Source organism: Melampsora larici-populina, assembly GCF_000204055.1.
Source record: "Melampsora larici-populina 98AG31 unplaced genomic scaffold MELLAscaffold_31, whole genome shotgun sequence".
Classification (NCBI taxonomy): domain Eukaryota; kingdom Fungi; phylum Basidiomycota; class Pucciniomycetes; order Pucciniales; family Melampsoraceae; genus Melampsora; species Melampsora laricis-populina.
Genome location: NW_006768795.1, coordinates 537,965 through 608,098, shown reverse-complemented (window position 1 = coordinate 608,098; position 70,134 = coordinate 537,965). Strand labels below are relative to the sequence as shown.

At 41.2% G+C, this 70,134-nt stretch overlaps 14 protein-coding genes across 14 annotated transcripts; 9 read left to right on the top strand and 5 right to left on the bottom strand.

Moving 5' to 3' along the window:
• Positions 1-5,061: 5,061 nt before the first annotated feature.
• Positions 5,062-6,102, top strand: MELLADRAFT_123523 (uncharacterized protein; the record flags this gene model as incomplete). The annotated part of the gene is made up of 6 exons (XM_007412568.1): positions 5,062-5,398; positions 5,459-5,548; positions 5,621-5,663; positions 5,733-5,766; positions 5,829-5,951; positions 6,013-6,102. 6 exons carry the CDS (start codon positions 5,062-5,064, stop codon positions 6,100-6,102), a joined length of 717 nt encoding a protein of 238 aa, XP_007412630.1.
• A 2,154-nt stretch (positions 6,103-8,256) lies between these two features.
• On the bottom strand, positions 8,257-9,218 carry MELLADRAFT_89616 (family 5 carbohydrate esterase; the record flags this gene model as incomplete). The annotated part of the gene is made up of 4 exons (XM_007412492.1): positions 8,257-8,445; positions 8,538-8,657; positions 8,744-8,972; positions 9,103-9,218. 4 exons carry the CDS (start codon positions 9,216-9,218, stop codon positions 8,257-8,259), a joined length of 654 nt encoding a protein of 217 aa, XP_007412554.1.
• Positions 9,219-25,012: 15,794 nt separating this feature from the next.
• Positions 25,013-25,953, bottom strand: MELLADRAFT_89615 (family 5 carbohydrate esterase; the record flags this gene model as incomplete). The annotated part of the gene is made up of 4 exons (XM_007412491.1): positions 25,013-25,216; positions 25,306-25,425; positions 25,505-25,733; positions 25,865-25,953. The coding sequence occupies 4 exons, from the start codon at positions 25,951-25,953 to the stop codon at positions 25,013-25,015; spliced, it is 642 nt and encodes a 213-aa protein (XP_007412553.1).
• A 6,219-nt stretch (positions 25,954-32,172) lies between these two features.
• Positions 32,173-33,140, top strand: MELLADRAFT_65103 (uncharacterized protein; the record flags this gene model as incomplete). Its single annotated transcript, XM_007412569.1, has 4 exons — positions 32,173-32,540; positions 32,646-32,733; positions 32,815-32,911; positions 33,010-33,140. 4 exons carry the CDS (start codon positions 32,173-32,175, stop codon positions 33,138-33,140), a joined length of 684 nt encoding a protein of 227 aa, XP_007412631.1.
• A 373-nt stretch (positions 33,141-33,513) lies between these two features.
• On the bottom strand, positions 33,514-35,139 carry MELLADRAFT_49265 (uncharacterized protein; the record flags this gene model as incomplete). Its single annotated transcript, XM_007412490.1, has 6 exons — positions 33,514-33,959; positions 34,028-34,108; positions 34,193-34,233; positions 34,321-34,410; positions 34,484-34,720; positions 34,812-35,139. The coding sequence occupies 6 exons, from the start codon at positions 34,975-34,977 to the stop codon at positions 33,639-33,641; spliced, it is 936 nt and encodes a 311-aa protein (XP_007412552.1).
• A 2,661-nt stretch (positions 35,140-37,800) lies between these two features.
• Positions 37,801-39,814, top strand: MELLADRAFT_89612 (uncharacterized protein; the record flags this gene model as incomplete). Its single annotated transcript, XM_007412570.1, has 4 exons — positions 37,801-38,001; positions 38,205-38,314; positions 38,471-39,643; positions 39,718-39,814. The coding sequence occupies 4 exons, from the start codon at positions 37,801-37,803 to the stop codon at positions 39,812-39,814; spliced, it is 1,581 nt and encodes a 526-aa protein (XP_007412632.1).
• A 381-nt stretch (positions 39,815-40,195) lies between these two features.
• MELLADRAFT_89611 (uncharacterized protein) lies at positions 40,196-42,970 on the top strand (the record flags this gene model as incomplete). The annotated part of the gene is made up of 8 exons (XM_007412571.1): positions 40,196-40,340; positions 40,452-40,621; positions 40,728-40,822; positions 40,892-40,950; positions 41,035-41,195; positions 41,308-41,352; positions 41,455-41,514; positions 41,678-42,970. The coding sequence occupies 8 exons, from the start codon at positions 40,196-40,198 to the stop codon at positions 42,968-42,970; spliced, it is 2,028 nt and encodes a 675-aa protein (XP_007412633.1).
• A 649-nt stretch (positions 42,971-43,619) lies between these two features.
• On the bottom strand, positions 43,620-44,677 carry MELLADRAFT_108710 (uncharacterized protein; the record flags this gene model as incomplete). The annotated part of the gene is made up of 4 exons (XM_007412489.1): positions 43,620-43,883; positions 43,981-44,100; positions 44,218-44,416; positions 44,508-44,677. 4 exons carry the CDS (start codon positions 44,675-44,677, stop codon positions 43,620-43,622), a joined length of 753 nt encoding a protein of 250 aa, XP_007412551.1.
• Positions 44,678-45,261: 584 nt separating this feature from the next.
• On the bottom strand, positions 45,262-46,699 carry MELLADRAFT_108709 (uncharacterized protein; the record flags this gene model as incomplete). Its single annotated transcript, XM_007412488.1, has 2 exons — positions 45,262-45,538; positions 46,038-46,699. The coding sequence occupies 2 exons, from the start codon at positions 46,697-46,699 to the stop codon at positions 45,262-45,264; spliced, it is 939 nt and encodes a 312-aa protein (XP_007412550.1).
• A 1,298-nt stretch (positions 46,700-47,997) lies between these two features.
• On the top strand, positions 47,998-48,489 carry MELLADRAFT_108708 (uncharacterized protein; the record flags this gene model as incomplete). Its single annotated transcript, XM_007412572.1, has 1 exon — positions 47,998-48,489. One exon carries the CDS (start codon positions 47,998-48,000, stop codon positions 48,487-48,489), a length of 492 nt encoding a protein of 163 aa, XP_007412634.1.
• A 2,014-nt stretch (positions 48,490-50,503) lies between these two features.
• MELLADRAFT_108707 (uncharacterized protein) lies at positions 50,504-52,502 on the top strand (the record flags this gene model as incomplete). Its single annotated transcript, XM_007412573.1, has 5 exons — positions 50,504-50,834; positions 50,911-51,305; positions 51,393-51,578; positions 51,673-51,802; positions 52,405-52,502. 5 exons carry the CDS (start codon positions 50,504-50,506, stop codon positions 52,500-52,502), a joined length of 1,140 nt encoding a protein of 379 aa, XP_007412635.1.
• Positions 52,503-53,325: 823 nt separating this feature from the next.
• On the top strand, positions 53,326-54,466 carry MELLADRAFT_65094 (uncharacterized protein; the record flags this gene model as incomplete). The annotated part of the gene is made up of 4 exons (XM_007412574.1): positions 53,326-53,441; positions 53,512-53,598; positions 53,701-54,021; positions 54,064-54,466. The coding sequence occupies 4 exons, from the start codon at positions 53,326-53,328 to the stop codon at positions 54,464-54,466; spliced, it is 927 nt and encodes a 308-aa protein (XP_007412636.1).
• Positions 54,467-55,672: 1,206 nt separating this feature from the next.
• MELLADRAFT_37614 (uncharacterized protein) lies at positions 55,673-57,144 on the top strand (the record flags this gene model as incomplete). The annotated part of the gene is made up of 4 exons (XM_007412575.1): positions 55,673-56,085; positions 56,174-56,634; positions 56,727-57,031; positions 57,106-57,144. The coding sequence occupies 4 exons, from the start codon at positions 55,673-55,675 to the stop codon at positions 57,142-57,144; spliced, it is 1,218 nt and encodes a 405-aa protein (XP_007412637.1).
• A 657-nt stretch (positions 57,145-57,801) lies between these two features.
• On the top strand, positions 57,802-59,246 carry MELLADRAFT_89607 (uncharacterized protein; the record flags this gene model as incomplete). The annotated part of the gene is made up of 7 exons (XM_007412576.1): positions 57,802-57,868; positions 57,948-58,128; positions 58,207-58,332; positions 58,416-58,659; positions 58,741-58,789; positions 58,878-59,011; positions 59,097-59,246. 7 exons carry the CDS (start codon positions 57,802-57,804, stop codon positions 59,244-59,246), a joined length of 951 nt encoding a protein of 316 aa, XP_007412638.1.
• Positions 59,247-70,134: the final 10,888 nt, after the last annotated feature.

Genomic DNA, 70,134 nt, shown 5'->3' with positions numbered 1-70,134 from the left:
AGTCAAGTTGTGAAGAGGTCTAGTCGTCTTGGAGAATTGATGTATGAACCTTCTGTAAAAATTAGCGAATCCAATGAAACGCTGGAGTTCGTTGACGCTCCGGGGCGCTGGCCACTCAGCAACGGCTTTGACTTTAGTCGGGTCCATTCGGATCTTATTGCGAGATATAATTAATCCTAAGTACTCAACTTCTGATCGTGAGAATTCACACTTTTCCGGTTTGAGCCATAGTTGTTGTTTATCTAGGATGTCTAAGACTTGAAAGACAGATTCTTGATGTTTCATTCCCTTCTTTGTATATACCATGATATCATCCAAAAAGGCCGCAGTGTCTTTACCAATGTGTGCGCGTAAGATGTCCTGTATGAAGTACTGGAAATAGCCGGGTGCTCCCGTTGGGCCGAATGGCATTGTCAACGGTGCAAACTGGCCCGCTTTGCAGATGAACGCAAGGATCTCTTCATAGCCTTCAGCTACGCGTAGATTTCCGTATGCGTTCCGCATGTCTAGTTTAGTGAATTCGTCAGCGTCCAGTAGACTATCCACTAGGTCCATTGTTAACGGTAATGGATATTTGTTTTTGACCGTTAATGCGTTCAACTTGCGATAGTCAAAACAGGGTCTCAAGTTCCCGTCTTTTTTTCCAGTGAATAATACTGGCGCCGCCCACGGTGAAGTTGTGCGTTGTATCGTGCCGTTGGCAAGGCCCGCGTTGATCATTTCATCTAAAGCGGCGTTTTCAGCTGGCGAGAGCGGGATGATGCGGCTAGCTTGGGGTTGCGCGTCTTTGATCAGTTCGACTTTGAAGTCGTACTTCCGTCGGGGAGGTAAGCATTGAGCTTTTGACTTCTGAAACATATGAAGGTACCTGTGATACATTGTTGGTACTAAGTCCTCTACGGTTTTAGTCAGTTGGTTCTTCTTCTTGTCTGCTGCGAGTCGTGCTGAGGTGGACCAGGAAGTATTTGCGGCGTCGACTGCTACCGTTAGGCTGTCATTCAAAGGAGAATTTTGCTTGCTAGCTGTTTCGGGTAAAGCATGAGAGTGTAAGATATCGAACTCACGTTGCGGGGGCGTTAGTGTACTTGAAAAAATACACGCCCCCTCGTCATCATTCCTAGCGTGCCCTGTGGGCTCCTCCATTGGACCTGCAGGGGTTTGTGGCAGACGTGACGAGGCTGGATTAACAGCCGCAACCTGATTCGTCTCTGGTGTGGTTTTGGTAACTGATAAGCCTACTGTTGTAATGGCGTCGTCTTGCGTCGTACTGTCTATAAATTCGGGCGGCGTGGGTGTGTCTAACTGTTGTTGTAGTAGGGGAAAAAGCTTGTCTTCCGCTTCTAACAATGACGGTGATTTAAAAAAAATACAAGACTCACTCTGCGGGGATGCTAATGTACTAGTATTAGTACAAATCCCCTCGTCACGGTACCTAGTGTCCCTCCAAAGTTCCGTCCTGGGACCCAAAGAGGGGTTTGTCGGCGTTGACGACTCCACATCAGTGAAGGCAGTGAAAACTTCAGCAACATCTATGTTGCCGGTCTTCCAGTCGATTTTCCGGTGGTTTGCTCGAATCCAGGGCATTCCAAGAATGCCATCATAGGTGTTCTTGAGGCTCGTGATGATGAAATTGGTTGGGTATGAGTCGTGGTCAATGAATAAGTTCAATTTGTGTGAAGATTTGGCTTTGGATCCGTTAAAACCGGTGATATCTCTTGATGTGCTCACTCCGTGTCGTAACAGGTCTCTCTCTGAGGCAAAGGCTTCCCCCAAAACATTGTGAGTGGCACCTGAGTCAATCAAGAGTCGGGTGGTGGGTCTAAAAAATGGTGTGGCGCGAGGTCTTTGGGTCAAGGAAAGTGAAGCTGTCAGAAACAAACGTGGATCACTGTTATTGCAAGGTACAACTCCACTCGCTCCTATTCCTATTGAATCATCCAAAGCCTCTAAGCTCAAGCTAGGCACAACCTTCAGGCTTGAGCGCCTCCATTTTTTGAAATATCACTACGACTGCCACCCTCCATTTGATCTCCAATCACACTCTCCTTCCCACTCATGGCTGCTAATTTGATTTCCAGCTCGGCAACTCTAGCACGATAATCCACCCTTCCTTTCCCTTTCCTCTCACCGCTTTTGGTCGGGCAGTCACTAGCAATGTGGCCTTGTTTTGCACAATGAAAGCATGATCCGGTTCGTAGACGTCGAGCACGTTTGTCAGGAGAGAGTCGGGTGTAAGAGGACGAAATGTCCATAGCATTCGGGTCACGTGCGGGAGTGGCCGTGTGCATGGTTGTGTCAGCTACTCCGTGAAGCTTGTTATCTAATCTGATGGCTAAGTTTGAAATTTGTTCTACTGAAGTAAACTCCTCCTGATTCAATACCATAGCAACTCTAATATCACGTTTCAGTCCCTGTTTGAACTGGCTAATCAGTGTAGGTACCTCCCAACCGGTATTCGTGGCGTGCATGTTAAACTCATAAGTGTAAGCTGCGACCGTTGTCTTTTGAGATAATGACCGTATTGCCTTCTCCGCCTTAGACTTCTTTTCCGTGTCGAAATACATGGCTTTAAAGTTGTTAACAAAACGCTCGAAAGTCACTGTCGCAGATTTGGCATCGTCAAGTAGTTTGTGCATCAATGGCTGGGCCCATGCGCTGGCGGTGCCCGTCAGGTACGGCAACGCAAATACCACCTTGCTAAGATCGGTGGCAAAAAGGTGGGGGTGTGCCAGCATGTAAAGCTGGACTTGGCTTGCAAAAACCTCCGCAGGGCTACCACGGGTACCGTCAAATTTGTCTGGGGTCGAGACTTTAGGCCCCTTAGGGGTATGCGCCACTTCAGGCTGAGTTGGCATGGGTGCCGCTGGTTGGGCAGCAGGTGGTTGGCGAGTATGGCCTGCTTCGATCGCCGCCAAATGTTCTTCGGCCTGCCGGCTTCGCGCCTCAGCTTGCTCTTGTAAGTTACGTTCTCCTGCTAATGCATTCTGCAGCTCGGCGATCTGACGTTGGATATCTTCCATTTTGCCTTTAGTGAGCTCGGTGACAGGTAACGATGGATCTACGTCAACGAAGGGGGTTTCAGTCTCAGAGTCACTGTCCGGATCGTCGGCACTGGGGGTTCTGTACAAAGGAGACGTGGTCGGTTGTGGAGTGCGGGGTTCTGGTGAGTTGAATCTGCAAGGTTCTGGTTCAATCGATCTTGTTCTGGGTAAATCTAATCTATCTAATTTTAATTCTGACTAATCTACTGAATCTTGGTCCTGAAATAGTTCGCTGGTATTTGTGGTGAATCTTCTTCTGCAGACACAAGGTTTCAATCTCAATCAAACAAAGTTTTCTAATCTAATATCGGTAATGTGGTGTATTCTGTTTCTTCTCGATTCCTCGGCGCTCGTCGAAATAAGTAGATCCGACAATATGTTAAGGCCAGTACTGGGGTCTGGGACGAGGGTCAAGGATCTGGTGACAAGTCTATAAAGTAGTTTGTCGGATGAAGAGAAGAGAAACTTGTACAATAGCAATGTGTACAACTAGGGACTCAATCTCTATCCGTGACATGTCTAACCCGTCTTTCACTCGTTGTTACATATGTTATAGGATCATAACAATTTGCTTGGCTCGTTTTCCTTTTTTAGTAATTTTTCTTTCATTACTTGTACAAAAATCAACAAAAGATTTGATTTGGTATATAATTCAAATGATCATGATATATATTCAATTTTATCTTAGCATGTATTATATTGCAATTCAAGCAAATTTCCTTCAATTGAAGATGGCCTTGTAGCTGTTTTTCTACTTCTTGGTCTATGTATTCAGTTTGATTTGATTTGTTTTCTTTGTTTTACTCAGAAAATTTCAAAGGAATTGAATAAAAACATTGAGATTTTAAAGTTGATGATTGTTTACATAGCCAGAGGAAGCAAGTTTTTCAACAAGTCAAAAGGTGAAATGGATTTGACTACTTTTGTTGTATCAAAATGAGCAATTCTGTGAGTTATCAGCTCTCACAAGTGATTGATCAAGAGAACTGCAAGAAACATGATAGGCTATAGAATTGATCTTTCTTTAACAGCTTTTATCATTTCTTATTGATCTTTGGTCATCAATCCTACTTTACTAAATTGAATATAATTCAATTTGTGGTTGTGAATTCATTTTGTTGCTTTGTTTGATTCTGTTGTGTTATGAAAGATGAAAAGGAAATATGTACTCAAAAAATTGGATTGATTATAGAGACATTTACATTTGGTGTCATGTTGTGTCAGTATGGCACTTCCCGGATGGTATGTTGTACGAGATGACTCATGTTACGACACGGTTTTTTTGAATCAAAAATCCATGTCGATGTGTGTCGGTATGAGTCATGTCGGACGGTTTTTGGCTCGGAGATGAATTTTGACCAAACATGACATGAAAAAATTACATGTGGAATCCATGTCATGTTTATATGTCGGTATGAGTCTACACGTATTCCATAGTTCATCTTATAGAGTCGATTTTAGAAAGCTTGACCGAGGTTTGCCCGCAAAATTCAAGCGATTCGGCGTGAAATTCTTGCCAAGCTTTACTGCATAAACACGTGACTCTATTTCCACCATCTTCTTCAGCGTGGGGACCGATGAAAGCCCAAAACAGATGTCGACGACGTCCGCTGGTCAGTGCAGCCCCAAGCATTCTATGTTCAGTTCCGCACCAGTTCCGTGATTTGCATGCTGTCAGCGATATGATTTTTTCGGGCAGGACCGTCTCGTCTCAAATGGGGGCTTTTTGTTGGCTGAGATGGTGGCGCATACGGCGTCCTGTCAATCTCAAGACACAAATATGTAGTTTGATGTGAGTACTGGTGAATACTGGTGAGTCAGTCCACCTGGTTCTGGTATAAAATCCGTTTTCCCCTTGTACGACTCCTGGAGCCTTGAGGAACTACACCCGCACTTACAAGTCACATTCTTTCAGCTACTTTCAAGCAACACCATCATTAACTTTCTAACTTTCACTGTCGTGAATCAACCTACTTTCATTTACATTCCACTTCATAGCTTGGCCAATTCCTTGACAAAGATGTTACTTCTCAATTCAATCTTTTTGGCTGTATTTTTTGCGTTCGGCGCTGACCACGTCTTAGCTGGTAAGTCGTTCGCAAATGCCTACGTTCACGGCGAGCCTGGAATTAAGTCTTGCTCCTTGTCGATTCTCGCAGGTCCAGCTGCCCACCATACGGTTGCTGCTGTGACTCCTCAGGCAGAGTCGATCGTCAGTCGCTTTCAACACGGACTTCTTACAATCACAACCGTCAAAAAGCAACAGCACTTGATGAAGCGCGACGACTCTCTGAGCGCTGCTAATCTCACTGTCGATCTCACGCCTGCTGACCCCTCTCGATGGATGTGCTACACTGGTTGGTATTTCAACTTCTGTAATGCATCTCGTGAAGTTAGCTGACATCCTCAAACCCCAGGTGGATTCCAGGAGCCAGACGGCGAGGACTGCAAGGTTGTCATTCATGCTCAGCTGTACAACTCGACAGGTAGTCTGGCTGCTTTCCCCAGTAAGTTTCTCCTGTTCCTCCTCGCGAACCTACCTGGGTACATCTGATGAGGCCAATCAATTTGTTTACCAGGCACCGTGGTCTATGTCAGTTACAGGACTTGTGCCGTCGTACTGTGAGTGAATATTCATCTAGGTGCATTCAGGGATTTCTTCTCTAACAAGCAATCATTTGACATCTTCAGTCAGAATCTTGACCAGAGAGCCCCTCAGATTCAGGTAACTATCATATTTTGAACTTGTGTTTACTTGAGATGCTTACTCCTCATTTCTCATGATAGTACAACTGGGCTATGCTTGGCAAGGCTGCCCAAAGCTTGTTCAACGCTTGTCTGACCGGCAAGGCATGGAATATTGGTGGAGCTATGTTCTTCGAAAAGTACCTCAACAGAGACTTTAACGGCGTAAGTGATCCATCAAATGATCAATGTCGTCAAGAATCTTCGCTGATACTTTTTTCCTCAGCTCTACATCACGCTCCAGAGATTCGATGATAGTGAGCTTCCTCCACCGGAACCTGCTACAAACGCCAACCCCAAGCCGGTTGGTATGTAGAAATATCGGACCGAACTCATATTTATTGAATGATCCAGATTTTGGTTTCAATCTTCACTTTCTGTTCAGATCCCCATACTTTGCCTTTCCCAAGTATTGTTATTCAACTGTTTATTCTCTTATTTATATCTGGGGCGGGTTTTTGTGCAATTCTTTCCGCTGGGAAAACACTGGAGCCACATGGCTGACTGGAGAATATCACTTGATAGGAGCCAAACTGTTGAGGTCCTCTTCTGAGCGCGATGCAGGACAGAAGGCTTTAATGTCCAGAATTCACCTCATGAAGCCCTGATGTCCTGATCCAATGACTATAATGCATTTCCAAACACCAAGATTCATGGCCTTTGAGTTCCATACTTGAGCCAATATGGACGAATATCAATGCACTAAATATTCTCCGCAGATCCCCACTGCCCTTTTGTCATTTCAAGGACAAATGGAGGTATTGTCTCTCTCTCGAGGTCTTGCAAGAGAGAGGGAAGGGTCATGTTTTGGTATTGTCTTCATGGACAGTCTGTTCCTAGCATGTAGACTTCAGTTTCTCATAAGCTTTAAAAGGGAACTCAAACCTCATTCCCACGGTAACCACTTGACTTGGCTACTAGTCTCTAAACACACAAACTGATACTGCTAAGTACCCCAAACTCCAATTTTCATGTAGTCTGTAGTAATTAAACAAGGGATGTATGTGAGCACTTATCTAACTGAGTTGACATGCAGGACATAGTACACAAGAGGCACCCAGGACTAATCCAACACAAGAAAGTACATAAGATCAAGTAAGAGTTCTGTGAAAACTTGGGATAAGTATTCAACACAAGCTTCATGTGGAGTGGGCAGCTCTATCTTCAAAGCTGCAGGGGCTCTTTCCTAGGGCCTTTGATTGATAGTTTTTTTTGCATTTTTGAGTGAAAATTGGGCATCCAATGCTTAAGTGGTCCCAAGGCCAAAATATCCCATGAGAGATTCAAAGAAGGATCTTGTTCAACAACTCTTGTGTGTGCAACAGAGACATGATTCTTGAAGTCAGTTGAGAAATTAGACCAGCACTACACTTTATCCTACCCATATCAATTCAGATTCAGTAGGGAGAGGTATACAAAACAGTAAACCTATCTAAGTGCCATGCCGACCCAAGCCGGTCACTCCTAGATAAGTTTAAGAAAACAGTATATCTTAATAGGTAGATAATATCACACGGCCTGAAGGGGCTGAAAATGGAAAACCTGCAACAATGACCAATTGCTGATGTAAGATCAGAGGAAGAGATATGTACCAGAGAGAGATGAGCAGAGGTTGAAAGAGTTGACAACAGTGTGGAAAATATCAAGTCTAAACTCAATTGAGGAAAGCCATAGTGGATAGGACGGAGATTCAAAGCTTCCGGTGCTCATCACACAAGTGGTTTATCATGAGTTTTATGTTAATGCAACAATATCATTATTTATTTCAATTTTACATCATATTTGGCAAAATTCATGTAGATACCCAGTTTGCAAAAGAATCACCATCCATGTGTCCTGTATATAGACCTTCTTGACTAACCAATGGTAATTGTTAGGTTTGTTCCAAAGACATACTATTAGCTCTTTGGTTTTCCACGCTTAGTCATGGTGACCTGTAGTGATTCCTTCAGACATCAGCCAGAATCCTGCTTCAGCATGACTACAACCCTTTTGAAGTGTCTCATTGCACTTTGAGATGTAGAGATAAATACATGTAGGTACGACTGTAGCGGAAATTGAAAATGACTACCAGAGTCCTTGCGGTTGATTGATGTGATCAGTTACTAATTCGGGGGCATATTTGAGCCAGGTGGAGTGAGGGTTATTTGTACAAAAGAAAGTGATAGAAAGAAAGTGATAAAAGATGATGAATAGTAGGGAATCGTTTGCGATAAAATTTAAAAGATTGCCTCAACTGCAAGACTATACTCTGTATGTGACCAGCACATAAGCAACCGAATCGCATGGAGTCAACTCTTAGTGATGATTCTTCTCAGAAGAAAAAACTCAGGGTCTTCGTAAGGGATAGTCGTCTATTGAATGGGAATGCAACGTGACTAAGATGAGATTGACATGGAGAACGATTCAGCATCGTGGAACGGTTCCCAGAAGCAGAGAAATTACTCTGCGAACCTTTGTTGTGTGCAGCTTAAAGCCTAGCGACGGCAAAGTCTATAGCTGCTTTCTCGCTGCTCGATCCTGGGTACGATAAGTGAGGGATGATCGAGCCAAACGTTTGACAAACCTCGTCACCTTTTAAGCAGCAATCAAATGTGATCGAGGAAAACTGCGCTGGCATTGTGATACCAGTGGCAGAAGCAATGCCCGATCCGGTTTTCTGTCAACGGAAATCAAGTCATCAGATGAAAAGCTTTACAGAATGAAAAAATCAAAGGCATTTTGGAAATATGTCAAAGAGGTAGGACTGACGGCTGCACACATATTTTGAGGCGCTCCAGATGTGAAAAAGGGATTTCCGTACATCACAATCGCGACAACTGAGTCGGGAGAAATTGACAGGCTTCTCATTGTCTGAGTTACCACCATGGCCTATCACCAGCAATTGAATTTAAAAGTAAGTGATGACTTCAACTTCAAGAACGCGTGATGAAAAAGACAATTCGAAGTCCACTTACACCTTGAGAATATCCAATCAAAACGTAAGTTTGTTCTGGACATTGGCTTTTTTGTTGTGTCAAGAATGAATTTGCTTCTGCGGCTCCTTGGATTGGTCCTCCCGTGAAGTCTGCTGATGCCGGATACACGACCTCGTGGTTTGCACCACCAGGTACAGCAGCCAGAACTCCGTTGATAAAACCACGATTACCTATGGGACGGGCTTGCGTCTCACCCGTACCTCTCGCACTTTGAAGACAACGAAAAGTCAAAAGCAAAGCAATTGTGAATCAAAAACCCAAAATATTCAAGGAAGAAACCGAGAAACTGGAAACGATGTAGGAAGAAGAAGATACAGAATAGACAGCACAAGCCTTACCTGATGATCGTGTAAGTGTTGCATGCGGATCCACCGGCAACTAATGGTTTGGCAATTAAAACTTCTAAGAAGCTAAAGCACGTAGCTAGGATGATTGCAACGTTCATAGAGTTCATTTTATCTTTCTTATGTGAACTGGAAGAATTCTTCCAAAAATTCAAAGAAAAAAATAAAAACCCGCCAGTGAGCTTGGGGCCTCTCATGAATATGAAGAAGAGTTATGATGTGTTTCTATTTGGGCACAAAAAATGTTAGGCACTGTCTTCCACATACCTTTGAGAGATTAAAAACTAACGACTGATGAAGAAATGAGAGATGAGGTAAAGCGCTACAAAATTGGTGTGGAATGCAAATAGCAGAAGATCACTGACCCTTTTATGATGATTTCTTCTCATAACGTGGTTTCATGCGACAGGTTGGCCATTCTCCATTTTTGCAGTGTCTCACTCGAACTGCTCAGCGTAAAACTGCCTTCATTGACAGAGATTCAAATGCTCCCTATGACCAGCACACCATTTCTGGGTCTCGGCGTAGGTTGATGGACGAAACAAGTGAGACATCAGGGGAATGATGTAACAATCAGCTCATTATACTCACCGTGAATGCCCATTATAGAGCTCTTGTTTGTTCTCGCATCACAGAGGGAAGGAACGTACACAAGATAGATGCGCATGTATCTCAGTCCGCTTGAATATAGACATTCTCTCGACGTCGCGTAATACCATTGTTGCGAAAACGAACAAGGAGGAGGAAATATACTGGAAATTGAGGAAATGTAAACAAGTTATCATCGCCTTGTGATTTGGCTTCAGAGGCTCGAGCATTTGAAACAAGTCCCGATGGACCGAGTAAACCGGAGAATTGGGGGGCGACAGCTGGCCCGTACAGCTCGAGAGACTTTGTTACAGCCTGGGCTATGGCCCGGCCCTGAACGTCAGGACGGGCTCCGGGGCTTCGCCTGACCTTGAGTAGACCCGAGGGCCTCCAGAAAGTGCTCAGGGCCAACCAGGGTGCGCCCTGACCTCATTATAGGTGCTCAAACCGGGCAATACAGTGATTATTTTGATTTTGATTGCAAGTTTATGTGTGTGTGATGCTTTGCAGAAGCTATATGAGCCCACGTCAAAATCAAAAAGAGCAACAGGAGGAAATTTAGAAAGAAAGATGCTGTCAATACGGCAAAAATACAGCGGGCCTCGAGCGGCCCGGCCCCGCCCAAGGTACCCGCAGGGCTCCCATTACCTTAATCATGTGTGTCAGGGCACATACTGTGTGCCTCCAGAAACACATCAGGCAGACTCGGCCGGCCGGAGCCGGGGCCGGGTCACAGCGCTAGTTAGAGCATCCACAGTGGTCCCCCAATTGTGTGAGCTCGCAGACAGACCCCCAAGAGTGAATCTCAGATGTAGGGGGTCAAAAAAAGAGACTGTGCACAGCGGAGCACCTACATTTGGGCTCCCACACTCGATCGAGTGATATTGAAATGCTTATACTGAATCATCAACTTTCAATCTCAAAACCCATCCACCCAGACCATCCAAATACAACTATCTACATTCAACATTTCATCTCACCATCAATGGAACCCAACGACCTCATTGCTTTTCTTGACAACCTTTTTGATGACAATGACATTGATGTGGCTGCAGTCCAAACAGTTGCTCAATGGTGCTGTACTAGTCAAGATACTTCTGAAGATAAAAAACCATGTCAAGAAATCAATCGACATTGTCAACTTGCCCCCAAGATCATTTACCGCCAGTGTTTCTCTCCAAATCATTCCTACACAGATTATCAGTTCCAAAACAGGTAATGAGTTGATTGAGTAATTGTTGAAAGGCTTCCGATAGATCTTCAAAACCACAATAATTACTGGATACAGCAATACAATGCCGCCAAACGTCTCAGTCTGTCTCCTCATCAAAAGGTCATGGCAGCTATGCGTCAGATGGCTACTGGTACTTCTGCCGATGGCCAAGACAAGTATATCCAGATCGGCGAGTCAACCGCGCTCAAGTGTCTTAAATTTTTTTTGTCACAACATTGTCAAGCTATACCAGGATGAATACCTGCGCAGGCCAACTGTAGATGACACTCAAAGGTTACTTAATGAAGCTTGAGATTGTGGACTACCAGACATGTTAGGATCAATTGACTGTAGCCACTGGGAGTGGAAGAACTGCCCTACTGCTTGGCACAGACAATATTGAGGCAAAGAGAAGGTGTGTTGGGGTATCCTCAACTGTCCTGCTCACCTATGGAACATGGCCAACTTGCAGCAAATCGTGTATTGTGCAGTCATTTTGCACAATATGCAAGTTGAACAAAACCGCTTGGCTGGCCGTTACAAATGAGAAATTCCTTCTTACCTTGATGACGCACAACCAGCACCAGAACCAACTCCTGACTTGTATGCTGCATTTGAGCACTACCTTACCCAACTTTGCACAATGCGGGATCAACATTGACACCAAGAACTCTTGCGTGATTTGATTGAACATGTTTGGAATCAAAATGGCAAACAGGAAGGGTAGTTGTTTGTCAAACATTCAATTTGATTTTAAATGCTTATTAAGATACATGTTTATTATACATGGTTGTGTGCTCTTCACACAGAACCAAATTTTGGGTGATCAATTTCTCTTTCTTTTCAACTCAACTCAAAAATTTAAGATACAAGTTTATTATGAGTTTCTTTATGACTGATGTCAAAAACTTATAATACAAGTCTAGTTCATTATAAATTTCTTGTTAACTCAAGTCAAAAAATTAAAAGCAAGTTTATTATAAGTGGTTGTATGCTCTTCACACACGCTCAAACTCTTTGTGATCAATTTTTATTTCTTTTTATCTCAAATTTTTTAACTTAAATGTGAATATAAAATTTGAAATACTTGTATGCTCTCCTGGGTGATCTTGGTGTTTCATTCATAAACACAAACTAATTTTTTTTGTTCAATAGGATTCTTATTGTCAAAATGTTAAATATAAATTCAATTGTGAAACAACTTCAAACAAGTTTTGAGAAAAGCAGTAACCAATTCATCATAAGATTGAAATTGAAATTAAAAACAAAGAGAAATTCCACTTTAAAAAGTTGACTAGAGTACTGTAACATATATTTGAATTAAATTACAAATCATATGAAACTACCAGCTAACAAACGAGTTTAAATCTTGCACTACATTTCCTTCTCTTGGTCAACTTCATCCTCATCAGCCTTTTGTGTCTGATAAGGCAAAAAGAAATGCAAATGATCAAAAATACATAAATTGTTGATTTGAATAAACAAAGCACTTACTTCTTTTTGTCTTGCCCAAAATTGTTCCATGACTTGTTTGCAACAGGCGTGCAAATACTCCAATTGAATCTCTTCCAAATTGTCCGGCGGAGTTTGGAACATCAGCTTGTCATCTGATGCTTGACAAGAAGCAGCAGCAGCTTCCTTGGCAATCTGGACTTTAGCTGCAGAAGAACTAGCCAGCTTTGTGATTGCTGCAGCTAATTCATCACCACCGCCAGTTGATTCATTTGGCTTGGCCCCATTGTATTTGCTTGATTTTGACTTTTTACAACCCATTGGCCGTTTGGGTGGTTCTACATTGAGTTTAGAGTTGGGGACAACAGAAGAAATGGAAGATGGAGGCGCAGGAGCCAGATCAGAGGTTGCCACGTTGGAAGAGGGTGCTGGTACAGGTTTTCACTTCTTTGATTCTTGACCCTTATTCTTCAGTTGATCACACGTCATTGGCAACTTTTGCTGTACACAGAGGACAGCCCAGCAGTGTTCAAGACCAAATCACTTATTTTTGTTCAAGGCTGAGAAAATCTTGTGAGCTATTTCAAGCTACCATCATATCAAAAACAAATCAATCAGATCCTTGACACTGTGCAAAACTCCAACATAAAACTTACCAAATCAAGCTGTACACAACCTGTGAAGTGGGAGGAAGTGGCTTGGTCAAATGCCGTGCAGAATTTGCTGACGTTGTGATGAATAACTGCCCAACACTGTTTGCAAGCGGATTGATTTCAAGCAGTTTTGGCTCCAGTGCTTTTGTTGAACTCCTCATTGAAGTGGCTATAGATTTGACCCCAGTAAGTGAATTTCTTCTGTGGATCTCCTGTTTCAGGATCGACTGATGTAGCTGCCCAAGCCTTGCAGAGAGGTACGTCTTTGGATGCAGTCCAGTTCTTGGCCTTGATTGGATGTTTTTCAGTTGGTGTGATTGATTCCAAGGTAGACCAATGACTGACTGAATTGGTGGATTCCAAAATGTATGGATCAAGGGCTGAATTGGTGGTGTCTGAAATAAGCCGAGTAAGAGGATATGTATCAAGGGGGAAAATCAAAGAAGCTTGAGATTGATCCATTTATGATATGTAGTGGGTGTAGCGCAGCGGATGAGAAATTGAGCAGAAAATTGAAAGCTTGTTGATGGAGATGGAGTGAAAGGTTTGATCCAGTATTGCTCATGTGATGCTCTGTATTGCTCATGTGATGCACTTCCACGTGATTTCAAGAGCCCTCCTAGTACTCGCAGATCTGGAGAGCCCGCCTCAAGATCTTGAGAGTCTCAATGACTGACCTCCGATTGTGCAAGGTCCAATGTGGTGATTTTTGGTCATTTGACTCCTCATATCATTGAGAGTGTGCACAATTGGGGGACCACTGTGGATGCTCTTAAGTTTGCTCTGCAACTCTGACTGTACAAATCAGAAAAGCTGGCACAATTTTGCCCGCAAACCTTGCTCGAGCCTTGGGCCGTTGGCGAGGGACTGTTAGGACTTGATGGGCTAGTCGAGATGAGAAGGGAAAGGTGATGCTGTTGTAATAACTAGATTGCAACGTAAGGAAAAAGCTCCATGCACGCATGCGCCAGCTAATAGCTAAAAGGTACAACGTGCTCTATAAGCATATGCTACTAAATAGACCATAACACCATTCCCCCTCTATACCTCCACTCCCTTTTGACGAGTTAGATATCTTTCCACGGGTTGGCATTAAAAACCCAGTGGGAAAAAAGCTCACCCTCTCTCTCATCTTCTCCTTGTCCTAAAGTACGTTTTTTCTGCTTGAGGATATTTGTTGTTAAACTCTTCCACCATTTCTTTTGCATTGATTAAGTTCTCCTCTGGTTCCCATGAATCATGATGAGGTCCATATCCTTTCCAGCTAACTAAATACTCAGTCTTCTTTCTCAATTTTCTTTTATTCAATACTTCTTCAACTTCATATTCGTCTTGACCTTCTATGTTGACTGGAGGTAATTCAGCGCTGATCTGACCTGTTATTTCACTTTTGTCGAATTTCCTGAGAAGACTGACATGGAAGACCGGGTGTATTTCTTTCATTTCCTTTGGCAATGATAATTTATAGGCATTAGTAGAAATTCTGTTGATAATCTTATACGGTCCCAGCCATCTGTGAGATAACTTAGTGGTTGGTCTGGTAGTACTTATGTGTCTACTGCTGAGCCACACTTCTTCTCCCTTCTTCCACGTCGGCGTTTCTTGCACTTTTCTGTCGAATTGTTTCTTCATTGATATTTGAGCTTCAGTCATTGCTATCTTTAATTCCTCTTGAACTTCTTTAATGTGCTTAAGTCGTTCTTCGGTGGCTGGTAGGCACTGTTTGTTGCTCGGTGTTCCTGTCAAACTGGCGTCAAATCCATAGTTAGCCTTGAATGGAGACATTCCAATGGACACATGGAAGTTGTTGTTGTAGGAAAATTCCGCTAGAGGCAATAGGTCTTTCCAATCGTCCTGTTTGTACGACACAAAGTGGCGTATGTATTGCTCAACCGCTTTGTTTGTGATTTCTGATTGTCCATCCGTCTGCGGGTGATATGCAGTTGAAGATTGGGTCTTAATTCCTAACAATGTGTTCATTTCTTTCGTTAGTTTTGAGATAAAAATGTTCCCTCTATCTGAAGTGATACTTCGAGGAGTTCCATGAATTTTCCACACGTTATGCAACATCAACTTAGCTAATTCTTCAGAGTTCATGTCCTTTCGCCAGGGCACAAAATGTGCCATTTTGCTGAACCTGTCTACAACCGTTAAGATACTGTCACACCCGTCTGAAGCCGGTAGATCCGTTATCAGGTCGTAACATATGTCCAACCAAGGGCCTTGAGGAACTGGTAGAGGTTGTAGACTTCCAAAGGGTCGGTTCGTTCTTGCTTTTACCCTTTGGCAAGACTGGCAGCCATCGACATACTTATTGATATACATCTTCATCGAGTTCCAATGAAAGTTTCTTTTCACCAGCATTAAAGTTCTCATTCTACCAGGGTGGCCGGCTAACCCGCTGTCATGACGGGATTGGAGTATTTTCAGTTTGATATCATTGTTATTGGGAACTACTACCTTTCCGTTGTAGTATAAAACATCTTCTGAGACTGAGTAATTCGATATGGCTTTTGAGTTTGGCATGTTGCGGCATATTTGTATTATTTCGTTGATCTTGATATCTTCTTTCGACTTGTTCTTAATCTCTTCAATGATTTCCTGATCAGTCCATATTTCTTCTGAGCTATTCAATGCATTAATCTCATTTTCGATAGGCAAGTCATCTACTATCCAATCTTCTATCATGTCTACGCAGTCAATGAAAGCATCACTTGGTAAGTTTTCTGGCTTAAGTAGTCGTCCAAATGTGAGTTTGTCTCCTGCTTCTGGCTTTAGGTCTGGTCGTCTTGATAACGCGTCTGGCTTTGTCGACTGCTTTCCTGGTTGAAAGCGAATTTCGAAGTCAAAGCTTCCAAGGATCTCGGCCCACCTTGCTTGGCGTCTCGTCAGTTCTTTAGTTGTCATGAGAGACTCCAAGTTCTTGTGATCCGTGTACACTATCACGTTCAACCTATGCGGATTCCCTTCGAGGTAATGCCGCCATTCCTTGAATGCTGAAATGACCGCTAAAAGTTCTTTATCAAAAACCTCGTAGTTCCTTTCGGCCTTAATTAAGGATCTTGATAGAAATGCAACCAGGTGTAGTTCATTGTCTTCTTCAGAGACCTGCGACAGAACTGCTCCTAAGGCAAAGTCCGAGCAGTCGCACTCCAGAATAAAAGGCTTGTAGGGATTTGCAATTGTTAAAACTGGAGCTGTGGTGAAGGATCTTTTGAGGCTTTTAAAGGTGTTGTCGCATTCTTGAGTCCATTCAAATTTGACATTGTCTTTTGAAAGTTCATGAAGTGGTCGGGCTATCTCTGAGAAATGGTTGATAAAACGTCTTTAAAAATTTGAGAAGCCTAAGAATGTCAGCACCTCAGAGAGGTTTTTCGGCGCTGGCCATTCCATTACCGCCTTTACTTTCGTCTCGTCCATCTTGATTTGATTTCGGGAAATAATGAGTCCTAAATACACAACCTCTTTCTGCGAAAATTGACACTTCTCTGGTTTTAACCACACATTCTGCCTTCTGAGTATGTCCAACACCTCTTTCACCACCTTCTTGTGGTCGACTCCAGGTTTTGTGTATATCAGAATGTCGTCCTGGTACGCTGCAACATCGCGTCCAATGTGTGCTTTCAAGATGTCCTGAATGAAGAATTGAAAAAATCCAGGCGCCCCGGTAGGTCCAAAGGGCATTGTCAGAGGTTCAAACTGGCCGGCTTTACAAGTGAATGCTAATTTAGCCTCATCTCCTTCCCTAACTCGTAAGTTATTATATCCATTCCTCATGTCCAGACTTGTGAACTCGTCAGCATCAAGAAGACTATCTACTAGCTCCATGGTTAGCGGGAGAGGGTACTTATTCTTGATTGTCAGAGCATTTAATTTTCGATAATCAAAGCAAGGCCTTAAATTGCCATCTTTTTTCCCCGTGAATAAGACAGGAGCCGCCCAAGGTGACATCGTTCGCCTCAGGGTTCCATTAGCCAATCCTTTATCTAACATTTCATTCAGGACTTCAGTTTCTTTTGGGGATAAAGGGATAATTCGTCCAGCTTGCGGGGTTGCTCCTGGGATTAAATCTACGCGAAAGTCATATGGGCGGTGCGGGGGTAATACATTGGAGTTGGCCTTTTCGAACATTCCTAAGTACTCGTGATAACACTCAGGGACTAATTCGGCAGCCGTCTTTTCAGGTTTGTCTTTCGAGGCTTCCACCGCTAGACAAGTTGAAACGTTCCATGATGTTGTTGCAGCATTGATCATTGATTTGGTCGGTTGAGAGTTGACTGTGTCTCAAAAGGTTCGTCGGGTTCCTGCAGTTCCATATCTTACACACGGAGAAAAATGCTTGCCAACGTTTCCAAAACGAGAGGATCTAGGAACAGTGTTGGACTCACTCTGCAGGGGCATTTGTGAGTTGCTTATAGACTCTATCCCCTTCTCGATGTTCCTAGCTTCCCTCTCAGGCCTCAAAACGTGGTCCGTCGAGGTTTTTTTTGGTTCATCGAGTGAGTGTGCTGCTGTCGTTTCATCTGGGCTAAAATTCAAGAGAGTATCCTGGTCGCTAACCCTTTCGTTCTCCTCTATGATTGTGTTAAAAGCGAACTCACATTGCGGGGGTATATGTGAGCTATTACTAGACTCTACCCCCTCGTCACTAAACCTAGCGTTCCCCTCAGGCCTCAGTATGTGGTCCTTCAAGGATGTTGTCGGCACGGACGAAACTGTGTTCACAGCTGCAAGTTCGGTCATTTCTTCTGTCTTCAACTTAGCTCGCTCCCAGTCAATGAATTTGTGGTTGCGTCGTATCCAAGGCATTCCTAGAATGACATCATACTTGTCTCTTAGGTCCGTGACAATGAAAGTTGTCTCTTCTTTCTTGTTGTTCACACAATAGTCACCAGTGTGGGTTACCACTGATTCGTGACCACTGAAGCCAGTTACACATCTCTTTTGAGGAAGTTCAGATGTTTCAAAGGATGTTTGAGTTAAATACTTCTTGCTCACTGCTTCATGAGTGGCACCGCTGTCAACTAAGGCACGGGCAATTTTGGTCGTGGCAGTTTTAGGATCATAAAGGTATATCATGTCAATAATTCTGGTATCATGCATTTCCAAACTATCAATAACATTTCCTTCTAATCCTAAATCTTCTAAGCTCGAGGGTGGCACAACCCTCAATCTCGAGCTTCGCCATTTTTTGATTGTTCTGATCTACTTTCAACACCCTTTCCTTTGTCACTTTTGCCTAATTGAACATCTATCTCATCTAAGCGTGCCTTCAGTTGAGTCTCCAATTCATCAATTTGTGAGTTACTGCCACCTGAGTATCCTCCTCTACCCCTATAACTATTTGAATACCTATTACTAAAACCACTTGAATTTGAATGACCATTTGAATTTGAATAACCACTTCTTCCTCTCTTCCTCATCGGACACTCTCTAATATAATGACCAGTTTTACCACATGAATAACAAGCTCTATTACTTCCTCTCTTGCAATATTCTTCCTCAGATATGTTGAGTTTATACGCAGAACAATCCATTGCGTCCGGGTCTGTTACCGTAGTCGAAGTTGCCTGTTCAGTGTGATTTGACAATGAAAAGTCTTGATGTCACTTATTTATGTTGTTGTCAATCTTGATTGCAATTTTTGCAGCATCTTCTACTTTATCAAACTCATCTCTGACCATGTGTACCGTTATTTCACGCTTAAGACCTTGTTTGAATTGAGATATTCAAACAGATTCGGGCCATTTCACGATCAAAGACAATTTGGAGAACCGGATCCAATAATCAGTGACAGTCTTGGTTTGTTTTAAAGCACGAATGTTGTCTTCAGCTTTTGGAATGCGCTCGGAGTCAAAAAATGTTGCCTTGAAAGAATCTACAAATAACTTCCACGTGACCAACTGGGCAGTTGTAGTATCTAAAAGTTGATCCGTAAACATCTGACCCCAAGTGTTTGCCTTGCCAGTGGTGTAAGACAATGCAAACGCGACACGTGCCTGGTCATTGCAAAATGACTGATGATTCATTTGTATGTACAGGCCTAATTGATTCATAAAGATCTCGGCTTTTGGTCCTTTAGACCCATCAAATTTGTCTGGCGTCGCAATTTTGGGAGGTTTAGGTTTTGCAGGTGCAGGCTGGGGAATTGTGAAACTGGGTGGCGGTTGGTTCGCACTAGTCGAAGATTGCTCGTGATCCATGGCAACTTGTTGAGATTGTCTCATTTGCAACACTTCCATTTCAGCTTTTTGACAAAGGTTTGTCTCCTCGGCTAGCTTTGCACTCAGTTCCTCTAACTTCTTCATCACTTCTTCTAGATTGATACTAGACATCGTTTCGACCTCGGGTGCGTCTACAAATGTGTCTTCCACTTCACTCGGGGTAGAGCTGCGGGGTATCGTGTAGTCTGGCGTTTTGAAACAAGATGTCGGGTGATGACCTGCAGATGATTTCGAAGAATTTGGTAGATTGAATTGAATAATTACTTGATTGGTTTTAACTCGGCAGATCCTTCTGAATGGGATTATGTGATCACTCTAAATACTTTCAACTTTAAACTTTGAATTGATTTCTAAACTTCCTGAGATTTGTAATCTTCTTAACTTTAATTCGCTTAAACTTTTGCTTTCCAATTATAACTTTAATTTTCTTTTGAACTTTCTTCTTCTTTAAATAATCCTTCCGCTCCTTCCCGTTTGACTAAGTTAGAGACGTTGCAATATGTTAGGACTTGATGGGCTAGTTGAGATGAGAAGGGAAAGGTGATGCTGTTGTAATAACTAGATTGCAACGTAAGGAAAAAGCTCCATGCATGCATGCGCCAGATAATAGATAAAAGGTACAACGTGCTCTATAAGCATATGCTACTAAATAGACCATAACAGGGACTTAGTTAAGTTTGCCAAAACTCAAGCAAATTGGCAGGGAATTTGTTATAAGATAATTACTGAAAACTGGATCCAAGGTTTTCCTTCAATCTTCAGTTTGATAGATTGAAGAGTGAGATGAAGATCACTACTCTGGTTGTTCTTGAAGTCACCAACTTGTGGGTTATTCTTAAGGTCATCAGCCTGAAAGTACTTGTATGCAGGTCACTAGCCTTGGGTTGTTGGAAGGTCACCAACCTAGAATTGTTTCTACTTAGGGGAAGTAGAGGATACAGAGAGAAGTGAAGAAGGTATTACTTACTTTTAGTCAGGAAGCTGATTCAAGTGCAAGAAGTTTATCACCAGTCTTACTTTATAAGACTCTTGATATTTACTTCAGTAGAACTTTAATGGTTCTTTGGAAGCAGTGTGTAATAAAATGCTTGGGGGGAAATCCTTGAAGGCTGAGAGAGGAGGGGTTTATATACTCTCCTCTCTAAACCTAACTGTAGTGATATTTGTTACTATCACTACATTGGTTCAGGGTTAATTGTTACTAAATCATAATGTTATGATTATTACTAGCAATGCTTGATTACATATACATGTTATGTATAAAATGTAACACCACGGGAATTATTATGTCCGAGACCCGATTGAGCGAAGTTGTGGTGTGCGAGTCCGCAATAAGTCTCAATTTTTGGATTGAAACCTATTAAAGGCAAGGGGGGGACCTTGGATTTTAATAGGTTTCAATCCAAATTTGAGACTTATTGTGAACTCTGTCACCACATTAAGTTTCACATATGATTGAACCTAATAGATGCCCGTGGTGTAATATAAGCATTTTAACTCTTGACACTGAGTTATCAGGTGTAAATGGTGTTTTATTACATATTACATGTAGTTTTAAGTGTACATGTATATGTAATAAGTGTTTTGGTACATTGTATTACATGTTACATACAGTTCAAGCTCATTATGTAACATGTAATTAGGTACATGCATATGTACTCAGGGCTGACAGCTGGGCTACAGCCCTAATTCAGATGGGCAGACAGCTGAGCAGACCTGTATGTACATGATAGGCAAATATCAACTAAGCCTGCTGCACATATGTAGTGTGTGTGTTATGGCTCATGAGGTGAGCAGTGATGGATCCTTTTATTAAAAGCTACACTCTCAAATTCAATCAATCTCCCCTTCTCACTTGGGGAAATTGAATTATGTGTACAGTGATATTGGGGTCTTTTTCCTGTAATACCACCAAATTTCTGATGTCATCATATGACATCATAAATCTGTACACACCTGCTCATGTATTCACAGATCAAGAATATATAGTCTATTAACCTTTATCACGTCAATTGACTGAGTTATTGAGGTTTTAAAAAAAACGGATAAAACATACTATCTTTGCACTGTACACAACACCACAATTGCTCCACAATGCTATGGATTTTGGGCTCTCTCCGTTGTGTTGCAGAGATTGTGCTATAAACCTCTCCGCAGTGCCATCACTATTTTTTTTGTCTCATGTTGGGTTATGTATCCAAGTGCAGCGGTGTCAAGACACCACTACCACAAAACATTCATCTGTCAACTCCTGTACCGGATTCTGAGGTTCACATTGAAGAATACCGTGCGCCAGTAGGGATATTGAATTTATTATCTGTCCAAACACGACCCAATATTGGGTTTGCAGTTAGCTATATAGCCAGGTTCAATTCTCACCACAACAACACTCATCGGGTGGCAGTCAAACATCTTTTATGGTACCTCAAATTGACAATGAATTATGGTCTAATCATAGGAGTCAATTGAGGGGTTTGCTGATGCATATTATGCAGTGGATGTGAATACTAGGTGCTCTACAACTGTGTTTGTATATTATGTGAAGGGGTCTTTGGTTTCTTGGAAAAGTAGAAGGCAACGGTCTGTGACACTTTCAACAACCAAAGCTGAGTATCTTGCAATTGGTGGTTGTGCTAAACATGGTTTATGGCTATGTAGATTTTTGGAGCACTTATCATACACTGATCCAATTACAGTTCCTATTCATTCACCAATTCCAAATAATAATCAAGGCACAGTGTTGTTGTGTAACAAAGTTTTGGTCAACAACAAGTCTAAACACATTGATATTTGACATCACTTCATTAGGGAGCGTTTACTTGAAGGAATAATTTATGTTTTGTGTCGACCAAGGAGATGCCGGCAGACATACTTACCAAACCTGTTGGGCCACTGAATCTATTATCATGCTCTGAAAGACTAGGTCTTTTGTTAAAAAACTCTTGTGAGCAGGTGGGCTGTTGGATTAATAATCACTCATATGAGTTTCCTGAATCAACTCAATCAAGTTTTCTATCTATTCGTGAATATTTCACCATTTTTTAAGTATTGTTTTACAAAACTAACCTCACCACAAAGTGTATTGGTTTGTCAATTCTCTTATTTATAACTTGTGTATTGCTGAAAGCTTGTTCTTCATCATTCAAGCTTCCATTCACCAAACACAAAACCTCATCCCTCATATATCCCTACTGCTTGTCCACATTAGATATTTAGACTGAGTTCTTCTGTTTTTTGGCTTCTGATCAGGTATGATTGTGTTCTATTTAGTTTTGTTTCTTATGCTTTCATTCATAATAATCATTCAAGCTTTCATTTACCAAACACAAAACCTCATCACTCATATATCCATAGTGCTTGTCTGTGTTAGATATTTAGACTGAGTTCTTCTGTTTTGTTCTGTTTGATTCTGATCAGGACTCTGAGAGTCCTTTACAAGGTCCAATTGATATCCATGATTGCATCAATTTTTTGTCCTCAGTGGTTTGAAACAGTATTTGGGAGTGTTGAAAGTGCAATTTAAGCACACTAATGGCCTGCTCAATTGGATTGAGATCTGGCGAGTAAGGCGGGAGGTACAGGACCTGTATTCCTCTTTTGGCAGTGAGGTCAGCAATACGACCCTCATGCTAGATTCTTGCATTGTCCATAACTACAACTGAGTTTGCTTGGGATTATGGGTTCATGACCGGAAACTAACCAAAGTAAACAGTCAATATAAGTGATGAAGGATAGATCAAAAGACAGATATATAAAATTAAGACTCACCAATCAATGTTTGAGGAAACCCTCAAAAAAATCTCAAAGGTTCCTTCCCGGAAGGTGAGATTCAAAACCCCACCTCCAAAAATAGCTGATGGGTGTGAGAAAAATTTACAGTCAAAACCGTGCAATCACATAATTTGGGTGGAAGCCTTTTGCTATGCACTTTTTACGGGTTATGCATTTCTGTTGTCAAATTTGGCAATAAAAGGCATCAATATTAAGAATTCTTTCTATGTATTATCACAGGTTATGCAGCTGTGCGGGTATGCAATTGCGTGGGTTTGACTGTACCTCCACATCTTCAAGGAATTCATGTTGTGTGTTTGCCTTGTCTTGTGTGGCCAAACTGCCTGCTAAGGTATCTCTCCTGGATTACACACTTGTCTAGGGTTGGGTTCATAAAAAGGTCAGATGTGAACAATTATGGAATGGAAAATGAAATAAACAACGGGGAAAAAAGGAAAGTGACTGACCTAGAAAGCAGCACATTGGGGGTCAATGCGCCAACAGTATGTAGAGACTTACATTGCTTTGTTGCACTCTGACTTGGGTGTACCATTGGCGCTTTCTTGAGGGTCGGATTCAGTCAATCCTTTACATGACACAAGATAGTCTGAAATGATATCCAGGTTCCGGTTCAGCAATAGAGTTCATGGCAATACTCCTCCAGGTATAGAGCTGGATTGCCTTTGAGCAGCTTCTACATGAAGTCAAAGTCTGCTTCAGTCAAGTTGGTGTCTATTCCAAGGTGCTGGTATTTGTCCGGGTTCTGAATGGCTGATTGGGTTATTTGATACAATACATGCCATTGAGATGCTGTTCAGCTGACTGGAGATCTCAAAAGCCGCCACACTTAATCAATTGTTTTACCTTCACAAAGGTACTGGACAGCCAGTACCTTAATCCCAGCATCATATTTACAGGGTCGCAGGTGTGGCTGTCTCATGTCTAGACGCAGGGGTACCAGAAAATTCTGATCAGCTTTGATTGGTGACTATGGAGGAGGGGAGAATGGACAAACCAAGGGGTGATGGAAGGGTGCGTGCAATGTGCGGTCGCTGGATGAAAAATTTTCCACATTGCAATGTGATATCAATATCTGGATGGGAGAGGTCAGGTTTGGGGTTTGACCTAATCCACAGCCTGCAGTGCTGCACATCGGCTCATGTATACTGGGTAAAGGTAAAATTCATGCAAATATGACGTGAATTTCTTGAATACCTGTATCAGAATTTTATCACAGAAAATTTCTCCCAATTGTCTGGTACTCCCAATAGAGCAGTCCCTGAAGCTGTTGGTAAATCACAAATGTTGCTAGTTGCTGTACTACTACCGGCGTGTACAGGTCACATACATATGTAAAGGCAACATGTAGACTTTTTTCCATTTGGGTTCTAATACATAGCTATATTACCAAATGAAACTTGTTCTCAAGACCTCATTAAAAGATGATCATCAAAGTCACTCATTCAATATCATTCAATATCAACCAAAGAATGACGATGAGGATGATGAAAGGTAACAATGTGGATTTGCTTGGGATAGATCATTATGATAATTATTTGATAAGAAACAAAGAAGGTTTAGCACATTGTAAAGACAAACTGAGGTATTCAAACATTTGATTTCAACTACAGCGGAGAAGCACTACCAGAGTACTTGTAATTAATTGTAATGATAATAATATGATAAGCTGATCGATTTGTAGACTGATCTAAAGCAGATGGATTGAGAGTGAATTTTGACAACAACACAAATATAAAAGGCAATGAATGACAGGGAGAACTTGTGATAAAACTTGGAAAATATTGCTTCGAACGCAAGGGTCATGTAACTGAATCGCACGGAATCAACTCTTGATGTAAATTCTTTCCAGAAGACTCTTACTTAATTCCTGAGCGGTGGTCTGTGTATTGATGGGATTCTTAAAAAGATGAGATTTAGAAGGAGAAAGACGCGACATCAGGAAAAGGTCTCATTATTCAGTCAAGCAAAATACTCCACACACCTTAATTGCGCGCACTCTGGAGCTTAGCGACCGTGAAATCCGTAGCTTCTTTCTCGCTGCTTGACCCTGGGTACGCCAAGTGAGGCCTGATGGAACCAGAAGTTTGACAGATCGAGTCACCTGTTAAGCAACAATCAAAAGTGATTGAGGAAAACTGCGTTGGCATTTTAATACCAGTGGCAGAAGCAATGCCCGATCCAGTTTTCTGTTGATCAAAGTAAAGTTGTCAGAAGAAAAGGCCCATAGAATGGAAAAAAGTATGGAAAGCGTTTGGAAATAGTGCGAAGTACTCACGGCTGAACATGAATTTTGAGGCGCGCCAGATGTGAAATAAGGATTTCCGTATAAAACCATTGCAACGACCAAATCAGAAGGAATTGCTAGATTTCTCATTGTCTGCGTCACTACCATGGCCTATTACCGAAAATTGGGGAAAGGGTGGATCAATTTAAAAGTAATAAGAACATATCGTAGAAAGATTCAGTCAACCTACACCTTCGGAATATCCAATCAAAACGTAAATTTGGTCAGGACATTGGCTTTGTTGTTGTTTCAAGTATCGATTTGCATCAGTAGCTCCTTGCACTGGTCCTCTGGCGTAATCTGTGGTCGCCGGATACACGACCTCATAGTTCTCACCACCAGGTACAGCACTCAACACTCCGTTGATCAAACCACGATAGCCGGTGGGCCGGGTTTGACTCTCACCCGTACCTCTTGCACTACAAATTAAACGTGCAGTCGAAACCATAGTGATTGTATAACAAAAGGGTCAGCTATCCGATAAAGAGACCAAGAAACTAGAAAAAATAGTAGCAAAAAGACAACGGAGAGTAGAAAATTCAAGCCTTACCTAACGATCTTGTAAGTGGTACATCCAGACTCACTTCCACCCCCCATTAAGGGTGTGGCAATCATAACTTCCAAGAAGCTAAAGCACATAACAAGATTAATTAAAATGTTGATAGGGTTCATCTTATCTTGCGTAAAAAAGGATGACTTCGCTCGAATATATAAATAAAATAATTAAAAGTACGGAAATGAGCTTAAGAAACGTTACGGCTATTAGTATAACGACGAGTGATTTGAAACTTTTATTGAAAAGAAGAACGTCTAGCACTTCCTTCACTGCAAGTTTTCAAGATTATAAGTTAGGGATTATAAATATATTGATTATGTCGAAGGAGGATATTGAGAGGTGATGCAAAGTACGAAAAGGTTTGAGGTAGAACGCAAATAGTCAAAGACTATTGGGCTTTTTATGGAATTGACATTAACAAGTTAATAGATTGAATCCATGCCGCAGCTTCTCATCTTGCCATTGTCTCGGTGTCCGAGTGTTTGGCTATACAAATTGAAAAATGAAAGAGTACACCAAGTCTGCGATGGTACTCCGCAGTCCATTCTGAATGGCAGGGCGGTTGATATAGAGGCTAAGCACACCATGGCCTAGGACCGAACTCGGCACGAAAAATTCAGACCGAGGAATCTTGGCAAACTCTCTCGCTGGACCCTACCATTTCGCTCTAGCGGAATCCTCATAGTGATATGTTTAAGGATCGCGCTATTCCGACCCCCCCCAGTTTGCTAGTCAGACCCCCCCTCCGACCCTAGGCCCGCTTAGGTAGCCTTAAGCAGCTTACCTAACAGCCTCGACAGTGTGCCCGATGCATTCTACATAACCTCATCATCCTCAAGATGATGGCTTTAGATGTAGAACATGATGAACTGACCTGAGAGGATTTTGAGGGCTCTGAAATTTGATGACAGTCATTGTTTTCTCAAAGATGCGAGTAATCAAATGTAACAATTATAACTTCTAAAAACATGATTTGGTGTAAAAGAGCATCAAAATCGAACACGATCGAGCTACTGTTGTAAATTTTGGGTGAACGAAGATAATAAATTTGAGTGAACAAAGGTAACAAAGATAGTGTATGTAGTTGTAGTGAGGATAGTGATCGAGTGATCTTGAGTAACAAACAAACAACTAATCTATTGTGATCGGTTTGAAGGATGGACATCGAGCTAATTTGAAGTGAATCACCCTCTGTAAGTGCAAGTACGGGCATTATGGCCTGTTTCTTTACATTTGCCACACTTTGGACCTGGAGCCCCCAACTCGGCTGCAACGTGTTCATGACGCGATTTGAGTCGCTTGGTCGTTCTCAAAGGTCGTCCACGAGTTTGTATTGGTTCGGGCTCGTGGATTGTGTCGGAAGGATTCTGGAGAATCAGCTCCAGTCGGTCCTCAAAGAGACGCTTTTGATGTGGTGGTAATTGGGTGTATTGAGCTTGGATGTGTTGTAAAACTGTAGGGAGTCCAACTCGCTGGATTGAAACCACTGGATGCTTTTGTTGAAGATGCCAGTGAGTATCAAAGTGGTCAATTGTAAGCCTGCTTCGAGAATCAATCAGGTGCTTCAAAAAATGAGAGCACGGAAGTCCATGAGAGCTTGAGAATACATATGTACATGGAGTTTTGTAGTTCGGGAGGATTGCTTTCCGGTATTCTTCGTAGACCTGGTTATTTTGAAAGTCAATTATTGGATCAGACCCAGAGGTGGTGGAGTGTTGACTTACTTTACCCAGCGCATAATGCGATATCTTTCGATTGACATTGGTCCAGAACGCTGCTCCGAGACGAGTCAGCGAGTGAGACTTCTGATTCTCGATCTTTTGAGACACTTTGTGTCGTTGAAGCTTGCACGCAAGGACGAGCCTATCGTATACAGTAGCTAGATCACCCGTTGAAACCGATATTGAGATTTTGATGTTTGCATGTGCCCCTTCAGCGCGAGACGTGACTGTATGACCAAAATGTCTGACATCTTTGGTCCAGGCAAGTACAAACATTTCTTTGTATGGGATCCAGGTTTTCATCAGATAGTTAAAAGCTTCGTTGGTGATCTTTGATTGGAGGATTTGTAGTTGGTCTTCAAAGCTTTCGGGAGACATCGAATTACATACGAGTCGCCACTCGGAAAGGAAAGCGTCCCAATCCTTGTCCGACATGCCCTTCTTAATGTTTGAAAGGATATTTTTCTCGATGTGCCACATGCAAAGGAGGTTCTTGGCATTTGGAAACACGTTCTTTATCGCTCGCATGACTGCTAGCTCACGATCCGTGACCACAGCACCTAGCTTGGTCAATTGTGATCCAAAGCATATCTTCAAGTGCTCCAAAGCCCAATTATAGTGCTCTTCAGTTTCTTGTTGCATAAAGCAAAAGGCCAAGGAGAGCGAGTTATGTGTTGGAGAGACTCCCACAATATGCAAGAGTGGCATATGGTACCTTATATAAACAAAAAGACAAAAACCCATCAGCTAGAGTTCATCTTTGGGTATGAGGGAGGTGAGAACTTACTTGTTTGTCTTGTAGGTTGAATCCATCAAGAGAATATCACAAGTGGCGAGCTCCTGTGCATTTAATACACAAACTTCTGGAGCAATGAACAGACAGGTCAAAGACCCTGATGAATTTCTTTGGTAAGCATGATATACACCCTCAGTTTGAAGTTTGTCGAGTAGAGCTTCAAGGGATGTCCGGTGCTGAAGGATCTGGTTACGAAATTTTTGCTTGAGGTTGTAGATATCGTGTGGTGTTGCTATGATAGTTGGGTCGGAAGCTTTCAGCGTGCTCAAGATAACTGAGGGACTGGCACCTCCTTTACACATGTCAATGACCGTTTGTTGCTGTTCATCCGTGAGGCGTCGTGCTCCTGGTATGTCGGCTAGTGTCTTTGAAGGTGGGTGATTGTGTGTATTATTGATTATCTTCACACTCCAATCAAGAGTTGTTGAGTTCCTCAAAATTTGACATGACCAATGGCAATTGATCAAGTGGCTAGACGTTTGTCAAATCTGATCTTCATTCGGCTGATAAAGACCTCCGTGTGTGCAGAACAAAACCACCTTGCGTACTTCATTTTTCTTGTTTTTTTTTGAACGTTTTCTTTTGAGGAAGTAACCAGAAGCAGTGGCACACTCTTGCAGTGCATCTTCAGCCTCTTCCAGGCTTGGGTAGACTGAGAGGAGGGCGTCCAGATTCATCGGTTTGGAAGGAGGATCATCTAAATCAGACAAGGTTGACTCTTGGTGGGTTGGCTGTGAGGTAGCACCTGTTAAGGAAGGGTCAATGGCCATGGTGGTGGAAATGTTTATGTTGATATTGGTGCACATTGATTTGCATCAGGAGGCAAAAGACAACTTCTCAACTCTCGGGCACACTGTCGAGGCTGTTAGGTAAGCTGCTTAAGGCTACCTAAGCGGGCCTAGGGTCAGAGGGGGGGTCTGACTAGCAAACTGGGGGGGGTCGGAATAGCGCAATCCTATGTTTAATTGGACGACAAAATGTATGTCCTCCACAAGAGCAGCCTGTCACCCTGTGGGGCCCTAGCTTAACACAAGCCCCCCCAAACCTCCGGAGCCTGCGGAGGGGGGGCTTGCGCCTTATACACGAGTTCTCGCGTGATACCCTTTGTAGTTTGGCTGGGACTAACTTCATCCTTCCATATCACTGTTTTACACAATTCAAGTGTTTGAAGTAACATGATGAAATTGTAGATCTTTGTCTTCCTGATCTTTTGTTCTATTCAGATTCTTCTTAATCGCTTCGGAGCTCAAAATTGTAAAGGAGCTCTTGTTTGAGAGTTTCAAATTTCAATTTCTGAGCTTGCTGCGACTACAGGTGATCATACATATACTTGATTCTTTTGAGTGTCTAAAAGGTTTTGGACAAGAGAATAGTTTCAACCGTCAGCGCAGTTGTTTGATCAAGCAAGATTAATGTTACAGTCTTCAGTTCTCCACTGAAGACTACAAATACAAATAAACACATCTGGATTTTGGAAAGGAAGAAGTACAAGATGCAGCGGAACAACTTGGCTGATTCAGAAATGTTTGTTGTCTAGTGGTGAGTTGAGTAGCTTAGATGGAGTCGAAAACGGCCAAAAAAACACAAATTTCAAAAAGGGTACCAGGCAAGGAGACGTGTATAAGTCGTAAGTCCCTCCTCCGCAAGCTCCAGGGGACGCGCGCGGTTTGAGGAGGTACTTAGTTAAGTTAGTGTGGGGCCTGTTCCAGGTAGATAATCCATGGATATACCAAAGTTTTAAGAGCATCTGCACTCGTTTGCGGTTGTTAATTTGGTCACGTGCGGTAACAAACACAACATTAAGTAAAAAGTTACTTAACTCAACCAAATTTCGCACTCGTTTGCATTAGCAGCGCTGTAACTTTTATAACTTTACAGATAGTGCATGTACTCCGCACCGGTCGTGCAGTAAGAGCATCCACTATGGGTGCGTTAACGATGTGATTTAGCGTTAGAATAACGCTAAAATCCAGACAGGTCTACTATGGACCTGTTTTAGACATGCGGTCCGTACGACTGCGTCAAATCTTGCACTCCCCTTGTTCAAATCTACGCAAGCCTACGACTTGATTTATCGTAGACTTTTGGTGCATCAAATCGGTCAACAGCCATCAAATGATCTATCTGTATCCATCCCACTCTGCACTCACCACCTTCAATCAAAATCTTCCCTTGTCCCTCAAAATCACAGCTTGTTGATGGTAGCTGTTTACTCTGAATTTGCTAAAAAAAACGCATTTTGTTTTAAAAAAAAAGTGATTCCGTGCGATTGATTTCACCAAGATCGAGCAAGATGTGAGAAAGCTCGATGCTCATTGTCAACACCTGAAGCCATCATTTTGGTTCTTTCTGGCTACCAAGGTAGTCATCATCATAGAAGTGAGCTGGGTGAGGCGTGGTAAGATACTTCAATTCGAGTCTCGACTTTGCCATAGCGTGTATAGTGTTCTAAGAACAGATTATCGTAGTTAAATCCTACGTTACATCATCCCATAGTGGATTTCATGCGGTTAACAACTTAGCTACAACACGCATGATTAAATTTTGCGATCAGGACCGCAAAATTTACGATAAAACACCCTCAACATAGTGGATGCTCTAAGGTAAAGTTTTAATTTTTTGAGTACACATCACCTGCTTTCATGGCCAGTTTTCATGTGATAGAGGCACTGTTCTCTTCTTTGCACTAAGATACTAATACTCCATCTACACATGAAGACCCGATATCATCCTGTTCATCTACTCGATCGATAGATCTTAATTTAAAATTACAAATTTAACATGAGTTTGTTCAGATCTTAATACATGAATTCCAATTAAAAAACAAAGGCTTTACTACATCGAGAAAGCTTTTAATGAGTCTGAATACACATAATGATCTTGTAAAAGATTTAAAGATTTAAAACTAGGAAATAAAAATCCAAACTTCAATTTTTAATTTGTATCACTTGATCCTAAAAGTCCTCCAATGATTGGTCTTTTAATGTTGATTTTCTTAAATATTGACCTCTACATAGCTATATGAATCTAGACATCTTTCATTTTCATCTGAATGGTTTGGAGTCGAGTTCAAGATGGTTGATTGACTTATTTCAATTGAAGACATCGATCGGTGTCGAACGTTCTCGAGTTGATTCATGCAACTGTAAGGCTTGGAATTCATCGTGTGTGAGTGGTGAAAAGGAGATATTGGTTGTTGACTTTGGTGTTGGAGGTCTGGTTGAGTTTTGTTTTTGGAGTCGAGTTGCCGGGAACAAGTCGTGATGTGTGATACCGCATGCGTTAGCCAATTGGTAAATTTACCGATTCGCTAACGCAAAATGACCGAAAATTAACTACCGCGGGGCTAATTTTTCACCGGTGTGGAAAAGACCCCGCGTTTGCGGTAAATTTAACCTTACCGCACCCGACTTACCGCACGAGTGCGGATGCTCTAATGAAGCCATACCGAAAGTCTTACATACAACTTGCCTGGAGTGCCTCGTGGATCCACTGGAGGAGGGATCATGAAGTTAATGATGTAGTCTGAATCATTTCCTGTCTTTTGTCTTTCTCAGTCGCATTTTCATTTTGCTCACCGAGCATTTGAAACAAGACCCCGGGAGGGCACTGGCCTATATTGACCCGGATCCACGAGCTGCTTGTAAATCTACCAAGTACCGACCTCTACGGGCCACCTCCATATGTAAATGTGACAAACAATTCCTTTTGATCCGAACAACAATCCATGAAACTTCTTCTCAAGACCTCATTCAGCATCGTCGATCATCAAAAAACCAACCAAAATGTCAAATAAAAGACCATCACCACTAGACCAACCTTCGCCAGCATTTTCACCACCATTCTCACCAAGTACACCATTAGCATCATCAGCTTATTCACCAAAAGCTTCTAATTCTAACATCGGTCGTCGCAGAAGTAAAACCAATAAAAGAAGAAAGAGTAGTCAAATTAAAGATGATCAACCAAACCAACCATCAAACCTTAATCTTAACCAGAACCAGAATCAACAACAGCAACAACAACAACAACAACAACAGGATGATGAAGATGAAGAAGGTGAAGGTGATGATGATGATTTACTTGGGAAAGATCATGATGATGATTATACGATAAGAAAACGAGAAGATTTAGCTCATAAAGACAAACTAAGGTACGTTTCTTTCTTTTTTGGAAAACTTCTAAAACCTCGATGATTTGATTTCTTCATTTGTATCAAACTTAATGACCATTTGATCTCGGATTAATCTTTCTTTAGAGTCTTACTTGATCATTTCGATCCACAACAAATGGATAGATACACAGAGTATAGAAACTCAGGATTAGCAAAAGGAAGCGTTAGAAAAGTAAATCTTCAATCTTCCATCTCCCTCCCACATAATCGTTTCCAAACCAAAAAAGCTAATCTTCTATTCTCTCCAAATTAGTTGGCAAATAGTGTTTTACAACAATCAGTTTCAGAAAGAATCACAATAGTAGTAAGAGGTTTCGCAAAAGTATTTGTAGGAGAAATGGTAGAAAAAGGTATCAAAAAACACATCCCTCGCAATTCATATAATTCATACAAAGTTGAGAATAAGATTCTAATTTGGTTTCTTTGCCCTTTTGTTTGATCATAATAGCTTTGGAAGTCCAAAAAAGACGTGGCGGATCAGGTCCGATCACTCCATTTGATTTAAGAGAAGCTTATCGTGCTCATTTATCCGAAAGAGATCGTGGTGGTAGTGATAGAAGAAAAATGTTTTGTCGTTGAACCAAACATCAGACAATCCCATTCATTAAAACCCGTCTCGATTTCAACCGATTATTGTTTTTATATCTCTTTCATTGGCCTTTAACTTTTTGATCAGGTCTTGTAAACATTTAAAAAATGTATGATATTTGTTTCGAAATGATCTAGTGTTGTTAAAATATTTCAGATCCTTTGATCACCCTTAGTTTCGAGTCACATCAAAATTGCCTGGAACTATTTGTAAAATTATTTGGCCTCTTGTTCCTTGTAATTTGAGGAATGTCTTATGTCTATTGCAAACTCGTCAATAAACCAAATCCTATATGGAACGTCTCAAGTCGTAAATTTTCAACTCAACGCTCAAAATCGGTCTACGTACACAAGGCTTACAGATCTCATTTCAAGTATCAAGGTACTACATTGTAAGTCAGTAATTTGATAAATATGATGATCTTCATACATCTTTAGCAATACTTTTATAAAATATGTCCATCAGTTTACCGATACAATCTTCTTCTTTTAACTAGCAACTTCAACTCCACCAGTAACATGAAATACAGCAGCAGTACAATAAGAACTTTCAGCAGAAGCCAAAAAGACATACATTGGACCTAATTCAGAAGGTTGACCTGGTCTACCAAGTGGTGCAGCATCTACTCCAATCGCTTTTACTGTCTCTGGATCTTGTCCACCAGTAGCAGCTTGCAGTGCAGTATAAATTATACCAGGTGCCACTGCATTCACTCGAATTCCTCTAGGTGCAAGTTGAAGACCAAGTGATTTGGTGAAAGTCGCAATAGCTGCTTTTGTAGCTGAATAATCTACTAATGTTGGGTTACCCTATGAAGTAAGAAGACGGTTAAGAACTTTATGCTTTGATGTATGGTTGGAAGAGGGTATCAGCTTACGTTGTATGCTGCTACACTAGTCGAGTTGATAATACTGCTACCTCGTCGCATGTGAGGTAAGGCCGCTTTAGTGATCGCAAACTGTTCCGTTGATTGAAGCTTTTAGATCATCCGGACACATCGTTTGATTTCAAAATGTGTCGGCCGAGATCAAGAAAAACTTACCATCGCAAAAATATTTAAACGAAAGGTACGCTCGACTTGATCTTTATAGCCAAAAAATGAACACACAAGATATAATAATTGTGTTAGAGATTATTATCAAACAGAAGAGGGATTATCGTTTTACTTACCCAAGTCGATATCGTCTAATTTCTCACAAAGATCTTGACGGCCAGAATTATTGATAAGAACATCGATTCTACCAAACTTTTTAACATGTTCTAAAGAAGATCATAAACCCCCAAAAGTCAAAATCAAATAAGCCTTTCGATAACTCCAAAGTGAAAAGTTTACCTTCCACTGCAGTAAAACAATTCTCTCGTTTCATAAGATCAAGTGGTAATAAAAGACATGAATCTTTCTTTCCCGATTCTTTTTCGATTTGAGTTTTAACTTCTTGAGCATCAGATTCTTCTTGAGGTAAATAAACTATTGAGACCTCTGCTCCTTCACGAGCCATTAAAATTGCCGCAGATCTACCAATACCTGAATCAGCACCTGTGATCAAAACTGTTTTATTCAAAAGTTTACCTATAGTACAAAAACCAAACCAAGTAAAATTCAGATTTCGATATTCTTCCGTGGTTATCGAGAAGATATTATAAGGAAAAGAGAATCATACCAGATCCTTTGTATTCATGTAAACTAGGTTCACCAGTATGAGTATCAAAATGTTCAAGTTGGGTATAATTTGGTGGTGGTTCAAGTTTTGAATCAAGACCAGTACCAGATTGTTTTTGAGCTTTAATAGCTTCAGTTGGAAATGCTGTCTTCTTTTCAGAAGCCATGATGATGTTATTGTGATAAAGAAGATACTATCAAGGATGTGATGACGATCAAGGATGTCAGGATGAAAATAATGGTAAAGAGGAAAACGATAGGTAAAGATGAAAGCAATTGGTCAAGAGGGAAACAATTGGTAAAGAGGAAAACATGGTAAAAAGGAAAATATGTGATATGTGATGGTAAAGAGAAATATGCTATGGAGGTTGGCTTATTATCATGAGGAATGGTGATGACGTAGAGTTAGTGAAATGACGTCATTTGAACATTTGGCGAGATTTCAACAACAGCTCGTTACCAAAATGTAATCAGACGAGATAGGCCAGGATACTATTACGCCAGGTATATCTTCAACATATACATCGCTTTCTTGAAGCAATCGTTCGATTTATCTCTTTAACCTCAAGGTCAGCTTCATGACCTGCCAATCTGAATTCCATGGGATTATTACAAATATGTCCCACCTTGTCATCGACAAAAGTACTTCGGTGATTCATGACTCATTTGCTGTGACCTGATTAGTGTGTACAGGATTTTATTGAGCATCTGTTTACTTTCTCCCCGTCCTTTACCATCACCACGAACAAGTTGGGCATTCTTTCGCTCACATCTCTTTCTTGTGGTCTTTTTGCATCAAAACGTTCCTGACGAGAATGTTCCTCTCAGACCGTGGCAGGTATCGCAGTAGGTTTACGTCGTGCTCCACCAAGCATCATCTGATATAAACAGGATGATATTTTCTCCCAATCTTGAAGTTTGCTCTTTATGCACCTGGGGAGATACTTCCGAACTTACATTGCAACGCGTTGCAGACCTATCTTCTCATCGATAAGTTGACTACCCTCATTTTTTCATTGGTTCTTTCCCTGACGGTAATGTCGGAAATGCAAAAGACTTCCAGATAACTCCATGTCGTACGCGTAGACAACCTCGGACACGTGTTTAGATACGATCAGATTCCGAAAAAGTCGACCCTTCCCGCCATTGTACGTAATACGTGCCAACTCACTTCTTGGACTACCAGAGCTTGACCTTCAAGTCCAAACCCAGAGTCTTACGTATCTCAAGAATCCGCGAATGAAGGAAAAAAGTTCACCGATCAAGGATTGAGTACGCTAGTGTCTTGGAATGACTCTTCGAAAAGTTTGTCTCCATCAAATCCTATTCATCACAAGTCACGATTAAAACCATCTGACTAGATTTTTTTCCTTTGAGCCAAATCATTGATCAATTGACCTACAGAATCACTCGATCTGCCCCGCCCTTTGATGGAATGCAGCCACTGGAGGACGTTAACACATGTTTGGACGCGATTGCCGGCAACGGAGTTGGACCCTTTATTGATGTATCTGACACGGCTGCTTATATTACGCCCAAAGCCGTGGAGCTGGTGGAACATCGCGCCTAGGGTGTTGAAAAGCTTAATAAAAGATATCCAGGCTGAGCTTGTTCACATTATGAGTGGTAGATGTCCTCATGATCACTGGATGATCCGATCATTTACAAAAGAATCAAATACCCGCCACTTTTCGATATAATCTCAAATTCACCAGGCCCCTCTACGTGCATCTTTTGAACACTTCCTTGGGACAGTTCCAGGAGTGAGCAGAATCTACACAAGTCACAATACAATTTCACCATCAGATCATTCATCGGGATCAAGGAATCAATTGACTTTATCGGCTGTTTGAGATTTTTTAGTACTCTAGGTAAAACAATGGTATCAAAATTCCTCCGATTGTTGAAGTACCATCGTCGATCAGCCAGCTAAGAGTACGAGTTCAAGTCTTTTCTGTGACTTTGTGGAGCTGAAAAGAGCTTGCAACAAGAGAAGTGAAAGTTAGAGGGAGTCAGTTGAGGTTAAACTTTAGATTTGGATCAAACCTTCGAAAGACTTCTTTTACCTTCAAGTGTAGATCTGATCTCTGTCGTACTATGTACCGTACATGAAAGCGTTCGTCGAATCACCTTGAGTCATTCGTTCAAGAAAGGAACTGTAGCTCTATCAGTCTGTCAGATAAAGTGAGGGAGGCATCCTTCTGATGAGATGAAGTCTGGTGAGCAAACTTTCAGTTCGTTGTCTGAGCTCACCCACATTTACAATAACTGATCAACTTTTGCACTATCCTTGTGCTATCTAATAAAGGCAGACGGCATCCACTCATCTCATCCTATCACATCACAGTAAAATCATCATCGTCAGTTTGATCGATCGATCATCCAACAGCTTCTCCGATAACCTCACACCTGATTCTTTTTTTCAAATTACCTTGCCTCTTACATAACTACCTACATCCCGCACTCCATTATTAGCATTACCCCAATTTCAATTCCCTTTCTTTCGACTTGGTACTTTTTTTATCACCGTTTCCAAATCCTACCAATCACTGTTGCCTTTCAACTGCAAACAATCAGACCGTATACCGTTAAAAATCCGGTACAACCTTCCTCTCCGCTCATCCGCCTTTTACTGACTTACTCTACAATTCGGATTGCCTTGGATTTTACAAGGTGGAGAACGCTTTAACCAATCATCGATGACGCAAACCTTTATTAATCATCAAAGAGACCCTAAATAATTTATATAATCTTTAATAAAGGTTGAATTTTTGCATATCTCAGAATTCAATCCAACAAACGTAAAAATGTTCAAAGTTCAAACAAAGGAATTTGATCTCAATAGGAATAATTACTCAAATTTACTTTTACCTTTATCTTCTTTATCATCTGCAACAACTTCACTAACAGCGACTACCACCAATCTGACGCCGACAGCCCTCATCTCTTCTACCTCTTCTTCCACCACCAATAATAATAACAATCATCTAATGCACATCTCATTGGCAAACTCATCTTCCACACTTTCATCCCCAGCTCAATCTAACCCTCAAAGCCTTCATACACTTCAATCTTTAAATCAATCCACTGATCTCATGCCCACAGTCAATAATAATACGACTAGTGGAAAATTACCCAGACCACCCCAACGCCCACCCGCTTGTCGAGCATGTAAGCGCCGAAAATCAAAGGTTGTTGATCCTTTCGCTCTCATCTATCTCTCTTCTTCCCCTTTTTAATATCAGTAGTGTCAGATCTTTTCTTTTGAAACAACTTTCAAGCTTGCTTCTGACTTAACTCTTTGATTCTATTCACAACCTTCAATGTACATACCATCATGATGTCCACACGCTGTCTCGATCACCCAAACAATCATGAACATCATCTTTCACAGTGTGATTTTGAGTTACCGTGTAGTACATGCATGCTCCATAACACAACCGATATGTGCGCTTATGATAAATTGGCGATTCCAAGAGAACGTAAACCGGCCGGCAATCGATCGTTAGTGTTTCCTGCATTCTTTTTTCCTCTTTTATTTGACAAAAGGTTTTGCGAGTAGAATGCTCATCAGATATTTTCATCGCATCCTATTTTTATCTTCGAATAACATGCATACATATACAAATGATCAATGGCACGTATGTTTGAATCTTAAAGCAGACAAGCTGGTACGGTCGGAGTATCTAACAGAAACAGCGAATTGAAATTACTTCGGGGGCGTTTTTCAGAAGCTCAAAAGCTGATCGCTGATCAACAGGCGATCATTGAAGCTCAAGAACAGCGACTCCGATCAAAGTCAATCTCTGGACGGAATCTAGACCTTCCTAGACTCAACATTGAAGGTAGTGGCCAAAACCAATCCAATCAAACTCAAACTTCCGATTCATCGAAAACTTCAGATTCACCCACTCCAGATACATTGGCCGATGGATTGACTCAACTAGTCATTGATAAAGCTACCAAGTCACATTCCAAAGCATCGACATCCCCGCCCTCACCTCCGCCTCTACCTTTGCCTATCACTACCCACACATCTAACGAAAATGGTGATTGTCGCGATTTTGAGAATCGAAAGGCTGCACAAGATTTAAGCGAACTGGAAGAAGATGTACTTCATCTTTTTGCATCTCATTCCAATTTAAGCTTGGCGCGTCAGATGGAAATCACGGCTTGTATGGTAGAATCCGGTTGGCTGGGTCCTCTGAGTAGCTTAAGTGGATGTATCACTCCCACCAACATATCACGCCAGCCTGGCGATGTCTCATTTGTCCGTGGTAATCATCTTATACCACGTTCAGTCAATTCAGAAAACAACACGGGCTCTGCCACTCGCCCTTCTCCAAAGGTTCATCGTCCACCTACGAGTATATTACCTACTGCTGAAGAGATTGCCGTCAAAACCCCGGAAGATCTTCTTGGTCTCTTTCCACGAAGTCTCGACTACGCATTAACACTTCTCGAGAGTTATCTTGGTTTTGTGAATTTGGTCCATCATCTTGTAGATGGAGAACAAGCTAGATTTGAACTCAAATTATTTTACGATCTATACATGTACAATTCGGTACAATCTTCAAATTCTAAGCGTACTAGCAACGAAAAAGAATCACCAATGCCTGTTTCTGAATTGATGGAGATGGGTTGGTTGAGTGGGACATTAGCTATCTTTTACTTGGGTTCGAACTCGGATGACAGGTTTAAGTCAAATGAACATCAAGCACTTCGTAAGGCTTGGCTTGATGGAGCCTTACAGGGCTTAGCAATCCGATTTAGAAATTCAGAAAGGTCTGTGGATTTGACGGCCTTGAGGTGTGCTTGCTTGGTTGTTTGGATGTAAGTTCATTTCGTCTTGAAGGTTTTTACGTTGCTTTCAAAACGTTGATAAACAAACCCTTTTGTCATGATAGATATGTACTCTACGGAAAGGATGAAGAGATTCATCCAGCTATACACTTGAACTCAGATGCGCTTTATCGTGCATGCGATGAATTACAATTAGTTTAGTTTTTATTCCTATGTCATTTGGCCGTTCCTCCCTCATCGACTGATTTTTCCTCGTGGTAATTATAAACAAAACTTTGATCTGTAGCACCGAGATCCGGTCAGAGTATATCCAGGAATCTCACCCAGGGTAGCAGAAGACCACCGTCGAGTTTTTTGTGAGTCATTAGACTTTTATATAAAAGGAATCATGATCATACGAGACTAAAACTTCATTCTCTTGCAGATAATTTGATCAATACCGACTGGCTGTTCAAAGCAATCTTTGGAAAAACTTATTCACCGATTTCACTAGATGGACATGATGTCCAAATTCCACGTTCACTTGAAGGTCGAGATGAGATACCTGGAGCAATTGATGCATTAGGTTTTAGATCACTGTTGATGCGACAATTGAGAAAACTTGCTACTATGTGGATCGGGTCCGGTTGGATTTGTGAAGATCAAGCTTATGATTATGAAGCCGAGTTAAATAGGCTTGATTTAGATTTACCGGGTTGGTGTGTGATTGATGTCGAGAGGTTTACAGGTCCGTACATTCTCTTAATTTGTGTCTTTCAGCGGCGGAGATATTCAAACCATAAGCTGATACGTTTCCTTTCGTTTTCTTTTAAAAAATTACCACCGTGCAAATACGTAGGGAACTCTCAAGGGCAGTCCACTTTTAAGTATGTAAGAACTCCTCAAGAGCAAGCTGCTTTTAGTCAACAAATCATCACAAATGTTCAATTATGTGCGGTGAGAGTCAGATTTCATAGTAAACTAGCTGTACCTTCAAGTGAAGCACCTGAATGGGTTAAAAAATCAGCTGTAAGTATTTTACCAGTTCATATATTACTTCATTCGGGGTCCATCTTTATCTGCCTAAGTATCCAGTTTTCTGATGTTGAACTTACCTTCCTAACCCAAAACGCAGCCGCGCCATCGACAGATTTGTATTGAAAGAGCTATCAAACTATTGAGACTTGAATTGATCCATCTTTCGAACACGACTAGACTGTTGGGTCACAGGTAAATAACTTGATTCAGATTAGTTAAATGTACTTTGGTTTCTTGGATCTGACGAAAGATACTCTATAGTGGATATCCTAGGTTTCATCCAATAGTCGGAGGTCTCACGCTTTGTGCTCTGATGGCTAGTAAGTATTTTTTAATCTACCCAAGATGAAGTGGTGAAAGGAATGAATTGTTGAGACCCATGGGTATTACATTAAATTTTGTAGAAAGTTCTGATCGTTTAGAAAGGAAACGAATATTCGAAGAACTTGAAAGGTTTACAGAGTTTATCAAATCTCAAGGATCTTTATCGCAAGTAACAAATATAGGTAGATTAGCTATTGAGACACTATTGACCAAAGTCAAAAAGGAAGAGTTAGCAGAAGAAGTTGAGTTACTCTATTTGAGACCTTATATTTTTTCTATGCTTTCCCTCTTTGAATCCTCCTTCGAATGCTTCATCAAGAGTCATTGGCTGAAGATTTTTTTTGGAATTCAAGGCTTCTCGACGTCAGTCGATGTACCAACAAACACCTTTAAAGAAGGTTAGTATCTCTAAAGTCAGACTGTCTCATTCGAACTTACTCCGGTTCACTACGATATATTTTCCTCATTCAAACCAATATGTTTCTCCTTTTCGATCATAGGGGTCAACTGGCGACTTTTTAAGACTGTACTCGAGCGACAACCATCCTTCTGAAGATCATGTAGGTTACAACCTTCTTCTCTCAATTTTCATGTTCTCAACGCTCTCTTTAATACCATACATCTACGCAGAAGTGATGCTCCTGCGTACCGGTTTATCGTCTCTATTGACGCGAAAAGCTATCGAACGTTCAGGATCAAAGCTAACATTTTTTTCATTTATAGTCCTCTCGAAATGAAGTATCGGGCTGCGGGTCTCCAAAACAGGCTGATCGACCCCATTCACCAGTGTCGCCAACGAGTTGGGTGAAGGAGACCAAAGAATCGAGAAACCTTGATCGGATGGATGGTAGGGAGGATATGCAGATATCTAGAGATCAACAGACACGGCCAATGCACATGCAGCACTACACGTCTGATCAAAGCACTAGCGAAGCACCGATTCATCACTGTAATCATCAAGTGCAGTCGAATCTCAATCCTGGTTGCGACTGTAGGTCGAGAGGGGACACCGGAAGATTAGATCAGAGAATGGGGCCATCTGAACCATGTGTCGGCAAAGAGGGACAAGCATGGGGTCCTGAAGTAGGAAGACAGACTGGGTTCGGAAATGAACCTCGAGAATGCAAACCGATTTCGATCGATGACTTCATTTCAACATTCATTGGTGGACCACCACAAGGCAATTCGTTGAAATGGGGCGAAGGTATTCTTGGGCAGATTGGTGGGGAAAGATCAGATGCTGGTATCATAAATTGGGGAGTAGCTCAAGATAGATTCTCAGGGAGTGAAAAAGTCGAAGATGCCAGAACGTACAAATCGCAGGGTGTCAGAGAAGAATGGGTTAACCTCGAGACGCCTCATATGGGTAGATCTAATGATTCGATGATGGGTGGTCTTAGTCATCCTATAGCGTATGCCGATAACGACAGATCGATGAGAAATGGTCAATCTGGTACCACTGCGCCCAGCGTGAGATCATCAAGCCAAGATGGACGTTTGAATCAGCCTCTTTCTGGCCATGGGGGAACCGATTTCGAAGACTTACTCCCCACTCAAAACCTTGCGATCTCAGCTCGTACATTTACTCCACAAGTGGTGAATCGTGCTGATAATTCCTCCTCTACGTCTGCTTGGAATCCATACGGTGGACCTTGGCCTTCTTCTGCAACTCCTACTCATCATTCATTCTTTGGTGCTCCTTCAAATTCATTCTTATCTGGCTCACCACCCTTTTCTGCACCTATTGCATCTGGTTTCCCATTATTCAATCACCAATCTTTTCAAAACTTTCATCCATCAAATCATCTCTCTGTTTCTCAATCTTCGAACTCTGGCACTGCTCTTCAATATCTACCTAAACATCCTGAAGGTTTAGAACATCTCTTTGATCTTACAACTGGTGTATCAACACCTTCTATTCCTTCTGCAACTTCAAGTTCTTTCTCGTCCAATCCATATGGCTTAAGTTCTTCTAATTCTAATGGTACTTGTCATTCTTGGAAACAAGAATGGTAATTTCCTTTGAACGAAAAAAACCGGGTTTAAAAGGTTTGTATGTAACAGCATATATATATATATATATATATGTTTATCAGTTTTCATCAGTTATTGTATTTTGGAGATTTTCTTTGGATACGTTATAAGTTTGATTTGTACAAAAAAAACGGAAACAAAACATGAAAGCCAATGTGATGCATGTATATATAGTGTTTTTCCATATATTTGATATCATGCTTGGATTTTTATAACTCTTGTGTATGTAATTGTGGTGCAGTTTCTCAGTGGATTTCATTAGTTTTTTATCTCTCTTTTTGTTAGTCGAATTGGGTTTTGCTTAATCTAGAAGAGGTGCTGTGGAATACAAGCTTTTGGGAAAATTGGAATTTGTATCCAATTTTGGTGTAGATATGTGGAAACATGCCCATTGAGGCTAGGGTCCATTGGGCATTATGAGTTTTCTCGTCATGATATTCACAAATCGCTCAAGCTCGAAGGAATCTCACATATGATGGTGAAGTGATGCATAGATTGATACATGAATTTAAAATCTTGGGGTTATACCACTACAAACACAACGACACAGCGTCCAAAGCAAAACTTTTGGAACATAATCAAAACAAAAACCGACTCCAAACCTATAACGAAGTGTCCTGAGAGCCTTTCATCATGATCTTTTGATTCTACCAATCCTACTAGTTCCTCTGACAGCTCTACCAGCAGTTCTAGCCACCCGACCACGAGTCGTACCACGGGAATTGAATCTAGGTATTTGATTTTGATTTGATCTTGATCTTGATCTTTCAGCTTCTTGTTCTTCTTCTTCTTGACGTTTTTGAATTTCAGCTAAACGTTGACGTTCGATTTCTATTTCTTTTTCTCGTTTTAATTGAATTTCTTTTAATTTTAATTCATCTCTTCTTTTGATATCCTACATAGATTCATTCAAGAAAAAAATCATGATTATCAATAAGTTTAGTTTAGTTTAATTTCGTTTTTACTTTTTCTTATTTAGTGGAAATTATTACCTCGCTTAATCCTTTCCAATTTGGATCTATTAAAGTTTCACGAAATTCTTCGGTTTTTGATAAGATTTTGGAATAGAGATCTAGTAGATTATGTGAAGTTTCACTTGCTTGTTGAACTCTCTATAACCCAATCCAAAGAAAAAATCAAGAAACAAATCAGTTTTAAACTCGGGAATCATTTCTTTATAATATAAACTTAAGAGAATTTTTTTGAAGTTGTTAGGGAAAAAAACGTACTTGAATCTTTTCAGGTATTGAATCTAAATCATCCGCAGCAATTTCTAATAAATCATTTATACCTTTTAAAAAATCTCTTTCTTCTTCTAATTCTTGATTTCTTTGATTTTCTTCTTTCCATTTATGATTTAATTTTGAATTTGATTGATTTGGTTCTTTTTTCTTTTTTATATTAGATTCTATTGGATTTGAAATCTCACTAAAAAAAACCTTGCGAATATATTAAATGATTATAAGAATGATTTTCTTGAAAAAAAAGGAAAAGTGGTTTGAAGAAAAAAAAAACTAACCTCATTTGTCTTTTGGTTGGGTTTTGAGATCTACTTGGGGTGTTTATAATTGGATTTCCTAAAAAACTATCATCTTCATTTAAATTCATGGAAATCGAATCGTTTAAAAAATCGTCTTCTTCTGAAAGATTAGGTGGAAAAGAGATTGATGGTTTTGGTTTTCTTGACATTCTTTATGATTCGGGGTTTGGTTTTTTTTGGTTTGGTTGATGTGAAAAGTTGAAAGTTTGGCGTTTGGACGCGATTGATGGATGAATTGGTTCCAAGTTGAAAGTTCAGACGATCGCGTTTCATGAGTCATAAAGTCACCCGACACGGTACGGGACGAAGAGGAGGAACCCGTCGTGATCGGATATTCGTCGGACCAATGATCCGAGCACAAGGACTCAACTCTTCTCATTACTTCAGGCATTCCGATATTGGTTGTGGCAACTGTGTGAAAAGAAAAAGTTGTGAGCTTGAAACCTAAGTTTTAACCGGGCTAAAACCTGGAATTTGGCTGTATTGCCTTGAATTACAGCCAAGTTTGAAGTTTTATTGAGTAAAAACAGGTAAAAACTTAGGTTTCACTTTTTCTTTTTCAAACCGGAGCGACAAGCAATATCGGAATGGCTGTATTTCTCAAAACTCGACATAAAGAAAGAAGGATATGTATGTAAAGCGAACGATACGAAAGCACTTTCTGGTCCCAAAGCAATGTAAGATGCGGTCAACCAATGTATACATAGATCTTTCTTTATGTCGTAGGTCACCGCTATCTCTCCATCGATTCACAGAAGATGACTCTAATTTGAATTTTCACTACAGGCATATTTCGCTTGTAAGCCAGGATACATGGAACCTTTGAAGGCTGGCCCCAAAGAACGGCGCAACTGGGTTCACTCCAAGCATTAACAAGGTCGGGATTTCCTGGAATGGATCCCTTCGGTTCCCATCTCTTTGGGGACTCCGTCCAAGGTCTCTCTTTGCTGCCACTGATAACAGCATCTGGATAAGATCTTGGTCTGGCCTGACGTACAAAACTTTTTTGGCTGTAGATCGGTGACCATGTTTTGTTTCACAGGGCACAAGATTCATCAAGCGCATCTGTGTAGTAGCACAAGTGTGAAGATTTGATTTCTCCGCGGCTGATATTAAGTATGTATTACTATTTAGGAAAACAAAATGAGAGACTATCTGAAGACCGCTATTAATTTCTTCCGCGCAAGGTTAAGAGGCAGAACAAAACAAAGACTTCCAGGAAAATTGATTGGTACTAAAACATCAAGTTAATTACCCAGTTAAAAAATTGTACAAGAAAACTATACACCCGTTATGAACTTCTCCTTGTGAGTCATTTGATCGAAAATCAGAAAATTCGTGTATTGTAGATGTGAGTAATGATAGAAGTGTATGAATTTTGACCCTAGATATGTCATGGGAACGCTCGATTTTTCCCTCACAGTGATCTACGACGTTCCCTAAGAATTCGGAATCTCTAGCTTCTAGTAGGAAGGTTATCTAGTCTAGTAAATATCTCGAATTATGTACACTTGAAGATTAGGCTTTCGATCTTGAACTTGAATGTTGCTTGATTTTCGCGTAGAGAAATGGATCAATTGGTTTGCCAAAACTCGACTTAGTAAAGTGGGGTTATCTGAATCAAGTTTTTGAATCTTGGGATGACTGGTCATGATATTTGTGGTATATGGTTGTATCTTATGACTTTTTTTGTTACAATCGACGAGATCCACATTGTGATGTTCTGGGGATGGAGTTGTAACTTCAACAGATTTAGGAGCTGAGATGGTTTTGGTTTTTTGAAAGTGGGTAGTGAATCCCACGGCTTCTTCTTGTTTTAAAAAGCCTCTTCGACGTTTATCTAGTGTATGAGATAAAGAGCGTGGAATGATTATTCTTTCGGCTGTCTGTCCATCAGAATTTTTGCTAGTGTAACCAGTTGTATGTCCAAGGGGATGGGTACTTGAGCTCGTACTACGTCGCGCAAGTCTCTTGGGAGTGGTGATTTGATTGGGTTCGTCAAGATGAGAAAATTCGGGAGTCTGAGTGGGATCGACAGTCTGAGAATTTTTGGAGATCTCCGAGTTGTCTGCCAAGGTGTTGGCAATCGTGATGATGAAGCCCATTGAAATCCCAGCCTGGGCAACTATCAGGCCTAGGACAAAGAATGAAGAAAGCTGGTATCGGCCCATCTCGCGATGATTGGTGTTGAAGGTATAAGAGATACGATTCAGAAATGCAGGTTACGATCGAATGAATGTGTGAATCTTGAGTTTGGATAGCAACTTTTTGCTAGAAAAGAAGGCGAGGATATGATTCTTGTGCGAGCGACAGTCTGGAGGGGATCTCTGGGCGTTTTGTGGTCAGTTAGGGAGTGGGCCGCTCATGTGATACGCACTTCTGTCATGATTAGATCAAACACGATCTCCTCCGCAATACATCACGCTTCCAATGATATAGTCCCGACACATCCATATCTCAGTGTCTAGGTTTCCCTTTTAGGTGATAAAAGTAAGAGTTTGATGCACTATCCTATGGGGGCAGTAACACGAGAGATGACTAGTTTCCTCAATCTGATCTTGATCCAATATCCGCAGGAGTTTCAAAAGTCGAACGCGATGATTGATTGACGACTTGGGCTACTCCTTCGAGGGTTTGAATCTAGACCGCCTCAGAAAGTGTTGAGGGAAGATTAGACGATTGATAGACTTGATTGAGGAACTGAGGAGAAAGACTAGCCACATGCAGCTGGACGAGAACGTTGGATAATTGAGTGAAACGTGTTTCTGCGTGGGTGGCTTGATGGTTTTGAAAACAAGTCATGACGAAACAAGAGCTAAACACCGCTATTAGTGAGGTGAAAAGTCGTGGCTAAAGGAACTCCTCCTGTTTGAGTGATCACTGTGATCCGGCATAGTCATCGTGGCACAGGGCCCATATGCATATTTCATCACTCCCGGTTTGAAGGAAATGGTATGTTAGTCCCAAACACGCATATCTGGGGGTTTGATTCAGTCGCTTAAAAACTGTCATTTTGTCTTTCAAATAACAGGGACACCCTTCGGTCCTTCGCTATTCCCTTGATCAATTCTTCAGTCTTGCCACCTTGATATCTGAACCTTGCAAAGCTACCGGTCTTTATTCAAGTCATTACCTTCTCAAAGTGTGCGTCGAAGTTGGATTTATTCATCAAGCTATCATAAAGCTAATCAGGCGTAATAGTCATAAAAGGCTTGATCTCTAGTCATTCTTCAAACCGATTTTATACGTGGTTGAACCTCATTCATTTCATATAGACCTACGCTTCTTTCTCCCTCCAGTTCGAAGACGACCATCAATTACACAGTCAGTTAATTTTCTTCAATCAATTTTTTGTCCCGTGTGATCCTTACACAAATCTGACGTACAATGTCCATTTACCCATCCTTACTTTTTCCCTTCATCACTTTCAAGAGCTCTGAGGTCTCAATATTCAAGTCACGAAAGAAACATGAAGTCGTCTGCTCTAATTTCTGGACTTCTCTTAGGAATCATCTCTCAAACCTCAGCTGCAATTATGAGAATACCCGGACCAAGCGCAGATATTGGTACCGCCCTTCATGGCACTCTGGGTGATACTTCTGGTGTAGTGGCTTGGTCGGGTTCTTTTACAGAGATGCAGGACAGACTAGCCGAAGGACAAAGACTTGCACATCTACCGCCTCCTAAGTGGGAATTGGGATCTCCTTTAGCAGCGAACGACGCAAAAGAAGCAGCTTTGGGACCTTCTACGCTTGACCAACACCTCGATGTAAAATCTGAACAATACAAGACGATTCAATTGGCCGATAGAAGGATCTTGAAGGGTGGAAGTGGTAAAGCAATTAAATTTCGTCCTGGCGCGGGCTCTTTGGCGGCTGACACACCCTTCTCCACAAAGTTAACCTGGGTATTCCTAGCTGGACATCTTGCTATGTTGAGGCATTGGTTTGCCAGGCTCTGAATGGGATATTCCCATTGTGATATCACCTTGTAAAATATGCAGATAAGATAATATAATCAAGGAAGCAAGGCAATTTCAACTTCATCATCGGTTTGTGATTGATAGACCAAACCACAGATAAATTCACAACTTACTTTGGGAAAGACATGTAGCGTTATGCTAGTAGACTGACGTGCAACCTACTGATGTCTCAAATGGTCAAGTCTCTCAATATTAACATGAGCACCCAATGAGATGAAACCTTCAAACAATTGCTATGAGACATGATTCTGTGGTGAAATAGACTAGTGAGGTCATGAGGAACTTGCTCAAGTTTGATGTGATTTGAGCATTTCTAGAAATCTTCAAGTCACGATATCTAAAGACCCAATCAATCAATCGAGGAACTGTGATGCCAAGGCTGCAAACTCGCCTTCGTGTGGAGGGATTTTTGTACACTTCAATGATGGTTATCAAGGCGCAAATTGAAAAGATGAAGCTGCTTGGTGTTGTCTACATGTTTCAATGACACTACCAAAGTTCTTGAAACTCAAGGGTCTGCATAACCAAGTCCCCACGGATGGCCCAATCTGATTTCTTCTATCTTTTGACTCCAAACTCACATCAAGAGACATGGTTCATGATCGTCTCCTTCAAAAAAGCAAGGGCATCTTTCAATTCTACATTCCGTAGTCCTTTTATCAATACCTTAGTCTTGCCCCCTTGTGAATTGAACCTTTACACTTCAAGCAATCGTCTTCTCAAAGTGTGCGTTGAAGTTGCATTTCTTCATTACGCCATCATAAAACTCATCATGTGACATACATGGTCATAAAAGCCTGTACCTTCATTCAACCTCCGAACAAAACACTTTAGACCTCAAATCCATTTCGTAAAAACCTACGCTCTTTGCTCACTTTTTTTCGGGAAGACCATCAATCAACCAGAGACTCAGTGGATCTCCAGAACATCGAGATCAATAATTTTTGTTTTGACTTCACCAGAGTCTTTTCAGACAGCAAAGGTATGGGCTTGGTGATGTCATGCACAATTACAACTACTTATGTGCTACAGGCTGTAGCTCCTTTTCTTGAAATAAAGGGCGAAATCGCGCTATCGCATCTTGCACTAACCAAACAAGCGAGAAGTCAGGAGACTATGTAGTTTACCAGGGTGATTTGGTAAACAAGAGTTTGCGGTGCCTGTAATCTTCTGCACCTCCTTAAGCGGATTAAGTATTGGTATGTATCCTTCAGAGCTGGCACCGTTATCCTCATGCTTTGAAGAGGTGAGGGTGAGAGACTGTTTCATGTTTATCATGTTTTTCACATGGTTCCAGCCAGACACCTCTTCCTGCGCCGCATTGCCCGAGAAAACAAAGTGGTGCCAAATCCATAGCGCTTCAGGGACTCGGCGGGGAGCGAATCACTCGCGTTCGCGGTGGTATTTAGCTTCGAGTCGATAGCAAAAACTCGCTGGAGTGGAGTGGTATGGTTCAGCGAATGGACTTGTTCGAGCTTGTTTCGATAGACAGCTCGCAAATATTAACCACAGGCTGTGCTAGGATGGAAATTTCAGACGTTCGGTCGGGTAAGCTTATAGGATCCGACCGTTGTTGGAGTGAGTGGCGGTGTGGGAGTGGAATGTTTTGACGACGATATGTGCGCGAGTGATAACGCGTCCCACGGATGAAGTAGTTCTCGTCGACTCGGAACAGGCTTTGTTCAGGAAGAAACTGGTATAGTAAGCACTGGATGCGGGTAAATCAAAGCCTTTAAATTCCTCTCTTTCTCTGGTACTAGAACGCTTTTGTGTCCAACTTAATTCACTTTTATTATTATTATTCGTGCTTCCTGAGTTATAGATAAGACAGCAGCTTCAACTCTCTTTTAAAACTTACTGCTTAACATTCTTTAAATCGTAATAACCTCACACTTTGCACCACTGTGAAACTTTTTGCTGCATAATTTTACTTTGTAAACCTCGACGCACTAAGTACAAAGAGAGTGTTCTCGGTGAACTCTTATCACTCATTATGCACACTTCCTTTCTTTTCAACACCTTGTGGCCCATTTTGGTCATTCAAGCCGGATTTCATCCTACACGGGCGCATCAGCAACTCAAAAGAGGAATGAACCCAGCTTCCGGTTCTTCCGGTCAAACCACCAGCGTCTCGCACTCGAGCTTCAGCTCGAATTGGAGGGCATTGATCAAAGAGTATATTGCCGTTGATCTTACCTCCTTGCCAGGTCTTGAGACTTATGCTGAAGAGTTGAAGAGTAACTGGGCGTCAACGTCGAGCTTCACTGGCCAAACCTCCATGGAAACCACCATTAAAAGTACCAAACTCAGTGGCTCATGTGATAGTGAGTACCTAGCTTTGAATTTGAAGAACATCAACTTTTGAGTATTTTTAAAACTGAATCCATGTTGGTTTTGTAGGTCATGGCTATATGGTAGTCACAGCCACTTCGCTGGTCACTCTTTCCACACTATACACTCATCTACAAATTCTGCAAACAAAGTGCCAGGAGAAGGGATATACCAAGACAGTTTCGACCATACAATCCACAAAGACTCAAATTTCCAAAGTGATGTATACTGTTGTCAAGCTAACATCCACTTCAGACATCAATACATGTGCTGTTGCCCCTTCAAAATCACCTTACTGCGCTCCAGTCCAATCCAACATGGATGGGTTGAGATCAAAATTTGCTTCTATTGAGTTATCTATTACACAAGAGCGTGTGGATATATCCTCAAAAATAGAGATTAATTCCGGGACTTTATATCAGGACAGACCTCGTACTATAGGGGATGTTATTGAGCTTTGCAGGGTGTGTACCTACATGATGTTTTCAAAGTTCAAGTGAGAATGTGTAGAAAAAAGCTAATTGAAAAACAATCACAAATGAAATTTTCAGGAAGGTCATCAAGTAGCACAACTTGGATGTCAAGGTGTCACCACCTCAATTCCAGCACAAGGGCCTTCGGGTATACATTTTCCTTTCAACTCTAGCAGCATGAAAACAAGTTTGAAAAAGTTCATTCCAAAAGGATGTCAAGCTATCAAGTCTTGGGTTTCTAATACCACTTTAAGTTATCAAAATGTGAGCTACAAGAATATTGAAAGAACTCTAAAGATTCATGTTTTCCACTTTAATGTCATGAAATACTGATAATTTCATTTTCTTTGGGAATCAGGGCACCATTCCCAGTGCACAAGGTAGTACAGCAAACTCTACCAATGCAACCATCCCAATGCCTCTTCCAAATATTGATGCTATGAGCAATGGATCACCACTCCCTCCCAAAGATCAGACATCTTCAGCCTGTCACACATTCAACTTCAAAGGATTTGAGATTGTTCACATTTCTCTGTTATCTTTAGGCTTGATCTTGAAAACCATCATCATGTGATTTTTCTTTCTCAGAAAGTATACTCATACCAGATTGAATTCAATTTCAAGTCATGTCTTCTTATTGCTTTATTTCAACTACATAGCTTATCTTTAAGGACAAATCCATCATCTTCTTATCTGAACGTTTGCATTATGTTAAACTCTTGTGTGTACATCTTTGTGTTTGGTTATGTGAGATATTCCGAAGGAAAATATACTTTCCTTCTTTGGTGTTTCATTTGAAATATATAAAACTGATGTGTTGTGAAACCTCAATACAATTGTTTTCAAAGGAAGTATTCTAAACCAATTTTTCAATGACTGTGTGGTTTTTTCAACCTGAACGGTGATCCTTCAAGTACATTCACTGGGCGTAACGAGTCTCGAGGATAGATTGTAGAGCTGAGGTATTCAAAAGTCAGGAAAACAGAAATGAAAAAGATTACAATGCCAAGTTAGATTTGAATGGAAACAGTGACACCTGAGTGACAGGGTAGTACACATAACTCACTTCTTGTTTGACTGTATTACACAGGTTCACAACGATACGCATATACTGATCTGATGGTTCCTCAGCAAATCGACTTTGTTGATGTGTTGCTTCCGATGGCAATAAAGAACCTCTTACGATAAGCACGAATTGTATTTCAAAGAAACAAGTCGATACGAAGGGAGCCAAATGAAATAAATACGAATATCAGTTTGAACCATTCATGGACCATTCATAATCATCTCGATACGTACCCTTGGTACCGGAACTCCTTCTCATGATGAGAATGAGATACGATTTGACAATCAAAAGTCTCCTTCATCAAATCCTTGTTTTCAATAAGGTTCTTTGCCTCAAGATTTTTTTCATTTACATTGCAACATCTAATCGAACCTTGAGAAATCAGGCGGTCAACACGAAGGAATTCGCTTCTCCCTTCATCTACGTATTTGAAACCCTTGATGGTAGTGAGTTCGAGATAAGACAAGACCTGTGAACTTCCAGTTATCAACAAACAGCACGTCCCTTCTCGTCACTTGATCTTCAAACCTCAGCCTGTGAAAGTACTCAGCCTAATGATCACATCGAAAGTGAAGAGTTTTCGGGGCCACGCCAACCGATTCGTCATCAGCTGCTGAGCCGAAAATGACCTTAACACGATCACAACCCACGCTGGCGCGGAAATAGGTCATTCTGATCATGAACCGTGGCGCTCGAAGTCTTGCGGGTATCGTTCCATGTGAGCTGGGCGTTTTGTTGTTGAAATGAAAGCTGTGGTCTATTTTGACTTTCCCTTGAAGATAAGGTATCTATCACTGCCTTGTACCATTCACCTTCAACTTCAACTCTTTCCTCAATCCAGATCTATTAGTGTATAAAATTTCTTGTCAAAAGTGTTCACCAACTTAAATATTTAACTATCTTCATTTCTATTCTTCAATTTCAATCTATAAGCTTTGAACGATCATGCATTCCTCATTCAATTTCTTAACTAATTTATTAACAATCGTCTGCTTCATATCTTATGGTACCGGAAACTATGTATCTGCATCAGCTGGACCTGAAGCTTCTCATCCTATCAGGTCAGTCAATTTAAGTCTTTCTTTTATCTATACTTGAGATTAACATTTTAGCGCTATTATACATTCACAGGGGAATTCGTAGTCGTGATACACGAAGCTTGAGGGCTAGAGCTCCGGAAATTTCTCAAGAAAATTCTTATCTATTCTTAACAAGAAGGTAAATTAACTTTACCTTTATGAATATTTTTTCAATCAATTTCCTTTGACTTCTAGATGATTTGATTTACTAATAGTTAAATATCTTATTTTTTAAAAAAAGTTTGAATAAACGTCAAGGAAAACTCGGTGCAGGAGCTGGAGGAGCCGCAGGAGGTGGAGGAGCCGGTCGTGGGGATGCAATCATCAAGGGAGCTGTTGATAGGATTTCAGCAGGATTGGCCACGACGATTGCCAAGTTTTCAGCTCTCAAAGATGCTAATTTGGAGTTACCTACTGCAGCTGAGATTTCAGAAGCGATGTCTAAGGCGGCTGAAAGTGTAGATTCAAGTCAATTCTCTCAAGCCTTGCGCGCTTATAAAACTGGTATCGATGGGCTTCTAGACCGAAAACTTGCTGAAGGTGGAAAGTCTGGAGGAACTGGGTAAATTAGAATTTTTTACATCTCTATGTTGGCTTAATCGAGACCCATCACTGACCATGAGTTTGAAATTAGGACAAGTAGCAAGAACAAACGACAGATGAGGGGCGGTGGCGGTCGTGGTTCGCCTTCAGCTGCAACCGCTTCAACCGGTACAGCCACGCCTTCGCCTTCGAGTGCTACTCCATCTTCTGGAGCCGCAGGAGCCGCAAGTTCTCCACCCATGTCAAAAGATATGTTAGATGGAATTGCCGCTGCTTTCTTAGCTTTGGTCACCAAATTCGTAGATGCAAAGTCAGGAGGTGGAAGATTACCTACTGGAGAAGATATTTCTCAAACATTACAAGACGTTATCAAGACTAGTGATATTAAAAATAGGATGGAAACTGCTTTAGCTGCTAAGACTGCCTTGGAGGGATTGGCAGATAAAATGAAGACAGCTAAGTGAAAAGACGATTCATGAGGTGTTGTAGAAGAAGTGGGTGAGTCTGAGTTTTGTAAAACCGTTTTTACCAAATTGATGTAGACTTTCATTGATTGGAAGTACCAGATGTTGTGATATTTCTTTAGACCGGTTTCTTATCATGTATCTTTTCTCTTTGATTCTTTTTTCTCTTGATCACCTTTATAAGTATCTGGTATTTCTTGAACCCCCTGAAGTGGGAAAAACTTGTGTATGTTATGTTTTTTTTAAGTTTTGATTGTATGTATTCGATATTCTTTTATTCTTCCCTTCATCAGTTCTATGTTTCCTATACTCTTCCCCCCCTTCTTGAATTGGGAGTTTTTACCTTTGTACTTTAGTTTTCACTTTATCACTTTATCTCAATTCATATTGAATTACTATGGACATATCAAATATCAATTTCACTTGCAATTTTGGGCTTAGGTTTTCTTTTGGAAACTTTGTTGAAGATGTTAAGGTTCCAAGATTTATATGGCCAAAGCAAGACTCGAGCCTTGAGCCTTTTTTGTATCTCTTTTGTCACGAGGCGCAAAAACACATTCTCTAATTGTCTGTACCCACTGATAGTCATAATCTCTGTCTAAGTGTAAGCCATTCCTCGTGACCATCACTTGGGTTTATCAGAAATCTTTGTTGATCCTCCCCCCTTAAAGAAATGCACTTCACAGACAGGAGGATATGAGGAATTACAAAATGTGAAGAAGAAACACGTAGATCGGTATTTTTACAACATATTCACTCCTATCCAATTTGAAATCAAGTGTAAATCCACTTTCATTCCCCGACATCTGATTCTCAAGACTCAAAAGGAGATCAATTCTTAAGAAAAGTCATGGGCTGATTCATGAAGTTTGAATTTATCTGATTCATTGGTGGGTTTGATGTGTTAAATGTCTTCAAAGTTCAAGTGAAGAAATGAGAAAGAGTGCTTAAATTACTTTGCGCCCCACTTATGCATCAAGTTCACTGTTCGGGCAAATCGGTTGGGGTCAATACAGGAGTCAAATAGAAGAATATCGAATTACGTAGAATGAATAAAACAAAACACCAAAACCTGTTCCATCGATCATGACTCATTTCTCTATCATCAGATTCAGAAGTACTACTGCCAAACCATTCTCATCAGTCTTCACTTCTTCTTACTACCATCATCATCAACCACCGTCGTTTCATTTCTCTACTTCCAAAATGAGTTCAACCAATGGATTTCATTCAACACCACAAACCTCTTCTAATTTTTCAGAAGTCTTTATTATCTCAGCTGGTCGTAGTCCAGTAGGATCGATGTCAGGTGTATTAAAATCATTACAAGCTACCGAACTAGGATCTCAAGTTGTTAAAGGAACAATTTCAAAAGCAGGACTTCAACCTAATCAAATCGAAGAAATCTTTATGGGTCATGTCTTACAAGCTAATACTGGACAAAGTCCCGCTCGTCAAGTCGTCATCGGTTCAGGTTGTTCTCCTTCTACTGAAGCTACTACTATTAATAAGGTTTGTGCTAGTGGTATGAAATCGATCATTTTGGCTACTCAAGCTTTACAACTTGGGAATCGATCGGTTATGGTTGCTGGTGGAATGGAATCTATGAGTAATTCACCGTAAGTGTGTTTTGGGAAAATTGAATGAATGTTGAAATCCAAATCTCATTTAACTTGTTTTCTCTCATTGAATTTCTTTCTTCTTTAGATTCTATTTACCACGCGGTGCCAGTTTTGGACACTTTCAAGCATCTGATTCGATTGTCAAAGACGGATTATGGGACGTATACAACCAAATCCATATGGGAAACTGTGCGGAAAAAACAGCCAATGATCATTCGATCAGTCGAGAAGCCCAAGACGAATATGCGATTGAATCATACAGACGAGCCACAGAAGCATGGTCGCAAAACGTTTTTAAAGAAGAAATCATTCCGATTGAGATTATGGATAAACGAACTGGAAAACTTACAAGTGTGGTGGAAGATGAAGAGTATAAGAATATCAAGTTGGAGAAAGTCAAGAGTTTGAGACCGGTCTTTAAGAAGGAAGGTGGAACTGTTACCGCGGCTAATGCTTCGACTCTTAATGATGGGGCTTCTGCTGTGGTCTTGATGACGGGTGAAAAAGCTGATGAGTTGGGGGTTAAGAAGTTGGCTAAAATCATTGGTATGTGGTTTTCCCTCCTTCCCAAAAAATCATCTGAAGTTAACTCTAAACCACCTGGTTTTGTATTTTTGATGGATGGATGGGTCAAATAGCTTATGCAGATGCAGCATGTGATCCGATTGATTTTCCAATCGCACCTACTTTAGCCATTCCAATCGCCTTGAAAAAAGCAGGATTAAAGATTTCAGATATGTCCAAGATTGAAATCAATGAAGCTTTTTCAGTCGTTGCTTTGGCTAACATGAAGATCTTAGGCATCGATCATTCAAAGGTGAATGTTAATGGGGGTGGTGTGGCTTTAGGTCATCCGATTGGTTCTTCTGGCTCTAGGATCGTCGTTAGTTTGGTTCATTCACTTTTACCGGGTGAATTTGGTTTGGCTGGAATATGTAATGGAGTGAGTTGAAGGATTTCTTATGATTGTTTTTTAAATTTGATTTTGAGTTTTTGATTTTTTTTCTTTTTCTTTAGGGTGGTGCTGCTTCTGCTATGGTCATTCAAAGAGTTTGAAAAAATCGGAAATCTTTTTATGACTTCTTTTTACACAAAAAAGTTGATTACATAGGTTTTTTCGAAAAAAAGAAAATATTAAAAGATTTTTTTTTCTCTTTCATTTTGGTTTCTCTTTTACCCATGTCTCTTTTTTCTTCTTCTTAGACTTGAAATTCAAACTTCATTTTTGTTTTCAAGTCTTGTGGTTTTTTTCTCTTTCTCTCTTTGATGTAAAAGATATGTTTAAGGGGTTCAAGGAGATAAGGTTGAGAGGTATACATGGGTTTTCTTTTGAAAGAGAAAGGGTTTGGCTTGAAAAGACGTATATGAGAATTTGTTGAAAGGAGTTTTGGAAATGAAATTGGAGGTTGTTTTTGGTGATGGTGGTGGTGGTGGTAACTTATGAAAATATATCTTTTGAGCCTGAGGTTAGAACTGGTTATATGTAGTCCAGAAGGATTTCAAATTGTTAAAAGATCCACATCTTTTTGATTTTGCTGAGAAATGGGCACATATAGACCGGAGTGACTTGACGCCTTGGGCTCGAGGTCCGATGCAACGAGCCCGACTGTCTCAACTGGGGAACGGGGTCGGACTTTATGGAGATCAAGTGATCGACACGACTGGTCAACAGCTCGGTCAACAAGAAATCGTATATTCGATTGAGATACGATCATGTCAACTAAAGTAAAACTATCAAACGATAAACTAAACCTCAAAGGAAAAACAGCTGTGATCTCAGGTAGATAAACTCTCTACAAATCCCCGCAAAAAACCCCGATGTTTGATTTTTGATTTAAATTTTGGTTTGAATGGTAAAGGTGGTACTCAAGGTATTGGAAAAGCAGTAGCTATTAGATTTGCTCAATTAGGAATCAGTCAAGTTTATCTTATTGGTAGAAATTCAAAATTAGGTGAATCTGTTTGTGATCAAGTTAAACAGATTGGTGAGAATCAAAATTCATTGAAAAGTGATTGTTTATTTATTCAAGCTGATCTTTCGTAAGTCATGATTTTTCTTTTCAACTGTTGTTTGTTTTCGGATTGATTGATTGGGTTTTTTTTGGTTTTTTTTTCCAGAACGGTTGAAACTATTAAAGAAACTGTAAAGAAGATTGAAAATGAAACTAAAGTTGATGGAATTGATTATCTCGTGATGAGTCAAGGAGGACCACCTAATGGATTATATGAAGAAACAAAAGACGGGTAAGTTGGTAGGAAAAAAAAGAATTTTCTCAAAGGTTTGGAAAAAAAAACGTCTGATGAGATTTGTGTTTCTATATATATAGATTTGATAAATCGTTTGCAGTACAAGTTCTTTCTAGATTCGGTTTACAGAACGGTTTAATAGAAAAAAATTTATTAAGATCCGATAGTACAATCGTTTCGATCTTATCACCTGGTTCTACTTATTCTAATTTAGATTTAAATGATTTATCTTTGAAAAAAGTTTATCAGAGTGGGGTTTGGAGAGCTTCTTTTTTAATACAACAAGGTAAACGAGATTCAATGGTGACTGATGCATTAACTTTAGTAAGTATCTTGATATTTCTTTTGATTATGGATTTGGAATTTAGATACCTTTTTCTGATTTTTGTTTGATTATCTTTTTAGTATTTTAATCGACAAAATCCTTCAATGAGATTTTATCATTTGTTTCCAGGTATGTTAAAACCAAACGGTTCTTTTTCTTTAAAACTCATTGGATCTAATGATATGTTTTTGTCGTGAATTTATGATGGGTTTTAAAGGTTATGTAGAAACTTCTGCTGCTTCGAATCGGAATTTACCGTTTCCGATTCCACAATTAGGGAACCTTTTCGGTCCGATCTTGGCTCGTACGATTGGTAATACTCCTCAAAGTTATTCAGATATTCCAATTTATGTAAGCTTTTTCCAATCTTTTCGGTTTTTTTTGAATATGACGAATTTGAGTTGAGAGGGGTTTTTGTTTTTCTGGATTTTTTTAGTTTGCAGCAAATCCAGAAGTCAAAGAAAAGTTTCAAAATCAAGTTTGTTTTAATGAAAAACTTGTACCGATCGAATCTTCAGATTGGTCAAAAGATCATTCAAATCAAGAATCAATTTATCAAAAACTTTCTTCTTTCTTTTCTTCTTGAATTGAGAAAATCATGAATTTAATCATCTTTTTTGTTTTTCTTCATTTTTTTTTTCGATACCATCAATAGAACTCTTGTATCCTTTAACACAAACAAATTGTCTTATTGATTATGTATGTAAAACACAATCATCTTGATCAAATCATGTGGGTTTTATCTGTTTTGATTCTTCTGAACTCCTAGTCTCTTCTAAGATTTAAGGATATAATTCTTGTATTCTTCAATTTTCAAAAAAAAAACTAATCTTATTGCTCATGTGTGTAAAAAAGAAGTGCATTGTTCAACACACAAATCAAGCTTAGAATCCAAATAGTAAATAGGTTTGTTGATTTCATTGAGGTGATATGAAAAACCAAACTCATAACTCAATAATCAAATTCCTTTCCATCATTTACAATACTTGGGATTCTGGCTCCCAATCAATCTTCTATTCAACCATTTGAAGGTACAAGTTGAAACAAAAGACAAAATGTGTTGGAGTTCATGTGAATGTGAAAAGTTAAATTGTTCATGAAAGTAAACAAAATGTGATGTGTGATGGTGCTTCACTCCCAAATCACAACTGAGGAATAGGGAACATGAGAAATGGTTTGGAGTTATGCTCAAGGTGATTGAATGGCACTGTAGCCTGTGAGTGTCAAATTGAAATGAATTGATCATGTTGAACTTGTAACCTGGTGTAGCCAACTATCAGATCCACCAAACAAATCAAAATTGTTTAAGGATTATATATGTTTAATTATGAATACATAGTGAAGCTTAATATTTACTCAAGGATTGAAAAGTTAAGAAAGATTCATTCAAGATTTCTTTAAACCACTTCAAAATTGACTACATTCAAAGATGATTCATTCTATTAGATTTATGTATACATAAGTTTTCTGCTTGTTTCATTTTCAATTTTTATTCAGCGCACCTTCACTCAAGCCAAAATACCTCCCATCAACCACCTAAACACTCCAAGACCTGTGTGTAGTGATATCATAGGGCCTTATAAGATCAGTATAAAAGGTACATGAGATTCATAACCTACCAAATCTACAAAAGTGCATCCAAAATCCTTACTGAAAATCCTTTTCTATTTTGCAAATAGAGCTACCTGTAAGATACAGGCTTAACTTCTTCTAGAGACCAACCTGGTAAGCTCATTGTAAGAAAGCTTCCAATGTATTACATCACATGTGGGAACTGTAAGGTAAGCCTACAGCCATTCTCAAAGTTGACCTGGTTACAAAAAACCTGGTTGAACCAGTTGACCTTCTTGCTGTGAGCTGTCAACAAATGCCAACTTGATACACAAAGTTACTACCAAAAAGCAACTGGGTCATCTGGGTTTTCTTGAAACTGGGACAACTTTGAGAACAGTTGATGAATCATGTCCTTTACCATATTCTTTTGAATATCATTTGACACACTTTCTGTCTTTTTGAATATTGTTTAGGTTACCTTGAAATTGAGAAACAGTGATGGCATCATAACATAAGTCATTCCCTTTATGTCCACCTCTTTGCTTCTTAACTTATCTAAACTCTTGAATTTTGGATTTTGAATTCCCATATTTTAGTACTGTAGATGGAGCTGAAAAAGCTTTGATCCAAATAATATGAATGTACACTACCAGAGGAGTAAGTCATAAAAAAGTCATTGTGAGCACCAAACAAGGTACAACTTGGCGATGAGTTCCATGGAGGGGAATTGTGAACAGGCATGAGAATTATGCTTGTAACAAGGGGTACCAAGCCACAGGGAATTCTCCCAGTGAAACAGAAAATGAAGATTTTCCACCAGTCTTGCTACCACACACTCTCAAGCAGAAAATCCTGGACACAACTCATTCTGCTCACATCTCAAAGTTTCTAAATATATATTTCATTTTGGAATATCACCCACCTTCCCAACAATTTTAAGGCCAACAGTTGTGCTGTACGAGACAAATTTTCTCATCCACACAAAGCAGGCAAGCTTCCGGCAGTGTCACTCCTGTAAAAGCTCTAGGAATCTCATACATGGTCTGGCATGACTAGGTCAGGTCAGTGTTATGATAGGGGTTGGGCAAAAAACTGACCAACCAGTTTTGCGCCTTTGAGAAGTGAGTCAAAGAAAGTCAAAGATGGCCGGAAACAACTGTGTGCAGGTTTCACAGACCTGTTGCTCTGCCAGGTCACTCAAAGTCAGTCTTTGGGTCTGAATGCAGGCCTTTTCAACTGAGCTGATCTCCAAAAGAGCCTAGGGGGTACCTGGGGTAGCTTTGTGAAAGGTGGAAAGGTGTTGTTTGTGTGGCTTGAGTGGCACAAATTGCTTTTTGTTATTAAATTGTTTGGGCTTTGGAATGATCAAGAACACCACCCAGCAGTCTCCTTTTGGTGATTCTTTTGCAAAGCAAAGTGAATGACAAGTTTTTTTGTTGGTTTTGATATCGTTTTTTGCAATTGTTCCTGAGCATTCCTAAGAAATTGAATCACAACTCAATGGACTTCAGAAACTGGTTGGTTGGTTTTTTGCCCAACCCCCAATATCTATATACAGTCAAACCTCTGAAATCCGGTGGGCTTGGTGGATGCCTTTTGGACCAGATAGCAGAGGTTATTGGATTTTAGAATTGAACTCCCTGCTAAAAACCCAACTTGGTGGACCAAAATTTGACCGCATATCAGATGTTATCGGATTTTTGAGGACCGGATTGCAGAGGTTTGACTGTATATATATATATCAAGCACAAATCCACAGAGAATGGATCTTTTTTTGAATGAATGTTCAATTATGGATTGAATTGAATTTGTTTTGGGTTGGGATGATTGTCTCAGTATGGTCAAATGGAAATTCCACTCCAACTGACATTTCAGGGTGAAACTGAGGAAATGGGGTTGTCAAACTTACTACTTATCTGGTATGAACATACCAAGATGAAACAGACTTTTGGTGCGAATCCCAAGGCCTGAGCCAAGGGGGATAATATTACTTGAAGAATAAAACATACACGCCCTCTCCGACCCGCCTAACAGGGTACGAGAAGAGTGGTGAAGTAGGAGAGGAAGGTAAACAATGTTGTCAGTATAATGTACCAAAAAATACCATAACAATTCATTCCAGCAATACAGGCTAAACGCCATAAAATTTCGCACAAGGTTAAGACCATTAAGCATTTTCCCGAAGGCTTATACAGCCATTAACCAAAAAAGAATATAGGCTAAAAAACCATTGACCTATTCCAAACACAAAACTCACTATTTGAATGAAACTTTTGATCCAACGTGAGACGTATGACCAATCACGTGATTTTGATTTTCTGGCAACCTGAGAGCTGCGTGACCCCGTACATAAATAAGGAATGCATCGGATGACCATCGGCCAGCACTTTTGACGTAGTCCATGGTTGCTCCAGCTTGTGCTAAAGCTGTAGCACCACCCGATCTTAAAGAATGACCTGAATAAGATTTGTCAAAATAGGAATGAATTTTTTCTAAAAACCATGAACGTGTTGGCGAAAGACCTTTAGATGTGATAAAAAGTTCCAGAGATGAAATGAAATTGATGTCTCTTGACCGAAGATAAGATTTCAAAAGACGAATTGGGCATGCTGATGTGTTTTCAAAATATTGAATAATGACTGGTGTTCCAATGTTTTTGGAATGCCTTTCGAATATGGGAGATGATATTGAACGAACTTTGTACACTGCAAAAACTGAAGAGAACAACGTAAGATAACTTTTCTTTCGTCGTAATGACTTTCTGAATCAGGAATACATAATTCCCCTAAACGATGAAGACCTCCAAACCCCAACCCTAACATCGCCAAGAAAAGCTTATTGTCATGAGATGTTGAAGATTTCTTTACTACCTCTTCAATTTGTTCCACAGATAACGCTTTCTTCCTAACTACCGGTTTTGATAAATTCTTCATACAATGTTTCATCGTATCAATGACCTCTTGACTTCTTGATTCACAAACAACTGATGGAAAATTTAATTTAAATATATGGGCGATACCTACTAAATATGCTTGGACTGATCTGGGAGAAATGATTCGACTAGAGTATGAAACGTAATCACATAAATTCTTGCTGTTCGGAATAAAAGGTAAACTAAATTTTGTACAGAATCTTGCAAAATTTCTAAAACCACACTTGTACTTAGCTAATGATATTTTCGCAACTGTAGAACGATGATCTTCATTTGAAAGTTTTCGAAGTTCTTCCAAAGTAATGTTCACGATTGACGAATTCTTTTTGGACTTACCCATGTTGTGGAACCTGAATAGAAATTTTGAACAGAGAGATTTTCCTCTAACCCCCCCGATGCCAGACTTGGATCAACTCGAAATGATGAAACTGATACCGCGTCTATTCGAACTCTAAGATCCTCCAATTGTTTCTCAGAGATATCTACCTTTTGACGTGACAAATCATCAGCAGATGTGTTCAGATCTTTCGAAATGTGCATGACCTTTATATCGGTCTTAGCATCCAACAGCCGAGAAACACAGTAGCGAAACAACGGTCTCACTATCCAATTAGGGCAATGCGAGTTGAACAGGTCGCATACTAATTTCGAATCTGAATTGATGAATATGCGCTTTGAGTTCCGTTTAATACCGTAATCGATCACACATACCACACCTAACAACTCTGCCCAGTAAATGTTCCTGGTAGGAGGTGGTAACACAGAAAAACGACCTATCCTCGGTAATGCACCGACCCGGCCCCAACCCGATGAATCTGAGCTGGACCGGGGCCAACCTCCCCCTCAGACCGGGCCGACCCGGTCCGCTAGCCCCAGTGATGTGATATGCTCAAAAACCAAAAAAAAACGTAAATATATGATAAATATATGATTTTTCGATTTTTCTTCTCTTCTGTAGCCTTTGCTGAAGCTATCCAGCAGCTATTCTACAACAAAGAGACAAAAAATTTGTTGTATATATATGATACTTGAAGAAATTAAGATGATTTTGGTAAAATTTGCCCCCTAACATATGCCCGGGCAGACCCGGCTTTACCCAGATCTTAGCCAAGACCCGCCCGACCCGGTCCCGGTCCCCGTACCAGATCGGGTTTTGCGGACCGGGTCGGTGCATTAATCCTCGGACCTGGTTCCCAAACTCCAATCCCCGACATGCAAGCATCAGAATAGAAAACCAAATCAGCATCTCCGAGATTCCATCTAGTAGATTCTAAAAACCTAACACCCTCCGCTTGCTTAAAATAATTCAATAACCATCGTAAGTCGTCTTGATTCTCTTTGTTTAATGGAATTTGTAAGTATTTCTTATATTTTCCACCTGTCTTCTCATACAAACTTTGCAATGCATACCTTCCCCATGGCATCGAAGTACAGGCCCAAGAAGCATGACCTAAAAGTTCTTGCCATTCCTTCAGCGTATGTTTCGGTCTTGAAATGAAACTTTCTAGAACTTGTAAAATCTTCGTCTTCTTGTCGATGTGGAGGAACATGATCATTTTCTCGGAATCCACGATATGACCAATTATTTCAATTACTGGACCGTGAATTTGTTTTTTCCACACCCACGGAATTCCCAACATATCAAACAAGGTCAGCAATTTAGCCTGAGGTGTAGGAATCAGATGATGTTTGAAGTTTATGAAATCTTTTGCTCGACAAACGCCCCACACATCATCCATCATATTATTCATCTTTTTTTATACCAAACACGAATTCAGCGATCCATAAAACTAAAGAAAATACCCCACACCAAATGTGTGGGGAAGCTGAAGAACCAAATGTCAGATTATAATCAATTCTTTTCTTTTCTTTAATCCTCATGATTTGACAAATCTGATATTGTAAATGTAAAGGAATGATCCTGAATGCTGTCTCAACATCTGATTTCCATAAAGTGAGATCCTTTTCTTCTTTCTTCATGTCAATTAAATATGGGACAAAATTCTTCAATGAGTCGTATGTAACTTTGATGTTGTCTTTGTCGATTAGATCATTTGGAGACGGAATCCCTGCGCTCATGTTTGAACATACTCGCATTTTCAGAGAATCTTTCTTTGATGACATGAGTAAAGGTGTTACCTTCATTCCCGGTAAGAGAGTCGAAAATTCTTCGGAGTAGCGACCTTTATCGATCTCTTCTTGACACTGATTTTCTAAAATTTCTTTATGAGTTTCACAAGACACGTGGTTTGGACCATCCACTACTTCTGAAGATGGAATAGAAGAACTTGGCCAAAATCCCACCCTTAAACCTTTGAGAACTGAATCTACGAAAGGTCTATTCAGGTGGTTCACCAGGAGTACCTCCATTTTTTTGACTTTGATCGGCGTGTTGATTTTAAAGAGATAATGGTACTGTTTCAATGCGTAGGCAGCGTCCACATCTTCCTCGAGTGATGGTGCAGAGGATTCTGTCCCAAACCAAATTTTTGAATTTAGTCACGTGACCACCTCCGTGACTGCGCAAGCAGTCATCCATCGCTTTCTCCTAACTTTTTTCAACAAACGACTTCACCTCTTTTCCCTTTTTCTTCATCTCTCAATCTCTTTCTCGTCTTTGTCGTGTGGTCCAATGGACAAAGGACCTCTGGACCCCAATATTCCAGATGGGTCGACTGTTCGCGATGACACATCGAACAACGAAGACGCGATGGACGCGGTGGTTGCGTCAAACCTGACGGGTCAATTGGCAACGACCACGCCAAAAACGCGTCCAACGTCTTCGAAAGGCCTCGACAAAGTCTCTCTCCCCCCTCATTCGCTCCTAGGACCCGTATCGAGCACTCCAGCTTCGCTGGAGGGCTCAAGAAAACACCATCGTCTTCGGGCACCATCTCCGAGCCCTCTCGAAGAGTCCGAGGACATCACTGGGACACCTCGCTCAGTTCGCATAGCTCGACTGTTTCCAGGAGGATCTGGAGCCACGGCCAAACCTCTCGGTGTCCTGATTCAGAGGCTGCTTGATGTATCAAAAGCGACCCTGATTCCCAAGTCGAAACGGACCAAGTCCATCAATGTCGATGTCGAATCGGCAGCTGACATCTTGGTACTTACTGGTCTCATCCAAGAACAGGCTAGTCTCATGGAGGCGAGACACGTGGTGTTCGACCCAAGTCGCCAAACGATCCCAACCCCCAATCCCTCCTCCTTCGCATCGAACGCTCAATTCGAGTTCAGAAGCGACACGTGGTCAAACAAACTTGACACGTTAACTGAACAAGTGGCTAAACTGGTCTCGGCCATATCCCCAGACCAGCAGCAACCACTGCCTCAAAAACAACAACCGGGCCAAGCTGCTCTGGCCGCCTCAAAACATGCACCGGGAGCGTCTCAACGCTCAGCCCAAAACCCCACGAGCACTCGTGCTCAGCCAAAGCAGGCCACGAGACCCAAATTGGACAACTCGATCACGTTGATCCAGCAGGACCCGAAAAATATCTAGGGGGCGGGTAAACCAATTGCTGAGCTCATTAAGAGCCTCAATGCTGTCCTGAAAGAGAACAACATCAAAGTGTCTCAGGAGGACACATTGACGATCCTGGTTCGAAACATACACCGACACCCATCTAACAATATGGTGGTCTATGTCGACTCGCAGAAACAGGTGTTAGCCCTCCGTGCCCAAGTAGAGGCGTGGCTACCAAAAGTATCACCGAACTTGGCATTGAAGCAAGAGATACATTCAATCATTGTACACGGTGTCCCGACCACCTTCAATCCCACCAGACAAGAGGACGTAGACCTCTTAAAAATAAGCAATGGCGATCTGCTCGATAACGCCCTCTTCGTGAGGTGGTTAAAGAAAGATACGGCTGACGACACAGCTAAGCGACATTCCTCCTTGCTGATAGGGTTCAAAACGCTCAATGAGGCTACCCTTGCAGCACGCACAAAGGTGTGGCAAGGGAGAGGACGCCACAGGACAGAACTCAGTGGACCTCCTCCCACAAGGTGTTTTAATTGTCAGGGTGTAGGGCATACGGCCGCTGCTTGTAAATTAGCTCCCATGTGCCCTTTCTGTTCTGGAGAACATCACTCCCACAATTGTCCAGTGAAAGGATCAACTGCTATGAAATGCATTGCCTGCGCACGCGGCAAATTGAAAGCAGACCCTAGCGCCAATCTGCCGCGCCTCTTCAAAGAGAACCACGCTGATTTCTTACACCATCCATTTGCCCCCACGTGCCCGGTGAAAATTGCAAGCCAGTTCCCGCCTCACAATCCCAGCTCCTCGCCATACATCCAAGTGGTTGCCCAAGCTAGTACCTCTCACACTCAATGTTAGAGCACCAGCTTAAGGAGAAACTCAAAATTGACCAAACCACGGGCGTTCTACAGCTGAACTGCAAGCACTCCAAACATGTAACTCATTCACTATTCAACTCCGACCTTACTTCACTTTTTTCTATTCTTTCACTACAAGAACCTTACGTAAATCCCATGGACAACCTCCCCCTAAACCTATCTAACTGGACTCTCGTGTTTCCAACCCCACGCGCCCTAGGGGAAGCAAACAGACCACAGGCCTGTCTTTATATTAGACAGGACCTAAACCCAATTATCAACCCGATACACTCAACATCCAGAAACCTAGCCGCATGCACAATAACAGTGCAAGGCTACACCCTTCTAATAGCCAGTGTCTACAACCCACAAGGCACCCTTGAGGGATTTGAAGCATTCACAGATATGCTTAAGAACTCGCCACTCACCACCCAATTACTCCCAACCCTTTGTACAACTGACGCCAACCTTCATTCACCGCTGTGGAACCCAAGTCACAGTAAGATAGACGATAAAGACTCAGAGAAGATGATAGAAATGCTCACAGAATGGGGACTCAACCTCCGGTCGCCGAAAGGGATACCAACCTTTGGTGTTAGGTCGGCCCACACAGAGGGAACGTCTATCGACCAAGTGTGGGTCAACGAAGACCTCGACGACGCAACCATATCATGCTTTATTGACGAACACGACCTTGTAAGTCATCACTCCGATAACCAGGCGCTCATCACTGTTTTCTCCACACAAACAGGAGACGAGTCCATTTCTGCACAACAATTGGCCGAAAAGAAGAACTGGAACAAGGTTAACAGTGCTTACCTCAAACACGACTTGACCTCCACGCTCCCGAAACTCAGACCTCTTGTCACGAGAGCGGAGATTGAAACCTTTGACAATCAGCTACAAACCGCAATAGTGGACGGACTGAACAACAACTCACCCAAGAAAGCGCCATACGGTAAGCACAAAGTGTGGTGGAGACCCAAAACATTGGAGCCACTCCGGAAAAACGCCAACCGACTACGCCGCCTTGCGAAAAAAGAACGTACCGTCGAGTCACAACAAGCCTACAAAAAAGCTCGTAACACTTTCAACCGCGCCATCGACAAGGCCAAGGAAGACTCGTGGGCGGACGTCGACCACACCAACCTTTTTCAGGCAAAAAGGATAGCGTCAGGCCGCAAGGCCTCGTCGCTGGTAAGCACCATCCTAACCGAGGATGGGAGGACTTGCTCAACTAACGACGAAAAGGCTGAAGCCCTCTTCGCAGCAACATGCGTTGCCACAGCGCCGTGCCGCTTAACCAACACTAACCACCTCATCTTCCCACTAACAGAACGAATCTCTGAGGAAAAGACGCCGACCTTCCTGTCCGTCATCACCAACGAGAACCTAGCAGCAATAATCAGCGACATCCCACCCAAAAAGGCGCCCGGAGCTGACGGCATCCAGAACTGGGTCTGGAAGCTCATCTGGGACTCGGTCAAATTACACGTCAAGTTTCTTTTTCAATGCATTACCATAACCGGCATCATCCCTCAAGCGTGGAAAGAAGCGGTTACAGTCATGATCCCGAAGCCGGGGAAGTCTGATTACACACTTGCCTCAGCTTACCGGCCAATCGCATTACTCATAACACTGAGTAAGATTTATGAAAAATTATTAACTGTTCATCTGTCAGGTTACTCGGAGAAGTTGAACTTCATCCACAATGGCCACTACGGAGGACGTCCCGATAGATCTAGCCAAGAAACGCTAGTACATCTAATCACATGGATCAAGAGGGAGTGGGCGCGAGGGAAAGTCGTCGGTGCTCTGTTTGCAGATGTTAAATCCGCGTTTCCCTCGGTGCATCATCCCAGGTTACTCAACACTTTGGAGAAGAAAGGTGTCAACATCCAAACTCTTAACATCATTCACGAATTCCTAGCCTCAAGAACAACAACATTAACATTCAATGGGTTCAAGTCGCACCCCTTCCTGCTCAATCATGGTTTGCCGCAAGGCTCGCCATTATCCCCTCTCCTTTACCTGCTTTACAACTCGTCTCTGCTTGAAATCACTGATAATATTCCCACAGCATCGGCCCTAGGGTTCATCGATGATGTGGTATTAGTTTCTTCTGCTAATGACACACACCAGTTAGGCTCGCAGATGCGCACCCTCTCCTTTCGCCAACAACAGTGGGCTAAGGACCATGGAGCGATCTTCAATGTTAAAAAGACTTTTTGGGTCTTGTTTAGCCTACAATCCCACGAAGTAATACCCACGATCGACTTCGCCGATAGGAAACGAATCCAGCTGTCGCCGTTTGCCAAGTGGCTCGGCGTAAAAATCGACGACAAGCTCACCTTCAAGCAACAAAAGCTGGACGTGGCTGCCAAAGGTAGACAGAGGGCGGGTTTCTTCGCAGGTCTGTCAAAGACAAGCTGGGGCATCCCGCCTCGACTCTTCAGGATACTGATGACTACAACCATCCACGCGGCCACGGACTATGGCGCGATGGCATGGCTGCCGACAGAACCACCTAAGTTCTTTACTGACCAGCTTACAGTCATAGATAACATATGTGCTAGAGCGACTCTAGGAGCCCTGTCTACCACTCCCTCGACCTTCCTACGCCACGACCTCAACTTACTTCCAG